Raw genomic sequence first — 72,089 nt, forward strand, 5'->3', positions numbered from 1 at the left:
CGGTATGGCTGTCTGCTATTACTGAAGCAACAAGATTTTTAAAACTGGGGAGGGGATATTTTTCTTTAGGTTACAGAGGATTTACTATTACTTTGAAGTCGCTACAACAAACATGCAACCAGGGCCAACACAATCATCCCAAATGTGTAAAGGGGACCCACTGTGGCCCCTTGTCTCCTACACCACCCCTGCTGCCACGCAGAGTCCTCCCCTCCCCTCCTCCAGTACTCCCTTCCTCTCTAGCATGCTGCAAAAATGGGTATTCATAATTAGTTTGGGGTTTTAATAAAATCCACTTATTCATTCTCTGGCATGGTTTGTTTGTAACTTTATTAAAACACACACACACAAACTTTATTTTAAACAGAAATAATTTTATGAGTGAAATGCAGAGTGCTGCCAGTTTTTTCCCCTGTGGCTCATCTACAAAAGGGTTTGGGTGGAGATAAGAGAGGGTAAATCAGAAAATTCTGCCTACTGTGCCAGAGAACATAAAACACGGAGGCAGCTGACAAAAGGTGGCAATGAGACAGTGAGAGAACCATTTTGTTGAAGAGATACAAAACCCTAATGCCATAAAAATAGCATTTCTGAAAAATAAATTAAAGTTACGAGCACATATTCAAAGAGAGCTTGAGGAAGGCAGAGAAAAGATATTTACGTAAACAGAGCAGTTCCTGGGGTTGCAGAGGTTTGAGAAGCTTCCAGATAACAGGACCATTTATTGACCTCAGCATGCGAGGCTGGGTTAGCACATCGCTTCTCGTAGCAGTCTCTTGGCTACCTCTCCTCTTGTCGTGTACGTCTAAGATTCAAGCTGCCCCTTAGTGTAATCTCTGAGAGGACTGATTGTACGTACCTCACTGATTGTTTGTAGGCTGAATATTAATATTATAGACTGCATGCTTTAAATTACCCCTTTTGATGATACCGTGTGGATATATTTGGATTACTTATGTCTCCTTATGTAAAAGAGATCTTCTTCTTTTAGTAACACATTGTCTGCTGCATTTGCCTAGCACCCCCTACCATATGCTCTTTAAAACAAGCTGTTGCATTTCAAGAACTGTCCCTAGTAATTAACAGGAAAAATATTGTGTGTGTGTTTTTTTTTCTTTCTTCTTCTTTTTTTTTTTTTCTTTTTCCTGAATAAACTAGAAGACCTTGCATCAATTATGACTTATTTTTTACCTCCAGCTAGTTGTTCCTGTGAGCCATAAAATCACTTCCTTCTGTTTGGTCCCTCAGCTCCTGCATGTCAGTTCAGCTTCTAGCACCAGTGCTCCCAGTAAATGCAAAGTAAGATTTTCCCAGCCATCTTTTCATCTCCCTTTTCTACTTCACCTCTAAGCTTCTTAAAATCATTAAAATTAATCTGCTCTGAGATCTCCTTTTCATTTCTGTTTTGCTCTCTTTATTTTTCTGTGTGGGTTTTTCCTTTCTTTATTCCAGAAACCTGCGTCTGAACCAGCCTCCGAGCTGCCATTTGCATCCCTTTGGACCTGTTTCTTCCTTTCCTTTCCTTTCCTTTCCTTTCCTTTCCTTTCCTTTCCTTTCCTTTCCTTTCCTTTCCTTTCCTTTCCTTTCCTTTCCTTTCCTTTCCTTTCCTTTCCTTTCCTTTCCTTTCCTTTCCTTTCCTTTCCTTTCCTTTCCTTTCCTTTCCTTTCCTTTCCTTTCCTTTCCTTTCCTTTCCTTTCCTTTCCTTTCCTTTCCTTTCCTTTCCTTTCCTTTCCTTTCCTTTCCCTTCCTTTCCTTTCCCTTCCTTTCCTTTCCTTTTTTCTTTTCTATTTTTTTTTTGACCAAGAAGTAGCTTTCTTCTTTAATTCAACAAAAAAATTTCCCTCTATGATTTTCTGTTCCTCCAACTCATCTCCCTAGTGCTCTAGCAATCAACACTTTGTGCTGTATGGGCTCCTCATTCCTTTCTTACCCTTCTTGTCTTTGAAAGACTCTAGGTCTTCAAATCCTTCCCCTTTCCATTCTGTACCTCAATTCTGGCCCATGTCATTTGCTTATCAATATCTGTAGACATACCTATAGATACATATATGTTTATACAACTGTCAGTCTCACAGTACCTTAATTCTTTCCTCCTTCCAGTTCCTTTCCTTTATGCTTTGTCCAATATACCCTAGACACTCAGAAGCTTTCTTAAATGCACAGTGGTGACAGTTGAGGGAATTGTCTATCCCTGGCTAGTTCTCTCTTCTTTTTGTGACAGCTGCAGGTTAGTTTGACATCCACCTATCCAAAACTAGAAAAGAAGATAACCATACTAAGAAAAAAAATGAATTGTCTTCATCTCTTGATGCTTAGACTCTGGTTTCTCAAAGCTCACTACTAACTTTCCATTCCTGTGTTTTAATTGGCTTTCTATCACCACCATAGAGGAACATTATTTTTGTATAAACCTATAGCAAAGTTCCCAGAACAGTTAGGAACCCCTTCAACCAGAATTCTATGTATGATTTGTTTAGTTTGTGGTGGGGTGTGTTTTTTTTTGGGGGAGTGTGGCTTGAAAATGAAAAGGCTGGTTGAACGGTAAGGTTCCTCTTTGGCAAAGGCTTTCTCTGGAACATTAGAGTCCACATCTCCAAAATGTTATCTTCTTGACTGAACATGTGAAAGCAATCTTGAATTTATCACTGTCTTAAGAAGTAAAACTGTTGTGATGTCTTATAAGATGATTTTTTTTGATATCAGAGTTTGAACCATAAAGTCTTTGAAAGCCATTTGAGAGCAGTAGGGATATGAACTTCAGCATTGTGACTTGGGCCAAAGGGAGATGTCCTCTTTATTTGGGTGTATGGAACTTCTTTATATGGTGACTGTATATCATCGTCATGTTCAGCTTTAGGTATTGTGATCACAAGGGATATAGGCCTGGCTGAGTTTCTTAAAAATTCTTTTGATAAGTACTGAAGTACTTGAAGTACTGAAAGGCCTCAATAAGGTCACCCTGGAGCCTTCTCTTCTTCAGGATGAACAGCCCCTGCTCTCTCAGCCTTTCTTCATAGGACAGGTGCTCCAGCCCTCTGATCATCTTTGTGGCCCTCCTCTGGACTTCCTCTAACAGCTCCACATTTTTCTTGTGCTGGGGACCCCAGAGCTGAATGCAGCACTCTAGGTGGGGCCTCAAAAGGGCAGAGTAGAGGGGGACAATCCCCTCCCTAGACCTGCTGGCCATGCCTCTTTTGATGAAGCCCAGGACACAGTTGGCCTTCTGGGCTGCAAGTACACACTGCTGGCTCATGTTGAGCTTTTCATCCACCAGAACCCCCAAGTCTCTCTCTGCAGGGCTGCTCTCAATGAGATCTTCTCCCAGTCTGTGCTCATGTCTGGGATTGCCCTGACCCAGATGCAGCACCTTGCACTTGGACTTGTTGAACCTTATTATCTTCACATGCGCCCACTTCTCAAACTTGTCCAAGTCCCTTTGGATGGCAACTCTTCCTTCTTTGGTATCAACTGCACCACTCAGTTTGATGTCATCTGCAAACTTGCTGAGGGTGCACTCAATCCCATCGTCTATGTCATTGATGAAGATATTGAAAAACACCAGTCCCAAGACAGACCCCTAATGTATGCCACTCATTATTGGCCTCACCTGCTCATAGAACTATTGACCACTACTCTCTGGGTGTGGCCATCAAGCCAATTCCTTATTCCTTAGGACGGTCTACCCTTCAAATTCCTCCCTTTCCTATTTAGAGATAAGAATGTTGTGTGGGACCATGTCAAAAACTTTACAGAAGTCCAAGTAGATGACATTGATCCATCTTCCCTTGTTGACTGATGAAGTCAATCCATCATTGAAGGCCACCAGATTGGTCAGGCATGATTTGCCCTTGATGAAGCCATGCTGGCTGTTCCGGATCACCTCTTAGTCCTGCATGTGCCTTAACATTGTTTCCAGGAGGATCTGTTCCACGGTCTTATGAGTCACAGAGGTGAGGCTCACTGTTCTGTAGTTCCCCGGGTCCTCTTTTCCACCCTGTTAAAAAATGGTAGTGATGTTTCCCTTTGTCCAGTTGCTTGGGGACTCCAATTGACTGCCAGGACTTTTTAAATACAATGGAGAGAGTCTTGGCAACTCTGTCAGCCAGTTCCCTCAGGACCCTAGGTTGCATGTCATCAGGCCCCATAGACCTGTACTTTTTAAGTCGCATCACAAGGTCCCAGACTTGCTTTTTACTTACAGTGGGAGGAACTTTGCTCCCCCAGCCCTTGCCTAGAGGTCTGGAGACTTGAGAGACATGGGAAGCCTGGCCACCATTGAAGAGGCAAAGAAGTTTTTAATTGCCTCAGCCTTCTCTACGTCTGTCATTACCAGTTTTCCATCTTCATTTGTCAGAGGTGGCACACTTTCCTTAGCATTTCTTTTGTGGTCAATGTACCTGTAGAATCCCTTTTATTGTTTGCATCTCTTGGCAGGTTTAGTTGTCGGTGCCTTGGCTCTCCTGATCTCATCCCTGCACATCTGGACGGTGTTTTTGTACTCTTCTCAGGGTGCATGGCCATGTTTCCACTGTCTGTGCATTTCCTTCTTTTGGCCAGTTTGGCCAGCAGGTCCTTGCTCAGCCATCCCAGTTTCCTACCTTCCCTTCTTGATTTATTCCATATGGGAATAGACATCTCTTGTGCTCTAAGAAAAATGTATTTAAAGAGTTGACAGCTCTAATCAGATCCTCCATCTATAAGGAGTCCCAGGAGATTTCATCCACTAACTCTTTGAACATCTGGAATTTGGTTCTTCTAAATTTCAGGGTCATGACTTTGTTCCTAGCCAGGCCCATATGCCTTGCCATCACAAACTCAACCAGGGCATGGTCACTGCAACTTCCTCAATGTCTTCTTCAACAAACTTGAAAAATGCCTATTTCCTTTAGACTGAATCACCACTTAATTTTGTCACACAGGTACTTTGTTCGATTTACATACTGCTGGATCAAATACAGCAGCAGTTATACCCCTGCCTCACAGGGAAAAGTTAACCCAACACTTTGACGCATCAAGTGATGATTTGACTCCTCTTGGGAGTCCTAAGTGATGGATTTGCTTCTCTAAAACAGCAGCTGTTTCAGATATGTGTTACCAATTAGGAAATCATTTTCCCATACATTGAGTCTGCAGAACATATGGTGTGCTGAGGTCCCCATAATCACATTCATGCACACCTTCCCCACTGATTAATCCCTAGAGAACCTAAAACTCTGGTAAATACAGTGCATGGTCCCTGAAATAGACCCATGCACAGTCCAGTCATCAGTACTGCAGGATTAAATACCCCACTAGTACTGCCTCCAGCTACCTTTCCAAAATTGCCCTTCTCTTGCAAGATGGCTATAAACACAAAAATTCAAAAAAATCAGTCATATTTAATTTTGTCATGAAGATTTATTTCACAATCTGTTCACAGCTTTTTGCTCCCCGTGTTTTCCAATTCTAAACTCCAAATAAGATTTTTCTTTGAACTTTGTTGCTAGGGAAAAACACTGCTGTATATTATATCCTGCATTAAGGAGCACGATAAAGGAGGCATTTTCAGCTTCAAGCCAGCCTGTGGGCCTGAAGCGGAAATATTTAATGGTTGCATTTACAATGGCATCTTGTGCATGTACTGTGTTGCATGGCTTAGAGGGCTTCCTAGGAAAAAGTGTCAGACCACAGTAACATTACACTGTGACATCGTAAAAACAGACTAAGGGGAAGACCTTAGCCACTCCTATTCTGTTCTGAGAAGCGGCAGTATTCTCATAAGACTGAAAGGCTGCTAGAAGCTGGTTGAAGAGGAGGAGCTGCTCTTCTCCACTGACTCGGAAGAGCCTCCAGACCAGCTGGTGGAGAATCTGCAACCTGCCACCACCTGAGCTGGTTCTGCCTACGGACTCGTCAAAAGCCTACCTTCTTAACAGACAGATATTTCACCACCTGACTCAAAACAAATCTCTGCTCTGAGCGTGCTTTTTAACAGCCAGCATTCATCACCACTTCCCAATACCATCTTCCTCCTTTGCAGCCTGGAGAAGGATGGTGATCTGGGTGATTTCCAGAGGAGTAAATGTTAGTGGTGCTGGGAGCAGCTTCCCTGCGTTTGGAAGCGATGATAATGAAACAAAACCAGGATTGCCAAGTATCATGCCTTTTTTTTTTTTTTTCCATGTATCCTGAAACCTATAGTGTTCTTAAAGCTTCAGTTCAGGATACCATCACAAGAAAAATATACATTGTCTTTCATTCTAATGCAAACTGTTGTTTAGAGATATTTGGAATAGGAAGTTGCAATCCAAAATTTAAAAAGTCTAAAAGTTTAATTTTATTTTTGTGTTCATTTTATTTGGGTACTTATTTAGGTACTTCTGTCTAGTAATGACATATATGACATTTAGCATAGCAACTATCAAGGGAGAGAAGGCTTTATGAAAGAGGTAAAGGTTAGTGATTTTTGAGTTTTTATGTTGCTAAGTCTAGCTTCTTTCCTGATATTTTAATCCCAGCTAAATTGATTTTTAAGTTATTAAGTTATATAAAACTTAAATTAAAGCTTAAATAAAAATTAATATAGTTTCATTCAATAAAATTAAAATAAGTTACCTTCTTTTAAGACATAGGCAAGCTGTACACTTTTTGAAAGGAACTGATACTTGGCGATACACTGCAAAACTTAGTCTTTAAAATAAATTGTAGTGGAATGGCAAAGAGGGCCAGTAATGATACCAAGGAACATCACACACTGTGAAGGGAACTGTACCAAAAAATAGGTATTGGCAGCCTCATGTACCATCAGCATGGAAGTGAGAACTTTCTTATCATTAACTCAGTTATGTACTGTTTGCAGTTATCTAGAAGTTACTTCTTGCAAGCTGAACTACAAAACATACAGTTCCAATTTTGTGATTCCAGTAAGTGTATTCTTGTAGCAATATATCAGTCATTCAAATCAGTAAAGACTCCCAAGAGAAATATTTTTAAAATAGCTTCTTACTGTGCAGTTACAATATAGGACTTTTACAGTTTCCGTGGTATGATAAACACTTTTTTTTTTTTTTTTTCCCATCCTTGGAGAGAGAGGTTCAAAAAGTGTGAACTATTCCCCAAAGGCAACCCTGCACCGTCAGTTCAGTGCAGTGAGCAGCACCAGGCCCTACCAAATACACAGGAAACTCTGTGTCCTGGGCTGCATGAAAAGAGGCATGGCCAGCAGTGTGAGGGAGGTGATTGTTCCCCTCACTCTGGGGCCACCAGCGCAAGAAATATGTGGACCTGTTAGAGAAAGTCCAGAGGAGGGCCACAAAAATGATCAGAGGGCTGGAGCTCCTCTCCTATGAAGTCAGGCTTAGAGAGCTGAGGCTGTTCAGCCTGAAGAAGAGAAGGTGCTGGGGAGACCTCATTGCAGCCTTTCAGTACTTCAAGAGGTCTTATCAAAAGGATGGAGAAGGACTCTTTATTTGGGTAGATAATGATAGGACAAAGGGGAATGGTTTTAAACTAAGAGGATGAATTTAGATTAGATATTAGGAATAAATTCTTCCCTGTAAGGGTGGTGAAGCACTGGAACAGGTTGCTCAGAGAAGTTGTAGATGCCCCATAACTGGAGGTGTTCAAGGCCAGGCTGGATGGGGCCTTGGACAACCTGATCAAGTGGGAGGTGTCCCTGCCCATGGCAGGGGTTTGGAGTTAGATGTTCTTTAAGGTCTCTTCTGACCCAAGCCATTCTATGAGTCTATGATATGGGTCTCGGAAACCTATTGAAGAAGTACTTGATGATCTTATTTTATTTATTTATGTATTCACTTTTCCTGTTCTAAGTTATCTAAATATTTAGAAATTACTTTTAAGCCCGGGATGAAATATAAACATCTGGGAGTTCCTGTCTTTGACAGAACTATGTTTAAAATACTGTTGGTATATTTTGGTGTATGGAGTATCACATACAAATTTTGATGCTGTTCCTCTCACAGAGCATTTGTTTCTTGAGCAGGCTTGACTTTAAAAGGTGCAAATAAAACTCTGTTTACAGTATCCTGGCTCTGCCTCCCACATCCCTTCCTTTTCATTAATCTTAGAAGAAAAGCTCTGAAATCCGGCAATATTCCTGGTATATGTGTAGTTCATTGGGGCACAAACCCAGATTGCTGCATTACAAGTTACTATTAATAAATCATTGCAAAAACTCAAAGAGTTTAATTGCATTGGAATAACTGATCCACTACAGAGAGAATGCACAAGGGGTGAAATTGCACTGCAAGATTGGCAACTGTTTGCCTTTAATATTAATAGATTAATTAGACAGTGCATTTGAGACATGATTGCCTGGAAATTTTTTCTTCCCAAACCAATGCAATGAACTCAACAGGATGAAAGTTTGGTTGTCAATGGTTACCCTGTAGATCTTTGAAGAAAATAGTTATAAAAGAATATTTTTATAATAACTTTTACAAAATATTGGCATCATCGTTACATGCGCAAATGTAATTAAGAGTCAGTTCAGTGAGTGTGATATTTTAAAATATGCTCAAGATGTATAATGTCAATGCTCTTGAAACAAATTTTCTAGCACGACTTCTTAATATAAAGATTTCTTTTGGCCTTTCAAGACCTATATTACCCCACTGGAGACATATTGACATATTAGCCCAAAGGAATATATGTAAGGTGCTTTTTTTTTTTTTTTTTTTTTTTTTTTTTTTTTTTGTAAATCCTTGGAAGTGCCGAAGCCTGAATGAAGGTGATGAAAGTGTCTGCAGCAGTTACTGATCTATGGAGAAATGCCTGGATGAAAATGAATGCAGAGCAAGGGAAACAGCAAAAAGTATGATTCTGAAACACATACAGTTGTACAGTACTGAGTCAGTGCAGCTAGGCCATTGAGCTGCCATTCAGAGAAATTGGTGATACAGTCTCAGTGTTGGGGTGATGTGTTTGAAAATAATGGCACGTGATTGCAGAACACACTCCAGCAATGTCTACCAAGTACTGATGGTGCATACAGGAGTTGTTGCATTTGGACTGTCAAGCCTAGCTCAAGCAGCATCCCTGGCTATCCTTTTTTTCTGTATTTTGCTTCATTTTTTTTACATACATCTTGTCTGTAAGCTTAGTTTAAGCCTAAGTGGTGTCCTGTGGGAATCCATGTAGTTATTCGGTCCAGTCAACTTGAACTGGATTATAGGACACGGAAGCAGGGTTTGATATTACAAAATGAAAGTACAAAAGCACAGCACTACACTTATGTGAATTTCTTTACAAAATGAAGCCCCTAACCTCTAGCAAACTTGCCCTCTTCCATTTCAGAAGCTGTCAGATCTATTGTATTTTATAGTTAATTTATAATACGCTGTTACATATAGTGAGAAAAACTGGCAGGAGTTGATTTAATCCACTATGATGCAAGCTTGTCTCAGAAATATTCCTAAAAGGCATAGTACTTGAGTAACAGAACAGTTAGAAATGCTCTATAGCAACAGGGCAGCTGATGATCTGCCTTCCCCAGCTGTTAAGCTGCTGTTTTGCTAATGAAGTGTCTGCTAGCCTCACTCTCCAGACAAGATTCTATTAAAATGAAACCGACTTAAGTGAAAATAGAAATGCCTATGCAGATGTTTCCAACAGCAATGAAAACATTGCTGGATTTTATTTCTGACTTTCATATCAATAGTTTTAATTAACTTAAGAGTAACAGAATTAAAAATAAGAGGGAATAATGTAACAAGACAACCAAAGCTACTGTGTTTTCAGAAATAACTATCAAATTGCCTTCATGATTTCAGGAACTACTTGTAGAAGTCTTGACATTTGAGACTAAGTGCGAGTTTCAATTTCAAATATATGCAAGCCATTCACAATCAACAATGGGAAGTTCAGTTCAGTTCAAGCACTTGGGCCGTGGCTACTGAAATATTTAGTTCATTAGAATTGCTATAATCTTTGCAAGTATTTACATAAGATAGGTGGGTTACATAGTTAGGAAGAAAAGGAAACTCTATTTTAGGTCCAGGTTCCTTCAGTGGCCTTGGGCGGATGCTGTTACATTGCTGCACTCCATCTCTACCTCAAATAAACAATATATTTTCCTAAGATCCACAGATGTTCTGTGAGGCTAACATCTGATGGTAGAGTTTGAAGAGTCTCAGTAAGTCTGGACAAATGATAGATGTTCTGGGTGGAAAAAAAAAAAAAAAAAAAAAAAAGGACATTCATGTTGCAGCAAGATGAAAAAAAAAAAAAAAAAGGAAAAAAAAAAAAAAGCCTTAAACAACCAATTGTTAGCACCTGCAAGGCAGAGGGAAACACAAGCTGAAATCCCCTGTGTGCCTCAGGTAGAGAAGGGAATGAAACTGTGGTTTCCAACCCTTGTGCAAATTTTGGGGTGAAAAGCTTCCCTTCCAGTTTATAAATTCTATCTAAAACCTGGAAGATCACCCTCAGTAAGACTGTACATGTTCCTTTTAAATGCAGGTTTTGACAGATGAGAGTTTTCAGACCAAACGTCATGGCTGAAAAGCTCCAGTCAGCTCTAGCACTCAGCTGGTGCACAACAGAGAGCCCTGGAGAGGAGCTCAGTGCATAACAGGGGAGTTCAACCACCGTCAGAGTTCATCAGTGTGATGGTGGAGTTTTGGACCCCCTTTGTTTTTTCATTTGCATTGTTTCATCAGAAGTAATGCCAAAAACAAGACACAAAGAACTAAAGCAGAAAAACAAGAGGAAACTCAGGATCTTCATGTTTGTATCTGATGCCTGCTTTGTCCTGATACAAAGAGAGAGATAGTTCTGCTGTCAAAGTCACCATGTAACCAGTTAATTTTATGTAAAGCTGTAAAGTTAACAAACTGCTAAGGTAAGATCATTCCTGAAGTCCCAACACTGTAGCCATGGCAATGGACAATTCAATTTCTAATATACACTGAAAGGAAAATTATATTTTTTCTTTATTTTTTCACCTACTGACTTTTGTCTTAGGCCAAGATCGTCACTTCTTTTTGCCATGGGCCCACCTTTTCCTTCTGTTTGTACATGCTTAGGACAGGGACATCTAAACTGTAGTGGGTTCTCTTAGCTATACAAGATTGCTATTGCAGGATTGATAACAATTATATAGTCAGTCTTTCCAAGAAGGGGAACTTTACTTTGTATCAGGGTGCATGGGGAGAATAATGAAATTATGCATGCTGCTCCTGTAGTGTGTAAAATGTCTAAAATAACCATTATTTTCTTATTTAAAAATTTATTGTACTTATAAAGTTACACATGTGATAATATCCCAAGTCATTCCAAAAGCCATGAGAACCCACATTAATTTCATTTGTGATGATAACACTAGCAACAGTGATTCTTAATCATTTGAATATGCAATTAAGAAAATGGCATGTAAATTTACACTGGCAATGCTAGGAAATAACACATTCACCATGGAAGGACTTCACCCTGGAGGGACTAAGTTAAGTTTTCCAAAAGAAACGGCTTCCAAGACTACCCAGGATTTTCTTTTTCCAGTTTTCTCATTCCTCTTGCTGCACACCTAACTGTGTGGATAATACAAACCTTTTCAAATGTCTGGTGTGTTCTTCCTGCACACCAGAGAAATAAAATTTGGGAAAAGCCAAACTATGGTGCTACCTTTTTCATGGAACCAAGCTCAGGCTTTGGTTCTGCAGTTGAAGCTCTTAGAAATGCAAGGGCAGAGTTCAGGTTCATGGTGGATGTTTAGATGTCTGTTTATACTCGTAACCCCACTAGTATGCTTTCATTTATAAGAAAAAAAATAATAATCCTGAAGTTTCTGCCAACCAATAATAAAGAATGTCAGTATTTTGATACATGAAGCAGCTGGTATCTCCTACTAATATTTCAATTAGCAATATGAATACTAGTTATAAATATTTCCCTGCACTTTGGAAATTTACAGTTGGAATGCTTGACTGCAGAAGAACTAGAAGGGCTAGCATTTCCTGACATAGCCTGAGTACCTCTTGGAACAGCAGGTAGACAGGATGACATATAGATACTGCTCGTGCATATGTTCATATTACAAGCATTGGCTATAACTGAGATTTGCTATTGCTTCCAATTTTTAGCCTCTCTTCCTGTTTGCTTATAACTTCACAAAGCTGTAAGTGTTCAGAAGTGCTCTGTCTATGACTTTCTATTTGGAGACTAGATTTGTTTTTTAAGAAATCAACCGAAAACTATTTGTGGAAAAGCTGGGTCTCTCACACAAGTAAATGCATTTGAGAGGCTGGAATCTTCCAATGACCCAATCACAAACACAGGGGAGACAGAACACTCCATTTGTATGTGTCAAACCTTTGCCCAAATTCTATTTTGAACATTCAGTTGGCATTGATTCAGTAGAGTTTTATTAAAATGTAGCTTCTAAATTTCCTGATAATTTCAATCATAATATGCATACTCTAACATATGTGAGGAAACTGGGAGCTTACAGAGAGGTGAAAACTGAGATGAAGAGAAGAGGTGCAAGAAGGAAAATGGGACTGAGTGGGAAAGAGTGCAATTTACTGATGGGGTATGAACTAGGCAGGGAAATGATTCAGAGTCAGCAAGTTGTAAAAGATTGGACTCCAGTGAGGAAACCAGCTGGGAGAGAGACCCTGAAATTGGAGACTGGGATTGTGCAGGGAATGATACTGAAGTGGTCGCACTTCCTGGGGAAGATTCACATTTAATTTTGCCATCCCTCATGGCATGAGCTAAATATACAATGGCACACAGATCGTTGGCCAAGCCAGCAAAGTAATGGCCTTATAGTACTTACATAGTTGTTTTCTTGTTTGGATTTTCTTTTTCCCTTTACTGAGACAGTTATGTAGCTATTTCACTGTATCTTCAAAATAGAACTGGAAGAAGAGATCACTCCTGCCGTTGCCTTGCACTATGCAGCTACGCCCATCCCTGGGGGGGGCTGCTGCTCCCTGTTCCCTGTTTCTGTGCACTCTTCCCCCTCCTCTAGATTTGTAGTCCAGCCATGTAAAGGAGCATGTGACTTCTAATATCTTGAAAACCAATGCAGAGGTGTTAGGAATACTGTCATAATTATTTGAAGAAAACAGCTAACCTCTCCAGAAGGAGAGGGGAACAGCAGGAGGTGTTTTTTTTTTAATGTAAGTTTAATTACAATAGCCAAGTATCTCAGCACCAGCAGAGCGTTAGTTGCAGCTCACTGTTTATGATACACCTGCCAGGAGGAATTTCAGAATCCTTAAGATATGTGTCTAATAACTGGTGTCACTCCCTAAAGGCACAAGCCTTCTGCTCCATATCCTTTTCCACTTCAACTTGTTCATTTTTTATCGGCCTATGAAAATACATAGCAACAAATCCTTTAAAATTAATAACTTATACAGTGAAGTAAGATTAATGAAATGCCTTATAAAACAGCTTAATCAGTGACAAGACTAAATGCTGCAGTTCACAAGTTCTGAACCTGGAAGTTCACAAAATAAATCATTTCTGTTTACTCATGCTGGGTTTATGCAACTCACCCAGTAACTGTAACCTTCAATGGACGTGCAGAGATTCAATGGAAGTAGAACAAAAGAGCCAACAGATGGCACTGCATGTAATTCTTTAACAGTGTTCACTTTTTTTATATATATTTATTTTTCTTTTGGTGTTAAATTATGTAATTTTTCAGGGCAGTTTGAGAATGCATCAACAATACTCGATTTAGCGTGTGACACTATGTGTTTTCATGCCCATGAGTAGCATGTCTAAAATTTTCAAGGCCAGTTTTAGCATAGCTATAATAGCTTGAATGGAGTCTCAAAATATTTTATATCTGGAAGCTGCTTTTTTTTTTTATCTCTGCTTTTTCACTGACTATCAAGACTATTCCAGGAACACCTCCCAGGCATGTTAGTGTAGAACGTCTGGTGGGTGCGCGATAGTCTTCAGCTGTGGCTGGTGTTATTGTAGGAGTGCTGGGCAGCAGTCTGGGGCTGTATTATTGACTGTGTGCCAGTCTCCAAAGCTGGTGTTAAACTTAGATGCCTGCTGTCAGCCATACTATTCCCTTTAGTATTGCTTGCAGGATGAGGTGTTACATGCACAATGTTACATGAACTACACAGTGGCTGCAAAGCTGAGTGAGTGCTCTGGAGCCATGCTCTGAGATCCCATGGATGGCTTTGCTTGGTTCTTACCCTACTGTACATCACAAGGACCTTCTTCTACCAAAGATACCAATGGCATAAGTCACAGTTTAAGAGATAACCAGAAACAGAATGTGAAAAAAATCTTCAAAACATATGGCAATTTTACAGTACTTTAACTATAAAGGGGTGATGGGGAGGCAGGAAAGGTTGGAGATGGACGATTCTTCCTAAAGACGTTTTCTGACAACCGTCTCTTGGACACCATAATACATGAAAAAAAGATGAGGAGGAGTTACAAGCTGGTTTTCCCTGTTATTCTTTTTATCAGTACTTGCCACGTTCTTCAGTTGCATTTCTTCCGGTTCTCACTCACTTCTGTTCAAAAATAAAATGTTCTCTTCAAATATAGAAAATATATTATTATTCCAGCTATGGACAAAAAAAAAAAAAAAAAAACAAAAAACTTTCTTCAGAGGTTATTGATGAAGCTGTGATGTTTCCTGAACACTGATAAAATATGTGCAAAACTTCAGGTCTGTTTTCTCTAGTATTTTTCTGTCAAACAGTTCAGTTGTCCACTGCACTATGTGCTCTCTTGAAATATGTTTTCTCTTCCAGATAGTGAGTCCTCATTGGTACCTCTCTGAATGCCATCTCTGCTTTGAAAAAAAATACTCTGGGTTTTAATTCTGCTACTATTAGTTAGATATTTCAATAGTATTAATACTATTATATGTGATATCTTAATGAGATATTGCTGAGATAATGTATTTTAACAAAAATGATTATTAAAGAACTAAATCCATTTTTAGACATCTAAATGAAACATCTAATTTCCTGAAGTACAGAGGTAAAATTAGGTGGTTTTCAGGTCAATACTTTTATTTAAGTGTCTAGAAATTTTGTAGAAGCCTAACTGCTGATGCGTCCAGTTGATAGTGCTGGCCCCTGAATATAGAGAAATGTAGAAGATGCAGTAGGGATACACAAAGTAGGATGGGAAAGAAAAGTATATATTTTTCTGACATTCTGATGATACTTCCGTTCCCATCTCCTGTCTGTTGACACAAATATACTTTGTTGTCTGTTCCTCAGGAAAAGAGATTTGTAACATCAACAGGGAGCCCTTGTGCCAAGGGACCACATAATTCAACTGCAAGTGGCCACGTGGGAGGGGAAGAAGAACCCCAGGAAAAAATACAATCATTATGTCACCAGACCTACATCTGCAAACCTAAGGAGCATTTCATTATTCTCCTAAATCAAATGTATTTATGAATGCTAAATCTGAACGTATTGATGCAAACAGCCATTTGGGAAAAGAAACATATGGTAAAATCACAGAACTATCTTCTACCAAGACACCAGTAGTGTAATATAACCAGAAGCAGAATCTGGAAAAACTCTCCAAAACAAAAAGCAATTTCATACTATTTTAACTTTAATTGTGGGAAAAGAAAAAAAAAAAAAAAGTTGGAAAAATACAAGTTAGAACTGGATGATTCCTCCCACAGACCCTTTCTGGCAACACTACATCTGTGTTTTGTAACATGGTAAATGTCACAAGAATCCCTGAGTTGTTCTCTGATTGAATTTAGTCACCAAAATCTGAACTTCTTCTGCTTAAATACAGACTGCCCTTTCACAGCACCAGTGCCAAGCCTTTGGAGCACACTATTGCAGCCTGCCTGTGCTGGTGGCAGCACCTAGCGGAGGGTTGGGGCCAGAGGTTGTGCAGTCAGTGCTGTCATGAGGGAGAAGGAAGGGGCTACCTACAGCCTCCCAGACATCCTCTGAAAGCCTCTCCCTCCCTCCGTTCCTTCCTTCCTTCCTTCCTTCCTTCCTTCCTTCCTTCCTTCCTTCCTTCCTTCCTTCCTTCCTTCCTTCCTTCCTTCCTTCCTTCCTTCCTTCCTTCCTTCCTTCCTTCCTTCCTTCCTTCCTTCCTTTTTTTTCAAGGTTTATGGTTTGGAGAAGTGAAAATCTGGGAGTGGTTGGAAGGAGAATGGGCAGAATTGAGAGGTGGAGAGAAAGCTATGATTACAGCTGGTGGGGAGCACTGCGCGGATTAGCAGGCTGAGTGCTGTGCCGATTATTCCGGCTCATGCCCCGAAGATAAGATATAAGGTACCGATGTCTTTGTGATTGGTAGAGAATAATCATCGATTGATGAAGGTCACGGGTAAGATGGCTGAGTGTTAAAGCGTTAGGCTGTAGTCCTTTTTACAGAGGTTCGATTCCTCTTCTTATCGGCCCCGTGGTGAAGTTCATGTTGAGTTGCAAGCTCATCGATGCACATGAGAGTGTGCCGGGGTCTTAGGCAGAAGCCAGTGGGCTAAGGCGTTTAGCTGTTAACTAAAACTTTACGGGATCGAAGCCCGTCTGTCTAGGGAAGGCTTTAGCTTAATTAAAGCAGAAATCAAAGCAAGGTCTGCATGCAGGAGGAGTTGGAGGGGGTGAAGCATCACTGTGGAGCATGGAGAGATGGAAAATCAAGCAGCAGCAACCTGAACGCCTGCTCATCTCTCGTGGTGAACAACAGCGAATCTTAACAAGGCATTTTAACTACTACAGGAGCACGAGCTGAAGGATCAACCGCGAAAATCTGCCATTTTGCACATTTAAAAAGTTAACCCCAACAGATGACATTGCTGCGCTGCGTTCAAAGATCGAGCAGTCAGGAAAATGTCAGAGGTGGGAAATGCTGGGGGCCGCAGGAAGCACTGCAAACCACTCGGATTTTGCCTGCACTCGTGGTACTTTACTCATTTGGAAAGTGGTAATGAGGAGACATTTACTTAAAGGCTGATATTTAAAATAACAGCCACCGGTTTTACAAGCATCTCCTTGTACCAGTTAATAACTGTGCCAGGAAAATGGAAGGTATTTTTAACAGCCAGCTCCTCAATCTGAAAGCCTTGACATGAGAACAAGCTACTCCTAGAATAACAAGTTTCCAGAAGGCGATGGCTAAATTCAAAATTCCACCAGTGTGGCTCCAGATCAGCTTAAAATATATTTAATTATATCAGGCAAAATCTCTATTTCTTCCAATTTATCCAAAGGTTATACAGACTTCATCTGAACTGACTCAAATCCATATGAACCTGCTTTAAATACAATTAAGATCTGCCAGTGCGTCAGCTGGGGCTTGCGTCTTGCCAGTGACAGGAGCACTCGGATGAACCTTCCTGATGCTCGTGACCAGAAGTCAGGCTGGGTAGCAGGGAACATTTCTCCTTATTAATCAGGTGGCCATCCATGTGCTTATTCGGCCTGGGAAGAAGGGCCTGAGGGCCCTTGAAATGCAGGGGTAGTGGCAGAGATTTGCACGTGCCTGATGCCTCCGTTCCTATGCTGACGGCTTTGAGCTGGTAGCCATATGCAAAACACACAGACTTTTTGCATAGTAAAAAAAAAAAAAAAAAAAGCAGGAACAGAGAGCTGCAGAAAATTGTCTGGCTTTTTTTTTTTTTCTTCTTTGTTGACTTTTTCACACATAACATTTAAGTCTGTGAGAGAAACCAAACTCTGCTTATTAAAAATATGTGTGTTTCTGAAGGGATACACATATCCAATATAACCTTCATTATGATGCTTCTAATTAACCAATCTGCTTCACAATAACACATCTAGCTGTCACCAAAATCAACACTTTTCAGTTATTAATAGATTAAGGAAGGAATGTTAATTCCTCCAGGCTCCACTCGGTTTGGTCTCGTTACTTCGCAAGCCAGATGGCGGCAGGGCCGGGCCTGCCAGCAGTCACCCGCAGGAAGACGGTGCTCGACAAGTGCCAAGACGCAGCATGCACCACATCCCCAGCCCCGCGCTCTGGGGCGGCTGCCTGCCATTCCCGTCGAGTTACTCCTCAGAGAGCACAAGGAACCATGAATCGGCCTGATTCGGGTTGATTTCTCCCACCTTTCCCCCTACTCCTCCCGACGTCGGCCCCAAAGTGACAGCGGTGTATGCCTCCAGCTGTGGAGAAGGCAGCTCTTCGTTCGTTTCAGGTGGCCAACTAATTGCGTTTTTCCTTATGCTGATGGATTTTACTGTCTCTTCTGAATTGGCTGAGGGGTTGCCAAGTTGGAAGAGATACTGCCATCTCCATCCAATTTGCTAGAGACTTTCTTCTTGCAGGATAAATCTAAGGAAAGAGAAAAGCACTTTGTCACTCCGATCAGCCGAAATGTGTGGCTCAGGCCCAGGATCACACGACAGCAAAACCCAGACGCAGAGGCTCACCTCCGCACGCTGCTTGGATTTCCAGCCCTGGATAAAATGGCTTTCATGCTGAAATTTTCAGAGGGTTTTATTTTTTCCTCCTCTTGGAAATAAATTCAAGAATTAGGGGGGTTGAAAAAGAATTCCATTTAAACTTCAGAAGAAATGAGACCATCTGGTTTCCGTAAACACTCTCCGAGATTTTTGCTTTTCATCAGAAAGAAAAGAAAAATTTCAATTTGACCTGAAACTAAGATTTTCTCATTTTCAGTTTTCTGTCCTTGAAACTGTGCGGGGAAGGTGGCTCATAGAGACACGGGGCTGAGCCAGGTTCTTCCTCCATAAGGAGGCAGAAGTGAACAGACCAAGGCCATGCTGTAAATCTGTTATTGGAATTTTCCATCATGGGCAATACTGCCATCTCTCCGAGTAGCCTGTAATGGTCATTTACTATCATAATTATCAAGGTTTTCCTAAAGTCAAACCTAAATCTCTGCTGCAAATTAACCCAATGCCATTTTATCCTTCTTCTATGCTGAACTACAGATAATTTATCCCCTCTAATATCTACTTTATATATTGTTTAAAATGTTGATATTTCCCTCCCCCTAAATGTTGTCTTATGTTCAACAAGCTCACCGTTTCTGATTTTCCTTTCAATTCTTGTTCTATTCTGGATTTTCCTCACTCATTTTTGGGTTCCTCTCAGCTTACCAGTGTATCAATAACAGATTTTTTTTTCTGCTTGTTTAGTTTCAAGACCAAAACAAAGCTAATTTAATGTAAACTTAAATGTTTATATTTTCCTCAAAAAAAAAAAAAAATGGTGAGATAAAATTGCAGACATTTTCTACAACAAACAAACATTTTCCATTCTTTTCTAGAAAATGCCGTTAGATTGAAACATTTTACAACCCAAAGACTACTATATCACTAAATCTTGAAACTTAAATGTAGAAACTGTAATATTTCTGTGATACATTACAGTAAAATGGCTCTGAATAGGAGCAGGGCACAGATATACCATAACGTGGGGAGACCTGTGAAGAAAAAGCCTCCATTCTGTTCCTTCTGTTTTTTGCCTATTCCTTCACTCTGGGGAGACCAAGTTTTGATTTCCTTTTCTATCTGAAGGCAAAGCTGAGCAGGGCAGAGGAGTGAGTAAGAGCAGGCAGGACCCCCAGCCCCATCCCATCGCTGTCGCCTGCAGCCACAGCAACTGCCCCATGGATAAGGGTAAAACTAATGGCAGACACTGATACAGAGCTGATAGCTCTAATTATAGACTCGGGTTATCGAGCTCAAATATAAAAGGCTTTGGCACAAACTTGTGTGTATGATAGCCTTATGTAATTAGATATTGTAGAAGACATAGATTAATAGTAATGAAGGCCATTTTAGAAAGGCCAGCTAAAATTATCCAGAAAATGAATTGAGAGAGGAAGCATGGAGGCACTGATGGGGGAATTTATCAGAAAAAAGTGTCCTGTCCTTCATCTGAATAATACAGAGGGAGGGGAGGAAAGTAGCATTAACAAAATGTTAATCAGTATAGATAAAAACAATAAACTCTACAGTTTTTAGGAAATAAATGAGTGTCAGATGGTACCACATGTTATGAAAAACATAACAAAACAAAGCAAAAAATATGCCACTATGAGGCATAAGGCTCCTGCAACTTTATTTTGTGTTTATAAGACCTTCATCAAACTATGATTTCTCATCAAAGCAGGAGGCTAAAAATTTAAAACCTAAACCTAAAATTCGTTAAGGCTGAACCTATTTAATTTACTCACATTCTTGGTGGAGACTTCATAGGCAGAAGAAGGATGGATGAGGAAATGCAAGAAATGCCAGGATTAGGCATCCTAGACCTCTCAGTTTTTGCTGTTGGACACAGGGCTCGAGGGTTCCCCAGGGTCATATAGTCTGTTCAACACCCTCAAGGCAAAATCAGCAACAACCATGGCATGCCTGAGAAAGGCTAATTTATCTGCTTAATCTGCTCCTAGAGACCTCCAATAGCAATGCTGGTGCAGGTTTCCTTGTCAATTTATTCCAATCCATTTTTATATACATATAACAGATACATATTTTAACATGTGATGAAACTTTCTTGCAGTAGCTTAAGTCCACTATTTCCTTTCCCATTCACTTCTGCTTAGATTTCTACCTCCCTTACTGCAGTTGTGGTGAGGACTGTTGTCATTTACTCTATTGCTGTCTGGGTTAGATAGTCCTTGTTCATTTATTCTTTCCAAATATATCACACTCTCTAGACCTTGATCATCCTTGACACTCAGCTTGTGATCCACCTCTAAATTGTTAGGGTGACTCTTTCTAGTTAGCTTGAACTTGTTCTTCTCAGGGAAGCGTTTATTCGAAGTGCAAGGCACGGTGGTGAGACAAGTGCCATCAGGGCTTTCACCTCAGGAGGACCTGGGTGTGCCTAATGGCAGGGCAGACTGAACTTCTTCCCTGAATCAAGTTGCTTGTCCTCTGAATGCCACGGTTCCTTACAAATTGTTATTGTGGTTTGCCTTTGTTTTGACAGGGTGAGCTAGGAAGAAAACCATTAACAAATGCAAAATGTCTACTACCAAAATGTCCCCCACTGCTTGACCAGTTAGCTGCCTTTTCTTGTGCGAGGGGGACAGGGCAATTCAGTGGTAGACAGTGACAGAGGGGGCTCAGGGTGCTGCCTTAACCTTACTTTTTCTCTCCTGTGGGGAATTTGCAGCCAATCAATATTACCCTCCAAACAAACAGCACTTAGTAGGATATCTCATGGCCAACAACCCAGGTTAATGGTATCAATAGTGAAAAAGGTCTGTATTTAAGATTCTCTATTTCAAAATGAATTATTTTAACTAAGGGAACTAGCTAAGGAAGCCAACATAGCTGAAAGGCATCAGGATAGACATTTAAGGGAGGGTTCAGATTTCTCTACGTCTCAGAGACAAAAATGTCTGAACCTAGTACACCAGCCTAGAAGAAAAAAGCTTGGAAAGAAGAGCTGCAGACCCAACTGCAAAGCTGAAAGGAAACACTATGCCTAAACAATAAGACTACAATCAAAGGAGGAAACAAGTGATCAATAAAGAAAAGTAAGGTGTTAAAAAGTATTAAAATAGAATGAGAATCTGCAAAACTGAGTTACACCTGCCAAAGAAAATGGGAAAAAATAGCAAGGAATTCATATAATTAAAAAAGAAAAGGAGTTGGCCGCAATGCATTGAGAGTAGGAGAGAATGATTAAAGATAGATAGGGTACAGCCTAAAGATAGATTAATACAGGTCCTCAATTTTCAATAAAGATATACTAAAAACCTTTCCAACATTTTGAAAATATAAATTGTAGAAAAAGACTTCTGACAAGCTCATAAAATCAGAGATTATACCAGAGGACTGGAGAACATCAAATTCAACGTCTATTTTTAGGAAAGGGAGGGCAGAAGAAAAGTGATTCCAACAGCTACACTCTGGTTCATAATCATCTTGGAAAGCTGTAAATCTGAATGTCTGGAGAACTAAATGTGAGAACTGTTTCCAAAGACACCGAGATAAGCAAATGAAGATTTGCAGGCCAGGGTAAAGAAATTAAGGATCTCTCCTTCCTCCCAGCAGCAGTGGCTGGTGTTACCTAGGTGGTGCAGTTGCACAGTAGAAGGGCTCCCACTTTGCTGTATAAATGTAAAAAAACAAAAACAAACAAACAAACAAACAAAAAACAGAGCTCAGCTGTTTCCAGTACTGTAGATGGGAAGACAGGACAAAATTTACCAAGATATTCCCATTTTTTTTTTTTTTATGATATCCTGAAAATAGATACCATCAGAATAACACACTATCTTCCCTCAATAATTTAGTTTTCCAGGCAATGACATTCCTGCATTTTTCCAGGCAATATTATTTCCTGCATATTTCCAGGCAGTATTATTTATTTGGTCTTCATTAAAGTACTTCTTATGGGGCCATGGAAGCAATTATTGTCTAGGGCTGTGCTGATTACAACAGGACTTTAAGGAATGCAGGAAGGTAACCAAATAGGAGATGACAAAAGTTAATTTTGAAGGAAAAAGTATAATAGTGGAGGGATCCTTGCGATCCTCTGCAGCAGAGATCTTGCTGATGACATTTTCTGATGACACAAAATTAAAAAGAATGGTCAGGGCAGGGAGAGTCACGATGACCTTTAAGACTGGAGTTTAAGAACTGCTATGAAACTAATCATATAAATGGTAAAACCCACACACCTACAAGCAAAACTTTTTTTTTTTCTTTTTCCTTTTCCTAGAAGTTGAAAACGTTGAAAGTGTAGTGGCTTTGGAAATCACTGAGGAAGAGAATGGTGTGGGTATTGAAGATGACCACAGTTTCCATATGATTGTCTACTGCAAGGAAAATGTGGGGGAAATAAGAGAATGAATGGCTTAACATGTATTCAGGGGAATGAGGGAGTCACCACCTGGCAATATGGCCAAAAAAGGAGCAGGGCTCAGTGACATTTGTGCAGGAGCAATGACTGAACACACAGCAGATATGGTCAAAGAGACAGCTAGGGTGTAAAATCCCGACACGTGGAGCATCTGACTTACATAGCCTTGCAACAAACAGACTAAGAAGGAGCATGGTTGTTGTCTGTGAGTGCAACAGGGAAAGAAGAAATCATGAAAAACAAACAAAAAAAACAAACAAAAAAACCACTATTTAAGGTAACAGACAGTCTACGAGCAATATAGAGCTGAGAATAAACTTAGGCTAGAAACTAGTGATGTCTCCAACTATCAGAAAAAAAAAAAAAAAAAAAAAAAAGTTCTTGCATTGTTTTCCTACAGACAGACATTCTGCAATGGAATCAGATAATTTTACAAAAGTGATTACATGGTGTGACTGCCTGAGACAGCAGCAAGCAGGTCATTATAATTAAGGAGGACACTTCCAATTCTTCTCTCATATTTCTGTGTGGATCAAGATCCACTTTGTGGATTAATCAAACCTTTTCATTTCCAATGACAAACAAGAGGAGAACATAATGCATATATATCTGTGAAAGCTCTCATAAACAGCACAAGGCCTTTCCACATAACTCTGTTAAGAAAAATTCATCTAGCCACTATCACTCTTCTTTAGGCTACTGGCTAGCTTCACAGTTTGCACCTTTAATATTTAATGTACTTACTTCAAATGCAGCCCATCTGTGACTTGCAAATTACCAATTAACTGTAACAGCCTGACATCTCTTAGACACAGTGCTAATTCTCCACAGTTGTGCAAGCGCACTCCAAATTGTGGCCTGCAGACATGATCCTCTGGCATCCAGACCTGAAAGCCAACTGGAGCTCAGTGTGACTCTCTGCTTTCCTTCTTGTATGACTTTCCTGCTAAACTTTCTGCCTGGGTGTGCATAGAGTGTGCCCACAGATACACAGGCTGGGTAGCACCTCTGTCTCCTGGATGAGAATGAGGTGCAGATGGAAGAACCACCTGAGCAGTAACCTGGCTCTGGAGAGATTTCATGCAATTCCTCCGTCACACACCTTCTCTGTGACCTTGGTTAAGTTTCCTCAGTAGACCATCTGCAAAATGACTGAGGAAATTGTTCCAGTTTATAGGCTAAAGGCAGAAGAAATAGCACATCAATGATCACGGGAAGGGGGGTATTTTTCAGTACAAGAGGGCAAGAACATGTTACTTACCCTCTTACCAGGTTTCATGTACACAAATGCAACAGCAGGCAGATATTATTTGTCAATAATTGTCCATTAATTTAATTATCTAACGAAGATGAAAGATAAAATATTAGCTTTAGAAAAAGTAGCAGGACTTTGGCTATTCACAGTAATAAGCTAGAAGATTTAACTTTAAATTTCCAGAAGAGAAAGTTGCAAGGGACGTTAGCCTAAAATGTTCTCAGAAAAGGGGTTTCCCTCGAACTTTTCATTGGGAAGGTCAAAGCTGGGTGCAGTTTAGAAACTCAGTGTTAAGTCCTTGGAAGTTGTTTGTCCTTTCCTGTTGGTTTCACACGTTTGAGAGCAGCTGCTGCAGTCTGAGCCCTGGTGGACTGGGAGCATTGGAAAGCTGCGGGGCATCACAGAAAATAGGTTTAGGCAGCTCTATAGAGAACTCTGGAGTTGGAGAGTGAGAGCTGATTGCTTTATTCTGGTGTGGCCTCCCTAAATAAACAGCTTTTTTTCCTTCCATCTCCCGGTCCTAAATTTGCTCCCCAGGAGTCCCTCAGGATGCCAACTGGTGACGGACAAGCATGCTTGCCCCAAACGTGCTGCCCCAGGCCACCGCCACAGCCCAGAGTCCTTCAGCAGATTCAGTTCTGCTGCTCGCTGTTGTTTTCCTTGCCTGCACCGACTGACTGTGAATCTTAATAGCTTGACTGAGATAGAGGAGGATTCTCAGCCTCTCTTCCCCAAATTAAAGACAGTATGCCTGTTAATATGGGATGAGCTCAGTACAAAATAGTTCTTTTTCCAAGCTAAAGCAAACCAAAAGATTTCAAGGACATTTCATGAAGATTCCTAGGAGAAAATCATGCCTGTACTTACCTCTCAACATTTAAACCTTCATCCAGGCCCTATCTCTCATTTTGTGACCTGAGAGAAATGAAAGGCACAGGAGAAGTGGTTTCCTTATTTCTCATCTCACTTGCCTTTTCTTCAACCCACAACAAAACAGCAAGAAACACAGTATAAACAGTATTTTTCATTTGTTTTGTGGTTTTCCTTCAAAGATACTATGCAGAATGCAACTGAAAGGAAGTAGCTGACACAGGTGTATTTTAATAACTAAAAAGTTTGGTAACGGTTTATCTTTATATCAGTTGTAAAAATCAGGTCAGTTCCGTGTCCTTTAATGTGCCTCAACAATGTAGTTACCAGCAGCTCTGCATGATACTGGTGGGATCCCCATCAAGCTCTACAGATATTTCCAAGATTTTAAGTTTGCTTGTGCTGTTCTAGCAGGCAGGTATTTCATATGGGTCTACAGAGCCAAAAATGCAGAAAAAAAAAAAATCATATATGAAAGCTTTATATAGCATTCCAGAAGTAGAGCACCTATTAAATACTTTCAAGGATGGATCACTTAAAATGGTCATATATAGGTTACTTACAGTGCTGGCTGCATTGTGCTTCTAAAAGAACTCCCTCACAGATTATTGTTTGCTTGATACTCAATGGTTATTTGTAATTATGCATAAAGTCATTGCTAAAACACTATTGTGACACAAATACCAGTGGAACAGAAAGTAGAAGTGAGACATGACAGCCAAATATTTTAAATAGTGAAAGAATACATGTGGATGTGTGTGTGTATGTATAAAATAAAGGAGAGATGTCTTCCATAAGTCTTCCTGGTAAGGCCATAACTTGCCGTGCTGAGACAGGCTCTGTTGCCCAAGCAATCTTGTGCACTGCTCAGCCTTGTCTTTGCAGTGCAATGGCACAGCTTCGACAAAGCACATTGTGTATTAGCCTGTGGTCAGAGGAACCGTATCTCAAAAATTGAAAAACTGGATTTGAACCATTGATCAGAAGTTAATCTTTTGCTTCCAGTGGCCATCTCTGAGCACCAGGCTGCTGTGGTACCTCCACCTCCTCTTTTTGGTCCTGAGTCAGAAAAACGCTGAGTCAGAAAGGGCAAATATCTCCTCTTACAGAGGTGACACACTGAGAGGAGAGTGTTGATTTTGGTTTTGAACACAGTATCCGTAAGGATAATCACAACAGCCTGTATTCAGTTCTGACATCCAAATATTTGTAAGTTGGTTTGAAAGAAAACACTGAGGGGAACCATGTAGAAGTTTCAAAGCTGGAGAAAACACTTGCAAAATCTCTTTGCATCCTGTTACCAGCAAGGAAACTAAGGTACCTTGACTCTAGTGTGTAAATGTATCTGTACAAACACAGGGTGCTCTATATTATAAGGTTGGTTAAGAGCTAGTAGTTCCTTTTAGCTATATTCTCTCTCAGTTTATGGAAGTAGGTACAATGTCCTAAACTATAAGATGCAATATAATTTATCTGGGACACCAGCACTAGTATTTCTACAGAGTTACCATGCCTATTCTGGCTCTACAATGCTTTTCTGGCCAACACTATTCATTTCTTGGCCTGTTGGCTACCTGGGCAGGTTTCTGTTTCTGTGGTTGCAAGTTTTTCCATCTATGTATTGTCCGGAAGGGCCTTTACTTGCTTGGAGTGGCTGATGGCACCCCTTACCCATTCCCTTACTCTGACAGCTGACTGATGGTAGGATAAGCTGATGTATATAAAGCATTTTAAGAATTTTGCCTGATATGTGCCACAGAAGCACAAAGGACTTTTTTTTAGAAAGCAAAGTATGGCCACTTGGCTTAGACCAGCGCTCTCCTAGCTCTAAATAAGTCTCATGAAGCCTTTTGTCTTTTCTCTTGACACCGGCATGCTCTTGTTCTTATCCACTTTTTCTGCCAAAATGCTTTCAGGAAATATGAGTGTTTGTATCTTGTGACCCCCTTCAGTTTAGCACAAACTGAATCATGCTGTACAGTTCAGCTGAGTAATAAAACATAATCTGATTGGCAGGGGGTATTAGAGTGGGCCACATCATTACAGATCCTCTTTTAACCCAGTTTAACAAGTTGCTCCTGAGAAGTTATTTATTCTAGCTGTCAACATCTTGTTGCTGAGATGACAGCGATCAAATCTCTGTTAGATCCTAATCTTATTCTTTTTACTCCACCTTCAAGAATCTGAGAGCCTCATATAAGCAATATCACTTTTTGTCAGCAAAATGATTTGTTTCACATTGATCATTCACCGAAAGACACAACAATGTATTTTTTAATACCTACAACAATTATAGCGTGAGATAAGGATGGAATAAATAGCAGGCAATAGTGAATCATGGGACATTCAAAGTCTGAATTGTTGCTGTACTGTGCATGCTGCTTTGTGTTCAAAACAAGGGTGTATTTCACAATTATGAACACTCAGCAACGTGTTCCCAGGTGCATAGATGTCACAATAGCAAATTATTAGTCAGAGACTGATGCTCTTGTAGTGTCCTGGGGAGACCTCACTAGCTAGCAGAACCCAGACTCATCTCTGTTATGAAGTTATGAGTTCTTTTATTATGCCTCTTGATGCTGGGAATCAGAGAGGGAAAAGCTATATATTATCTGTCAGGCAGACTCCACCTTAGCTTTAATAGTCCTTTGACTTAAGAAACTCTCTTCCCTGAGGAATGCATTCATTTTATTTTCTCCAACACCCCCACCACTCCGTCCTAGACACTCTTTAACCTCTAGCATGCCATGTCATTTGCACTACACTGGACAGAGAGATTATTCCTATGCATTTGCAGGTTGTTTTATAAGGCCACTATAAACCATAATGAAAGTGTGAAGAAAGTCTGGAGTTTACTTGAAAATAAAGTTTAGAGTGTTATTTGCAACATGAATCTTTTTTTTTTTTTTTTTAGTTGTAGCTTGTAATTGTAATTGAAGCTTAATATTTTAGGCTTAAGACACATTTGAATTAAAATCTACCACCCACCGGGTTCAAAATTATTCATTTAGTATGTATCTGCCTCTTGGGCCATTTGTGAATGCTAGTGCTTCTCATTCCAGCAAGGTAGTCTAAATGCACGTTCAATTTTAAATGTTGGTACTTAAAAGTAATAGTCCTGATTCTCATCTCAGATCACTGAGGCATGTTCTTCCAGTGACAATAGTGTTAGGCTCAATAAGCAGTATATTCATGTCAGAATGGAGGCAGCTGGTGTACCTGAAGGTATACACAAGGGTGTGAAGATATTGCCTCTGGTGGGGAGAGAGCTGACCAAAACAGCTCTGCATCTAATTGATTGCTTCAAACATCAGCAAATAGATGCTGCCTAAACTGGCCACCCTTAGCCTGAGTCCTGATCCTGTCAAGCCTTGTGACTGGAACCAGAACCAGTGTAGAAAATGTCTTCCTTGCTAATAGAAGGTAAAATCCTTCTCCACTGACTGATGCTCTTCCTGCAGGGCTGTACCTCTAGGACAACATACAACACACTCCTCATTGTGCCACCTCAACATATGCACCCCAGTATAGGAAGGGGACAAATTCATGCTTTACTTTTCATGCAGCTTCCTCGCTAGTTATGAGAAGTCTGGATCCACCACAGCTGTACAGAGTGATTTTTGCTTTAATGAAAGAAGATATTGTAAATAAAAGAGAAAAAAAGAAATTATGTATTCCCTCTTCACACAGACAGCTGACAACTTACACAAATGAGTGTCATTTTTTAGATTTTCTCTACCAAAAATGAGTGTGGTAGACAGCTCTTCTGGAAATCTTAATTTGTCAGGGCATCTCTTCAGCAGAATGGTACTTCTTATATGTTGAGTGCATTTTGACACTTATTTCTTCATTTACTTTTATGCTGACTCATTGCTTTTATTTTGGGATCTCATATTTTAGATACTGGCATTTTTGTGCACAAAAGGAAAATGCATTACCTTCTGATTACCTACACATGGGTTGGCTTTCTGCAGTGGTATTAATAAAGTCTGTTTCACACACACAAACAAACAAACGCACGCATATAGATATAAACAGATCTATATTTCCTCTCCTATCTCCTCATTACAGCAGAGAATCTTGTACTTTTGCATTATTTTTCCCTCTCCCAAGAAACAATTCGGCTTCATATTTCGATATAGTTTTTTTTAATGAAAGTGAACAGCCTTGGAATTCTTACTAAGACACTGATTACATTTCTTTTGCTGGGTTCCTTTGTAATATCATTGCAACTTCTATGTAATTAAAATAATAATACTACTACATTGATTTGTTTGTGTATAGAATAAGAAGTAAGTCAGACTTTTTTTTTTTTTGTCATGGAAACATTTTTTGAGAAATACTTTGATTTCTCTCATTGTTGTAACTATAGGTGTAAGCTCTGTTGAGCTTTTCATGGTGCATAGCCAGCATTTCTGCAGATATTTCTGCATTTCAGAGCATCCAATTCAGAGCATGTATTTCTGCAGAAATGGGTGTCTTTAAGTGTCTTTAAGATGGAAAGCTGGTTGTGAAATTAAAGAAAAATTTTCTCTTAAAGTAATTGGAATAATAAATGTTATTTCCTATGTATTTGTGCCTTACATTTGGATTATTTGGTAATCCTCAACTCTAGATATACTGCCTTGCATAAGGCTGTTTTAAAAGCAAGCTGTGAAACAATCATAATGGGAACTCCCTTATTGCTCCTACTGGAGTGAGCCACTGTGCTCCAGAAAATGCATGCCAGAGGAGGAGACTGGAACAACATGCTCTTGGAAAAATAAATTCTGGGTCATGGCCCTTGCTCCATGAATGGTTAGTGCATTTAGGATGGACAAGTCATGGGGCAGTCCTTTTATTGGTGCACAATATGGTGAGAGCTGTGGAAATTAAATTGTGAGTGAGTATGAAAAAGTAGCTTTTTCTGTAGTTATAATGGTGGTGTAGCTGGGTGTCACGGTTGTGCCTGTGTGCACACTTCAGACATTAATTCCTCAGGTAGTCAAGTCATTTGCATATGTGAAATAAAGGACTGGCCTGGGACAGTGGACTGTCTTGAAATGGGTGCTTGACATACCTCCTTTGCAGCAAAGCATTCGACTGACTATGCCAGGAACTCTCCAGATGGAAATTTTAGGCAGTTGTGGAGATTCCCCCAGACAACAATTCGTATGCTTCATATGTTGATAACCATCCTGGATGGAACAGGGAGAAGGTTCTTCCATAGAAGATGGGGGGGTTCTTTTTTGATCATGTTTCCAAACAGAAGTAATCCTCAGTACGTAGTGACCTCAGGAAATGTATTTTAAATCCCACATACAACTAGATAGAAATAGGTGCCGAGTGTTCAGGCAGAGCACACACCCTTCTGGATTTGGGTTCATTACTTCTAAGTTGTGCCTTAAGGACGAGGTGTCTCATTTAATGCTAGACTTCTAAGCTGAGTTAGTCATTTAGACTCCTTCCATCAATGAAAAGAAACAAACATTTCTAGGATGCTATTCATCCTGCTTCTAATAGATGTGCCCATTTCTTTCTATCAAGCACGGAGACATCTTTGGGTAACTAGGCTGGATGCTAACATTCACTTTGCAGCTGTCAGAAGTTAGGCAAAATTTGCCAACAGGCTCCTAGGCTGTATTAGGAAGAGCTTTGCAAGCAGGTTGAGGAAGGTGATCCTTCCTCAGTGATTCTGAGGGACGGTCACTTGGGATCACTCATCCCTTCATCCATCTGAAGTGCTGTGCTCAGTCCTGGGCTCCCGTGTACAAAAGAGATGTGGACATACTGCAGAGAGTCCTGAGAAGGGAAACAATAGTGGTGAAGAGCTTGCAACATCTGAGAAACAAGGAGAGGATGGAAGAGCTGGGACTGTTCAGCCTGGAGAAGGGAAGAGTCGTGGGGATCTTATCAAACTGCATAAATATCTGAATAAACAAGTACAAAGACCAAGACAGAATCCTCTTAGTAGTGCTCAAAAGGGGCACAAAGTGAAATACAATAAATTCTGCTACAATAAAAGAAAAAAATCTTTTGAATAACAAATGAATGGTCAGACACTGGCACAGGCTACCTGGAGAAGTTGTGGATAATCCAACCGGACATGACCTTGAGCAACAAGATGTACCTGACCGTGCTTTAAGCAAGAGGTTGGATTAAAATCTCAAGAGATGCCTTCAAACCATTCTGTGATTTGGTGAAAATGAATCTAGTACATGCCATCTACATTTAGTCTAGTAGAAATTCTTACACACTTTTTTTTAAATACATTTTCCTTAATCTTGAGAAGCATGCCATGTGTCTAGTAGACCATTTCAATAAACTGCTCTCATTTTAAATATTTTTATAAGTATCTTAAACTGATCTTCCCATACAAATTCTCATAAATAACATACTTGATTTTTTGTCTAGTATTTAAGCAAATTTTACTTTCATCAGAAAATATGTGTACAGGGATCTTGGACTTTTGTTTACAAATCTGAATACATCTAAATATTGGAGTCTTCTATCTGAATAATCACACTATACCAGTTAATCTTATAAAATCTTCGTACAGGGCTTTATGTTGAAGCCTTTCCTCGGGTGATTGAAATTTTCTCTAAATAAAGATTGACAAAGAACTTTGAAGATATATTGTTATATTGTGTAAATGTGAGATATTTACAATGGATTTGGAGCATGGATTTCATACTCTGACCTGATTCTTACCTACAAGTACACTATGAACCTACTGAAAAATGGGAGGTTTATCTTTTGATCTCCAACTGTGTCTAATTGGGACATAAGGCTTGCTTTCAGTAACAAAAAGAAAAGTTCCCTTGGAGATTTTTTTTAATTTTCTTTTTTATGTGTGAAGTTAAGCCTGTAGAACAGATTGAAAACTAAATTACAATTATATTTGCCATGTCAAGAATCTCTCAATATGACATCTTTGTAATATTGCAGTAAATTGAATATGAATGAGCAATATTCCTAGTAGTGGAAAAGTATGGCTTAGAGTTCCTGACTTTGAATCTGAAGTGTTTGAATAAAATGCCAATGAAGTAAATAGTGCATCAATAATGTTAGTGATGCTTTCTTAAGTTCCTTATGCAAAACAAACAAGAAGTTTACTTAACGTAGGCATAACTATTCCCCCTATTAGTTTTGATCAATTGCTTTGTGGTCATGTTCATTAGACAGCCTAATCTGAACCACAATTAGATTTTATCCTTTTAAAAGACAAAGCAGAATCCCAAGGCATTAATTAAAGAGTCTGACTACAGTTGGTTACAAGATGGATGTTGCATCCCCTTTACTGATGACTCAACTCAGCAAAACAGAGTACTTTAGTTTTAAGCAGCAAATACTCGAGCAGTAATTGAATGCAAACTTTTGTTCTGGTGCAGCTGGAAGAAAGGAAATCATTTCATTTGTGGTTTCTTGAAGACATGAAATCCTCATGAGAACCATGTGAGTAAGCTAGATTTACACAGGGAAAACTGCAAGTATGGTCAAAATGTTTGAGATAGGGGTATGTAGCCAACTAATACACCTTCCAACACTACATATTTACCATATTACTTCTCTCAGACTGAAGGAAAAAAAAAAAAACTCTTTGTTTTCTGAACCACTGTTTCTAATCTTCAGTACCCAAATGGCCAAAAACAGTTTAAGGTACCTAACAAATCCAAAAGCTCATTTCTTTCTTACTATACCTGAAAACAAAAGGTCAGCTAGAACATTAATGCATGTTTCCACACAGAAGATCTACCTCTGCAAATGTAAGAAAACTGTCTCCAGGTAAATAAATCCAGTCTATTACTTACTGCGTGATTCATTACCTCTGCAAATGCTCTCTCATTGCACTCCATGGATGCTCCCCAGCCCTTGCTTTGTGGTAGGCTTCTCCCTCATGCTGTCTAAAATGTATGATGCACTTTCTCCTTCCACATAGGGGTAAGTCTGTGTTCTCTATCCCCCTCCTCCCAAAACAAAAGTTTCTCCAAAAGCTTCTCCAAAAGTTGCCACTATGACCATTGAAAGATATCAAAGGGAGCTTAAGTAGATGTCTTTAAACGCAGTCAACACATTTTTCCTTTATATATGGGACTTTGTGGGAAAAAAAATTACAATATTAATCAAAGTCTCAGGGGTCCTGTGAGGTTCTTAGCTCTTGTGGTAACATGCATGAGGCTCCAAACATGGGCTGGAAGGTAAAGGTGAAATATGGGAGTAATAACTGAAGTTTTGAAACGAATAACCATAGTGGGTAATGGTAATTTTTAAATTTATATGTATATATATTCAGCTCTTTTTAAATGCAGGACTTGCTTTCATCTGTTCTCTATTTGGGCCTCTTTACCTCTCCATGAGTTTGAAATAATAAAAATATTACTTAGAAGCCTTAAAAGAAGAAAAGGCTTCTTATTGCATTGGGGGAAAAATACATTGCAGACCTTGGCAATAAAGGCCTGCGGCTCTACCAGTCTTCTCAGCATGTAGCCAGACTTGCTAACTCAGCTCTAAGAAAGCCAAAGCACACACAGAGACTTTTTTTTTTTTTTTTAATTAGCTTATTGTCCATTATTAATAGGAAACCCACAGAAAGTAAAAAATACAAATGTTAGATAAACATGAAAGCCTATTTTTGGTCTGTTAGATATAGAGGAATAAGGTACATCACAGCCACGGGAGGTTATCTCACACTTCTCTGAAGTTTTCCTCATCAGTTTACCTACAGAGCTGTCTGCCAGGGTTTTGTCTGCCAGGAGTGCTCTGGCACTACTGCATCACGCCCTTGTACTAGGCAAAGGGGATGGCAAAGAAAAGCCTTGCAGTTAACTTGAGAAAGATTTGTCCTGTTGGATGATAATAAAAAAAATAAAAATAACTGGGTATTTTTAAATGACTTGGTTATCACGAGAAATTATGATAACCAAACGGAGCAAAAAAGTCAGAGGAGAATATGGGGCCACCACAAAACTAAATACAAACCTGAAATACCATAGCAAGGACAGGCTTTGCATCAAAGCAAGCAAAGCACAGGGAGTTGCAGTTTAATAATATTAATAATATAATAATACATGTATTTTCTTCCTGTAATGATTTTCATACAGATGCTTATAGCAATTCCAGATATCACCCATCAAAAACACCTTTGATGGGTGCTTGAAAAGTCACTTAATTTCAATCAGCACTTTTCCATTAAATTTAGTGGGTTAAATATCATGCACACCATGAAGGGCTTCACTTTTCAGAAATGTAGATGTTGCATGTCTAAACACACATAGGTGAGTAACTGAAATCTGTTCTACTGATTAAGTGTACAGATTTTCCAACCAGTCTTGAAGACATTTATACATATTTGAAGATATTATACATATATGCATGCCTCTCATGCAAGTATATGGAAAGAATCAAAAAATATGTATACACTTTAGCCTACGTATTCAGACCAAGTACACTTTTTTACCCTTAAAAGGAACACACACACAAAGGAAAAAAAAAAATCCACAGATAGGTAGCAGCCTACATTTGGGGTTTTTTGGTTGGTTGTTGTGTGGGGGGAGTGTTGTTTGTTTTTGATATATTGCTGCATACCTGCTCATTAGACAACCTTCCTCTTCCTAATTTATCACTTTAACACTAGATTTAGCACAAAGAACCTGCCTGCAAAAGGTAAGCATATATACATATATATAATTATACTGACCAGTTCACATTAGGGGGGGTGTTAGAGGCACCAAGGTCTATTTATCACCATTTGCTTTGATGGGGCTCCATTAATTTCATTTATCGTTTGATTCCTTTCAATTATTTCTTCTTGGGAAGAAGTACAATCAGCATTATTTAGTTAGGATTGTGTTTGCCCAGGTTTTTTACAGGTTTTGTAAAGTCCTTCAGAGGAAACAGTTGCTAGATACTTTTGCACCAGCTCTGGAGTTTTCTTCCAATATCTGCCTACCTTGTGAATTAATTTCATTTTTTTTATTTTTTTTTTTTTTAATTGTTACAGGAAGCTAACACAGTTTTAAGCATTTAAGCTCAAAAGGAGTACAGCAAAATCACATGAACATTTTCTTTCCAGTTTCAGAGTAATATATGGAATAACTGCCAATATGAATTTTTTCTACCAAGGTGCATTGCCGTTTACCTTACTTTGAGGGTGGGGGAGAGCCATTTGGTTGTTTGGTGGTTGTTTTTTTGTGTTTGTTTTTTTCTTTTAATTTTTTAAACATTTGGGATCTTAAGGAAAGATGTGGGACACTTGAATCTAAACATAAAATAAAAATGACAAAATTAGTTATGGTGTCGCACAACCTGCTTAAATGTTCTGAGTCTTTAAAGGCAATGAGCCTGCCAACTGCTTCCACTTCTTGTTCCCCTGCTGACACCTTTCCAAAGAAAAGGCTGAGCTATATGCTTATATTGAAAGGAAAACTTAGCTGTATGGCCCTAAATTCAGGAGGCTCCTGGGCTGCAGAGCCTAAAGCAATTCCCTCAGGGTTTCTGCATCACCCCCTGCTGACCAGCTGGACACGTTGGGTCCACAGCTCTTAGCCTTCAGTTTGCTCTGGCTTTTTGGACATAGCAATAGTCTGTTGAACCAGCACCCATACCTCAACCCCTTTTCAAATTTGAGCCTTAATCTTTAAGTAACAGAAGACGAAGTGAATAAATACAGAAGCAGTGCCCAGGAGCATGAGGTAGCAGTCAAATGTCAGATGTAAATTTACAAGTGTGAATTGATACATTGGTAATGAGCTGTTCTTACTTCCAGTGACGAATTCTTCTATTCCTGGCTTCTCATGTGACTTGTTTAGTCCTGAGCACCTGGACATTTAAGAACATCAAAAAAGAGAAGATCTGACCCTGAGAGTTGGTGTTGACACGAAGGAAAGAATAACTTTGAGGGTCTAGAACAATTGCCAGTGAAACAACAGGCAGATATTACTCATCACGCAGTATATGAGTCATTACACTTGGACGAAGAGGGCTATGACTTCCAAGAGACTTTTAGCAGTTCTCCAATTTTTTTCATTTGAGCCTCCTCTGCAGGAGATGGGCAGGGTCTTTCAGGGTGACATTTTCAGATTTCCAGCTGATCACTTGGTAACCCCTGCAATTAAAGACATCTCTGTGCTTCACTTAGCCTCTGCTGCAAATGCAGTGACAGGCTTAGTAGGGAGTTTTGAACATACCATTTAACACTACTTTGTGAGACACATGCCACCCCTTTAACTTCACAAACCTCTGACTTCCTTTAAGTAGAAGAGAGAGAGGGTAAAAAAAAAAATAAATTGTATTCAATGGTAAGAAGTTGTCCTGGTTTCAGTTAGCACAGAATTAATTTTCTTCCTAGTAGCTGGTGGAATGCTGTGTTTTGGCTTAGAATGAGAAGAGTGCTGATAACACCCCGATGCTTTAATTGTTGCAGAGCAGTGCTTATACTAAGCCAAGGACATCTCAGCCTTTGCTCTGTCCTGCCAACGGGCAGGCTGGGGGGTGCAGTAAGAGCTGGGAGGGGACAGACCCAGGACAGGTGACCCAAACTAGCCAAAGGGGTATTCCATACCATCTGACGTCATGCTAAACAATATATAGGGGTGGCTAGCCGGGGGGAGGGGGCCGGACTGCTCGGGGTTAGGCTGGGCATCGGTCAGCGGGTGGTGAGCAATTGCATTGTGCATCACTTGTTTGTACATACTATTATTACTTTCGTATTATCACCATTGTATCATCATTATTATTATTGTTATTATTATTTTTGTTATTTTTTTTTCCTGTCTTATTAAACTGTCTTTATCTCAACTCACGGGCTTCACTTTCCATTTCTCTCCCCCGTCCCAGAGAGGGAGGGGGGAGGGTGAGCGAACGGCTGCGTGGTGTTTAGCTGCCGGTCGGGTTAAACCACGACAGTCTTTTTGGCGCCCAACGTGGGGCCCGAAAGGTTGAGATAACGGCAGATCTGATCAGAGTGTGTTAAACTAAAATTGGTGGAAGGATTAGACCTGCTTAATAGTCACTTGTCATGATGCTGATTGCTTTAATCACAACTCTGCTGCGCCTGTTTTCCAAATTGAGTATTATAGTACATTATTTTCCGTATTTGCTCTCTGTAGTGTTGTTTCTCCTCTCCGGGCCCTGGTTTCAGACCATTATGGTACTAAGTGTTATAGCAATGGCTTATGAGACGATAAGATATCTGGTCATGACTCTAACTTGGTATTTATACTCAGTAACATCGTGGACTCTGTACTTTGGAAACAGCATCTTGGGAACTATTAGCAATTATACCTATTGTTTTTCTCCATTAGAGAGTCAATCTGTGGAGGGGAAAGGAGAGGATATTTTTCCTTACTTGCTTACTCTCCCTTTCTCCTTCACCACCCCTGTATCCTCCTGGGTCACTCTGCCTTCCTCCTTCACCACCCTCTTATCCCCTGAGCTTGTCACAATAGCTCTCCAAGATATTGAATATTTCTGGAATACTCAGAATACCATAGTCTTGTTGTTCTGCCTCATGAATGCACTTCAGATTCTGCTTAAAGTTAAACAACTACTTATGAAGCTCATCCGGAGATCTGCCCGGAGGCAGTATAGTTGTGGGTGGCAGGGAGTATGGGTGGATATGGGCAGGCATCTAGAGCAGTTGGCACCCCCAGTGTGTTGGAAATTCACCCCTGAACAATGGCAAAATCCTCAAAAACTGGCAGAATGCTTGAAAAAAAGGTGTAATGATTCTGGCAGTTCCAAAGTAACACAAATCATTGTAACGTGCTGGGGCCTGGCTCATGCCTATCGAGCTGCCATTGATACTGCTGTCAACTTAGTGACAGACCCTGCGGCCACTCCAAACCCTGTGACAGATCCAACGGCCACTGTGACCCCTACGGTGGATTCTGCAGCCGCTCCAGTCCCAGCTCCTGCAGCCGCTCCAGTCCCAGCTCCTGCAGCCGCTCCAGTCCCAGCTCCTGCAGCCGCTCCAGCTCCAGCTCCTGCAGCCGCTCCAGTCCCAGCTCCTGCAGCCGCTCCAGTCCCAGCTCCTGCAGCTGCTCCAGTCCCAGTTCCTGCAGTCGCTCCAGTTCCAGCTCCGGCCGCTACTCCAGTCCCAGTTCCTGCAACTGCTCCAGTCCCAGCTCCTGAAGCTGCTCCAGCTCCAGCTCCTGAAGCCGCTCCAGCTCCAGCTCCTGCAGCTGCTCCAGTCCCAGTTCCTGCAGTCGCTCCAGTTCCAGCTCCGGCCGCTACTCCAGTCCCAGTTCCTGCAACTGCTCCAGTCCCAGCTCCTGAAGCCGCTCCAGCTCCAGCTCCTGAAGCCGCTCCAGCTCCAGCTCCTACTGCTGCTCCAGTCCCAGCTCCTGCAACTGCTCCAGCTCCAGCTCCAGCTCCTGTAGCCGCTACAGCTCCGGTTCCTGCAACTGCTCCAGCTCCTGTAGCCGCTCCAGCTCCTGTGGCCGTGTCAGAGAAACGAGCTGTAGCAGTGCAAGTTGACCCTACAGAAAGCATTCCAACCCCTGTGGCAGACCCTGTAACAAAGTCAGAGAAACGAGCAGTAGCAGTGCAAGCTGCCCCTGTAGAGAAGGTGAAAATATGGTATAGAAATTCAAGTCGTTTAGAACGCAGAGAGTCTTCTGCCAATCCAGGTAAGGCTTCTGCCAAAACTAAGTATAGAGATGACGAAGATGATGACGACGCTGGGCCGTCAAGGATTCAGGAGGAGGAAGATGAGGATGCCGAAAGAGCAACAGTAACTACCCGAAGCCTAAACGAGCGCGAGCTACGAGATGTGCGAAAAGATTTTGGTCGCTGTATAGGTGAGCAGCTTGTCACCTGGCTGCTCCGGTGCTGGGACTCTGGAGCCAATTGTGTGGAATTAGACGGCAGGGAAGCCAAGCGGCTGGGATCCCTTGCTCGAGACGCCGGCATTGACAAAGCAATTGCAGATGGAGCACGACCCACCAGCCTCTGGAGGCGTCTCCTCTCAGCTGTGAGGGAAAGGTATCCCTTCAAGGAAGATATTTTATGTCTACCAGGCAAGTGGACCACTATGGAGAAGGGAATCCAGTACCTGAGGGAATTAGCCGTACGGGAAGTGATTTATGAGGATCCAGACCTCAAACAAACATCCACAGATCCAGATGAAGTCAAGTGTACACGACCCATGTGGCGGAAGTTTGTACGGAGTGCACCATCATCATATGCCAGCTCATTGGCAATAATGGCCTGGAAAGAGGATGAGGAACCCACAGTGGGTGAAGCGGCTAAACAACTCCGGCAGTACGAAGAAAGTCTCTCCTCTTCCTTACAGGCCTGCGTCTCAGCTGTGGAGAAACTTTCTGAAAAGGTTCACCAACTTGAAGAGAATCTATTGTCCTCCCCACCTGAACCAACCAGTGCCCACCGACCAAAGGAGAACACTTGGGAGAAACTTTCTGAAAAGGTTCACCAACTTGAAGAGAGATTATTCTCCTTCGCACCTGTACAAAGCAGTGTCTCAGCTGTCAGGGGTAGGCGTTCACCCACACAAGGAAGACGATATGGTGGGTACTCACCCCGTGCCACCCTGTGGTTTTACTTACGAGACCATGGAGAGGACATGAGAAAGTGGGATGGAAAATCTACCGCGACCCTAGAGGCACGGGTACGTGAGTTGCAAAAGAAAACAATCAGGAAAAAGGGATTCTCCGAAAAGTTTGCTGCTCCAACTTCCAGCAGACAGTCCTTCAAACACAGAAACGAGGAAGATTCTGACCAGGATTAGGGGGGCCCTGCCTCCAGCCAGGGGGAGGAAAGGGACAATCGAGTTTATTGGACTGTGTGGATTCGATGGCCTGGCACATCACGCGCACAGAAGTATAAGGCTTTAGTAGACACCGGTGCACAATGTACTATAATGCCATCGAGCTATAAAGGACCAGAGCCCATCTATATTTGTGGAGTGACAGGGGGATCTCAGCAGTTGACTGTATTGGAGGCTGAAGTGAGTCTGACTGGGAATGAGTGGGAAAAGCACCGCATTGTGACTGGTCCGGATGCTCCATGTATCCTTGGCATAGACTATCTCAGAAGAGGATACTGCAAGGACCCAAAAGGGTTCCGGTGGGCTTTTGGTATTGCTGCCTTAGAGACAGAGGGCATTAAACAATTATCTACCTTGCCTGGTCTCTCAGAGGACCCCTCTGTTGTGGGGTTGCTGAGGGTCGAAGAACAGCAAGTGCCAATTGCTACCACAACTGTGCACCGGCGGCAATATCGCACCAACCGAGACTCCCTGATTCCCATCCATAAGCTAATTCGTCAATTGGAGAGCCAAGGAGTGATCAGCAAGACTCATTCACCTTTCAATAGTCCCATATGGCCAGTGCGAAAGTCTAATGGCGAGTGGAGACTAACAGTGGACTATCGCGGCCTGAACGAAGTCACGCCACCACTGAGTGCTGCAGTGCCGGACATGCTGGAACTTCAGTATGAACTTGAATCGAAGGCAGCCAAGTGGTACGCCACAATTGATATCGCTAATGCATTTTTCTCCATCCCTCTAGCAGCAGAGTGCAGGCCACAATTTGCCTTCACTTGGAGGGGAGTCCAATATACTTGGAATAGGCTGCCCCAGGGGTGGAAACACAGCCCTACCATTTGCCATGGGCTGATCCAGTCTGCACTAGAGCAGGGGGAAGCTCCTGAACACCTGCAGTACATCGATGACATTATTGTGTGGGGTGACACAGCAGAGGAAGTTTTCGAGAAAGGGAAGAAAATAGTCCAAATCCTTCTGAAAGCCGGTTTTGCCATAAAACAAAATAAAGTCAAAGGACCTGCACGGGAGATCCAGTTTTTAGGAATAAAATGGCAAGATGGACGTCGTCAAATCCCAATGGATGTGATCAACAAAATAACAGCTATGTCTCCACCAACTAACAAAAAAGAAACACAGACTTTCCTAGGTGTTGTGGGGTTTTGGAGAATGCACATCCCAAATTACAGTCTGATTGTAAACCCACTCTACCAAGTAACTCGTAAGAAGAATGAGTTTGAATGGGGCCCTGAACAACGACAAGCCTTTGAACAAATCAAGCAGGAAATAGTCCATGCAGTAGCCCTTGGGCCAGTTCGAACAGGACCAGATGTAAAGAATGTGCTCTACACTGCAGCTGGGGAGAACGGCCCCACCTGGAGCCTCTGGCAGAAAGAACCTGGGGAAACTCGAGGTCGGCCTCTGGGGTTTTGGAGTCGGGGATACAGAGGATCTGAGGCCCGCTATACTCCAACTGAAAAGGAGATATTGGCAGCATATGAAGGAGTTCGATCTGCTTCGGAGGTGGTCGGTACTGAAGCGCAGCTCCTCCTAGCACCCCGATTACCGGTACTAGGCTGGATGTTCAAGGGAAGGGTCCCCTCTACGCATCATGCAACTGATGCTACATGGAGCAAGTGGGTTGCACTGATTACTCAGCGGGCTCGAATAGGAAACCCCAGTCGCCCAGGAATATTGGAAGTGATCATGGACTGGCCAGAAGGCAAATACTTTGGGATATCATCAGAGGAGGAGGTGGGTCATGCTGAAGAAGCCCCACTGTACAACCAGTTGCCAGAGAATGAAAAGAAATATGCCCTGTTCACTGATGGGTCCTGTCGTATTGTGGGGAAGCATCGGAGATGGAAGGCTGCTGTATGGAGTCCTACGCGACGAGTTGCAGAAGCTGCTGAGGGAGAAGGTGAATCGAGTCAGTTTGCAGAAGTGAAAGCCATTCAGCTGGCTTTAGACATTGCTGAACGAGAAAAATGGCCAGTTCTCTATCTCTACACCGATTCATGGATGGTAGCAAATGCCCTGTGGGGATGGTTACAGCAATGGAAGCAAAACAACTGGCAGCGTAGGGGCAAACCTATCTGGGCTGCTGCATTGTGGCAAGATATTGCTGCTCGGGTAGAGAACCTGGCTGTGAAAGTACGCCACGTAGATGCTCATGTGCCCAAGAATCGGGCTACTGAAGAACATCAAAACAACCAGCAGGTGGATCAGGCTGCTAAGATTGAAGTAGCTCAGGTGGACCTGGATTGGCAGCATAAAGGTGAATTATTTATAGCCCGATGGGCCCATGACACCTCAGGCCATCAAGGTAGAGATGCAACATACAGATGGGCTCGTGATCGAGGGGTGGACTTGACCATGGACGCTATAGCACAGGTTATTCATGACTGTGAAACATGTGCTGCAATCAAGCAAGCCAAACGGTCAAAGCCTCTTTGGTATGGAGGACGATGGCTGAAATATAAATATGGAGAGGCCTGGCAGATTGATTACATCACACTCCCTCAAACTCGCAATGGCAAGCGCCACGTACTTACAATGGTGGAAGCAACCACCGGATGGCTGGAAACATATCCTGTGCCTCATGCTACCGCCCGGAACACCATCCTGGGCCTTGAAAAGCAAGTCCTATGGCGACATGGCACCCCAGAAAGAATAGAATCAGACAATGGGACTCACTTCCGAAACAACCTTATAGACACTTGGGCCAAAGAACATGGTATTGAATGGGTGTATCACATCCCCTATCATGCACCAGCCTCCGGGAAAGTTGAACGATACAATGGCCTGTTAAAGACTACCTTGAAAGCAATGGGCGCTGGGACGTTCAAAAACTGGGATACGCATTTGGCAAAGGCCACCTGGTTAGTCAATACTAGGGGATCTACCAACCGAGCTGGACCTGCCCAATCAAACCTGTTACGTACTGTAGATGGGGATAAAGTTCCTGTAGTGCATGTAAAAAATATGCTGGGTAAAACAGTCTGGGCTACTCCTGCCTCAGGAAAAGGCAAACCTATTCGTGGAATTGTTTTCGCTCAGGGACCTGGATATACTTGGTGGGTGATGCAAAAGAACGGAGAGGTCCGGTGTGTACCTCAAGGAGATTTAATACTGGGTGAGAATAGCCCATGAACTGAATTGCACCATGTTAAATAGTATATTATACTGTATGTTATCACTACCATGATTACTATAGGTGACTAATTAGAATGTATGGAAAAGAGTGTAACCTGAGCATGACATAAATGGTATGGAATAAGGGGTGGATAGATGTCCTGGTTTCAGTTAGCACAGAATTAATTTTCTTCCTAGTAGCTGGTGGAATGCTGTGTTTTGGCTTAGAATGAGAAGAGTGCTGATAACACCCCGATGCTTTAATTGTTGCAGAGCAGTGCTTATACTAAGCCAAGGACATCTCAGCCTTTGCTCTGTCCTGCCAACGGGCAGGCTGGGGGGTGCAGTAAGAGCTGGGAGGGGACAGACCCAGGACAGGTGACCCAAACTAGCCAAAGGGGTATTCCATACCATCTGACGTCATGCTAAACAATATATAGGGGTGGCTAGCCGGGGGGAGGGGGCCGGACTGCTCGGGGTTAGGCTGGGCATCGGTCAGCGGGTGGTGAGCAATTGCATTGTGCATCACTTGTTTGTACATACTATTATTACTTTCGTATTATCACCATTGTATCATCATTATTATTATTGTTATTATTATTTTTGTTATTTTTTTTTCCTGTCTTATTAAACTGTCTTTATCTCAACTCACGGGCTTCACTTTCCATTTCTCTCCCCCGTCCCAGAGAGGGAGGGGGGAGGGTGAGCGAACGGCTGCGTGGTGTTTAGCTGCCGGTCGGGTTAAACCACGACAGAAGTAAAAGCAATTGCTGATATCTATGTAAAGATTTAATTGCACAAATGTGCCCCTAAAGTAAGAGGTTTGTAACACTTTCTGTCAGGCAGCCCACTGACCATTTCTGTGCTGCAAAACCTTCTGGCAGCTAAGACTTGGCTCCAGGACCGTGAACCTCTCTGTGACAAAGCACAAACCTAACTCATAAAAAACAGTAGAACCTGCATCCTCTTTGCCTCTCTAAATATGTGAAAAAGTGTCCTGAAGAGAGGTCAGGAACATATCTGCCTCTATGTTTCATTCATTTGCGAAACAGGGCCTCACAGAGGCACAGCAGGAGAGCTAGGCCTCCATCTGTTGTGCAGGGCTATGTTTTTTTTTCTGCAAGGTACACAAGAAATAACCAACACTTGATTTGGAAAGAGTAATTTGACCTTCACTTTAAAGTATGCCTTAGTCTGGCTACTGTCTAAGCCATTGCCTGAAGTCCTCTGCCTCACCAGCCAGTAGTATCGAGGAAGGAAAATTGTCAAAGGAGTAAGCAGAGGCTGAGATCAGGTCCCTGCTCCACCACAGCCACCCTGAAGGATCACGTGAAAGCCATACACTCTGTGTTTCATTCTCAGCTCTTAAACAATGCTTCCCTAGATTATGGGAGCAATGAAACAACAAAGGCCACTACAATATTCTGTGCCTTGCAACGCATGCAGAAAGGGGACAATTTGTACAAAAAAAAAAACACGTATAGAGAGAACAGCAACAAGTTCCTCTTTGAATAACAGTTTGAAGGTTTGCCAAAGGCAGATTCAGGAGCCGAAAGTAATACATAGATATTCAATGCCAAAACATTTTGTAGTCCAACTTAGGTGACCCTGTAAAGATATGGTCCCCAGTTCTTATCTCCAAAATCCTGTTAGGATAAGGAGAGGGAAAAGTAAGAGGGTGATGGTTATAGAATTAAGGTATGGATGCATTGTATTGATTATATCTGTTAGGCTCTCTGAGGAACCTGGCCAGGATGGTGGTACAAGACCTGACTGTGTCAGACGAACAGAATCCATACATTAAGGCCGGGTTTGTGAAAGGGCACAATCTGCCAGGAATGCTTCACCACAAGTAGTGCACAAGCTTTTGACTAAAGTTTTCTTCATAAATACTTCCCTTCTCCAAAGGGCAGCATCTGGGCTTTAGAGTACTGTCATAAAGGCTTTCTTTTGGGGTGCAAGATGTGCAGCATAGGAGTAGTTTAGACAGTAAACCTGGAAAGCTATTAGACATCAGGAAAAATACCAAAGGAAAGAACAAGTGCAATTAATAAAACATAAAGCACTAGCTCCATAAAAATCTAGAATATCATCATTACTGCTTCAAATTAGTTGAAGAGTAATTATCCCCAAGATGTTCTGGCACCTTCTACATCTTGCTCACAAAAGTTTGACAGAACAGAAAAGACCTGGTAAAGATAAAGATATCAGAACTGTGTTGGATTAATAGAGGGAAGAGAATTAGAATAAACTTTTTAAAGTGAAAAAGCAATACAATAAAAATTGGACAGCACCAGCTCTCTGTGTATGGAGTGTGCACACGTGAGCATCTGAACTGCAGTGAAGGTGACTTTGCTAGTCTCGTCTGATGGAAAAGCAGATTAAAATTCCAATCTCGACTATTGTCATTACTTACTTTTAATAAACAATACAATCCTAGTGAAGAGCCCAGGTGATTGTTTATGTAAGTGCTTGATTTGCTGAAATTGTGCTGCCTTTTGCACTGAGGTGATTTAGACAGAGATTTTACTAAGCAGTTTTAGGGGTATAGGAAAGGTTTGTGGAACAGCGTGGAAAAAGTCCTTAGGAAGCTTTACTTCAAAAGTCTCTTTATGAGATTTGTAGCATGGGATTCGATATCATAATTATTTCCACACTTTATCCGTGATAAGGAAAGAAGAACACCTCTATATCCCAGTGGTGTAAAGACAGCAGAAAAGTCAAGGTTAGGGTTGTCCTTGAGGCATATTCACACTTCCTCACCTGGCCCGGCTGACTGAGACTTAGAGGAGGCAGCGAGTGCTCTACCTGGGGAGGGGCGAGGGCGGTGATCTCTGCTATGCCCTGCTTTGCTGAGTGTCAGGTACAGCAGGGAAACTGATATCTTCTCCTTGTCCAGGAAGAACAGGAGCAGGGGAGGAGGAGATGCTGAGAGTATGCTGAGAGAGTGAAAGCAAAGGAAGACGGGCTGCTGGATGCCCTTCCCTCCCACCAGATCCAGGGGAGAAGAATGCTGTGCTAAAACATGACATTTAGACTTAAGCAGTTTAAATACTCCCCTGAGCTATGTTGAGGGTACAGAACAGCTGTATGTGTAATTAAGTAAAGCTAATTACAATAAATTAAGTTAACTAGAAAAGTAGTCAGAGTTTTTATTCCTAAAAGTTCTGTTGTTGTTGCCAGAGTTGAAACTGCTGCAGGGCAAGACACTGGCCCGCTGCAGATTGCCAGAGACCTAGTCACTAAGTCTTGTTTTTCAAATCAAAAGTGATAACTGGAAAATGTTGAAGTAATGAGGAGAGTGTTCATATGCCTGAATTTTAGAACCTATTACGGAAACGATATGAGGAGACTAATCTATCTGTGATAATTCTAGAAATTCTAGAGCCAATGTACTTGTCTTCTCTCTCTCTCCCTTTTTTTTTTTTTTTTTTTTTTTTTTTTTTGGCTGAAGAGACTTCTTGAGTGCTCAGAATGGCTTCAGAAGATGGTGTAAATGTTTCCTTTGCCCATCTACCTGGTCATGTAGACAGATCTAGGTAGGAACAAAACTGGTACAAAAGCTATTACTTTAGCTCAGCTTTTAAACATGATGCATGGTCCAGTGAAAATCTAGCCCAGCTCCATGAAAAGTCAACAATGAGAATACTATCGGTGAGTCTTGTCAGAGAGGAGGATTTGTGTAGTCATTTAGATTCCTGTTTTATGCTATGCCAGTGAAAGAGGGGCAACATGCCAGGAGAAAGCCTGGTTCTGTTGTAACTAATGGAGAACACAAACTCAAGGAATGCAGTGGGGTGAACTGTAGCTACTCTGGATTTAAGGAAGTATTGCTACCTTGAGATCAACTCCAGGAAGAACAGTCTACAGTCCTGTTTTCAAACATTTTGAGGAGAAAAGTGTTGAGCAGATTTTGGCTCTAGCTTAGGAAGTGCATGAGGCACAAATCTCCAGAGTCAGAGAGAACACGCTGGGAAAGTGTCACTGCAGTTTGCCTTTTTCTTACACTTTTCCCAGAACATCTGCTACTGTCCACTGCAGAAATGGGACAGTGGGATGGAAGGTTCTTTGATCTCGCCTTATTCAAATACTGTGATTATACAGTATGCTCCTTCAATTGCATGATGTATGCAGGAAGGAGAAAATTGTGGTTCAGCTAGCACACAGCAAAGAGATTCCTCCTGTATCTTACTGCTGGATGCCTGAGTTAAAAGACCAGATTGTGAGAGAGAGAATGATCTTTCTTTGCAGAGTAATGACTTTTCTTTGTGCAAGGAGAAAGAAATCAGGTTGGCAGGAGCTTTGATTTTGCTTTCCCCCCACAACAAGGCAGATTCCTCTGCTGCAGAATATAGGCTGCATCACCACCACAAGGAGCTTGCTCTTCTCCAAGCCTCTTCTGGAGCAGTGTGAAAATATGCCCTTCCATTGCTCCATGCTGGGGCAAAATCTGGAGTAAGCCTTCTAGCAGTCAAAATACCACTGAAAACTGCATTTAATTCATCTGCATTTGCCTCGTTTGATAAGAAGGGATGTCACCACAGCAAAAAAAAAAAAAAAAAGAATAAAAATGAGTCAGTAACTATCTTTAAATGACTTAGTTTAAAGGTAGGCGTAATGCAATCCACATAGGCTGTGAAATTATTCTCATCAGGAGGCTTTAAGAAAGGTTTCTGGGAACCAAGGTGAATTAAGGTTTGACCTTCTTTTTAATATTGTCTTTCTTGACACTTTCTCTTATATATACACTTGTTTTCAGGTTTCAGGAATGAGCTGCATTGATCCTGTTTTTAGAGATCAGTCATAGTGGTAAACAGCAAGTCTCTGTGATTTATGACTGGGCTTGCTGATAGTACCTTGGAGATGTCTGAGCACCTGCAGCTGGAGACCTGGCTTTAGGAACCAGCCATTTAAACATTTCAGGTATAGCTTTCTCAGTCATGTTCATTTGTGAGATGAAAACAAATGGGATGAGATGCTGATTATTGCCAGTGATACTGATCACTGCCCAGCCCATGAGAAACAGATGTTCCTGGTCTCAGAATGTTTAATGCACTCTTCCCCCACGCCATTCTTAATCAACCCTCTAACAAAAGCTAAATATGCAGGATTGCTGATAACACCAATGCTTACAAAGGGAAAGTGTTGAGAACCACTGTGCGTGTCATATATTTGACAACATTCATAGAAAGTTTCCTAGTTGGTGATATTGTTGTATTATTAACTCACAATGTGATTTCACACCAGCTACTCAAAGAGCACAGCTACTAAATGCAAGTCTTATTCATCCAAAATGGCAGGATCCAAAATAAACTAAAATTGTGAGCTCTAAGCTTAATTGATTTCTTTGCTTACCGTTATTCTTAAAGAAAACACAGGCTCCATACAATACATTCATTGCACACACCATAGTCTTTTCTTCATGCATGACAATAATGGATATAAAGTCATCCTATACTACAGATAAACCTGTCAGTGAGCAAAGACTTTTCTTAAACTCTAAGCTTTAAATTCAGCCATTTTCACAGCAGCCTAAGTGACGCAGAGATAAATTTGGCTACACAGGACTGGATGTTGCCATCATATTGATAGAAAGGGCTGTGCTGCAGTGCAGCTTCACTTCTGGCTGCACAGCAGGGAGCAGATTGCTAAGGGAGAAGGCTACCACCTTCTGAGGCACTGCTAAATCTGCCCTTTGGTACTGATGGGAAACCTCAGCATGTCTGAGATTCATAAGGTGATTTGTAACATTACATCCTTTGAAACGAACACAGCAGCAGCAGCTAAAAATTGTGGGAAAAGCCCTGCAGGTAAATGGCACATCTGTATTGATCAAGAGCCACTTAACAAGGCATAGAAAACATGCCACTATTCATTAGCAGTGATTGAAAACACAGATTTTTAAGGCCAGGAGGAATCATTATGATTCGATAGTCTGACCTCCTGTGCAACATGGGCCAGAGGAGTCCTCTGGTGCAAGGCCAACAGCTGTGTTTCAGCTAGGGCATATTTTCTAGGAAATTATGTGCAACCCTACTTTTTAACATCTGTTGAAAGAAAAGTCTTTTCAGTCCTTCATCATGTGTTCCAATCACTAATAGCACTGAGTAGTATTCTGTACTCTACCACTCTGCTGTTCTCTACTAATCGGATCATAGATGTAAGGAGCAAGAGTCATCCAACTTCAGGCAGCTCCAAGAAAAGTCTACAGCTGTCCTAGTCACACTAGGTGCCTTTTACAGGCAGTGGAGCAAATAGGAACTTTAAGGGAGTGATTCATCTAACCTGTTTTAGACATCTACTTTAGACTGAGATGAATTGTGTTTTACCATCCACTGAGAATATTGCTTAGGTCTGTATTGACACGCAGAGCTTCTAGATGGAGCAGCTCTGATACAGCCATCTATATTTTGCCAGAATAATCCTACCATCATGCAGGCCTCTGTCCTGCTGAAGAGTTTGGTCTTTCCAGTTAGATACTTTTGGACTATGAGAAAACTATCCTTTAGTCTTCCCTGCTCTTTTTAAGGGAGACAGGGCAGGATCCCTTAGTATTTGACCTGTTTGCTAGTGCTTTAAACCATTCCAACAGTCTTAAGTTTTTCAGTTTCCTTCTAGGACTTGATTATATATCAGGATGGTAAATAGCAGTTGTAAGAATAACAACATGACTAGATGCAGTATGTCAGACCCAAGGTCTATCTACATTAATGTATTGTCTTTGACAGTGATGTGTAGTAGGATGCTTTGGGAAAAGTATAAAAAATGGGAAGAAGCAAGTGGTACTTCCTGGACTCCTCCAGAAGCCTCCAGCTTTACAACAAATACAGACACTTCTGTGCTCAAGGGTGCTGCATGGAAGGTGCTTACAAGTATTTGTCTCATTAGCATAAGCTTTTGGTATTCATAATACTGTGTGCCAATGAGTTTAGCAGGTTAAACAGGTTAAAATAAAACAAAACACTGTTGTTTGTTTTGAATCTGCCACACTCCGTTTTCCTATCACATCTTCTAGGTCTCATATTATGAAACACACTGAAAAAATATTCCCCAGTATAGCCTCCTTATTTAAGATCATCCTATTTATCCACATTAGGTCTTCTTGCCACAGCTCCTAGCAGCAAATCATCTGCTCCAAAATCCAACGCTTTTCTAGATATATATTTTTTTTTAATGTAGCAGTCTTTGGCCCTGTCATTTGGATCTGAATTAAATATATCTGTGTGTATGTCAGCAAATTTCTTGTTGCTTTCTGTCATGATTTTGGGGATATTTACAAACTTTATTAGGATCTGGTTTTTGTTTGTTTGTTTGTTTCCAGATGATTGTTAAAAATGAAAATGTTAGACAGGCAGGGTCAAGAATCATATTTTGTAGAAGCACTGCTAGAAACATGATAGTTTTACAATTATTTTTTATTTTTAATTACACATCATGAAACTCAAATATTTAACTGATACTAAATACATTTCAAATGGACTGTATTCGTATGTGTGTAAACTGTTGCACTGGTATATTTTACTGATCAAAACCTTGTGCTGTATCAGGTAAGACAGTTAAATCATTTAGCATTATCTACCACACCCACAGCCTCAACAGGAAGTACTGAGATAGCTTGGCAAAACCTGTTCTCTTCACATCCCTGTTGTTGGAGGACCATAAACAGCCATGTACCAAACTGTTTTGGCTGAGGACCTGAAAAGAAAAGTAGAGCCCATCCACACCCTGCTAGTGCCTTTTCAGGGAGATAACAGGTTTCAAGATGCTATAGATAACCAGATAGCTGTCTTTCCTCAGAACATTGTCCACGAAGCACAATGCAAAGGTCTTCCTTCAGGGTAAGGCAGCACTGGTGCTGCCTTGCTCAGAGGATGTTGTCACAGCTTGGTTTGCTGTGCTGACAGCCCGGTGATGGCATTCATGCCATGGGAAATGTCGAATTGCAGCACAGGTTTGCTTGATGTTCCAGAAGCTGCATCACACGTGGGAGTCCTGCCATTGCAAATGTGGCAATAACTGATTTCCCATTTTTCATCGTGTTTGAATTGCACGTGTGCTGCTCATCTCTGGTCTGTGGCACTTGTTACTGTAGATGTATCTTCTGTATTCCTCCCCTGACTTGCCTCAGTCAGATCATACAAATTTCTGAAGGAGAAAACAGGACTTTTAGCCGATGCAATATAGCCAAAAATAGTTAACTCTTAAATGTTATTTACAATTTTATCTCCTTCCTCCTGGAAGTAGAAATGCTTCTGGCATCCTCCATGGGTAAGATGCTTGCCAGAGGGTGGAATTATTCAGGATAATTTCCTGAATCATCCCATGAAGGCAGCCCTGCTATGGAGGAGGAATGGAGTGACCTCTCTGCCTCTTCCCTACTGCGCTCCATCTGGAGATGGATGTTGCATGCAGGGGGTGGGAGGCAGAGGGCAGGCACATGGGGAGCCTTGTCCCTGCCACTTGCTACATTTGAAAGCTCCAGCCCACTTGCACAAGCTTGCCCTCTCTGTTTCAGGCTGTTCTTTCATACAGTACCAAAGACCAGGGAGCTGTACCAAAGCAGACCTTCTACATTCAGCTCCAAACAGTTGGTTTTTAGTTTTATAATTTCATACAGACTGTGGCTCGCCTTGTGTGCCAACATAGGCACAAACCCTGCAACCTCCTCAAGGTCTCAGAAGGAAGAAGGGTCATAATTACACAGATCCCCTATAAAAGATTGTTTTCACTGAATAGGAAGATGAAAATAAGAAAAATCAAAAGTTTCAAGATGCAGAGAGAGGACATCCAGGGCTCTGTAGAAGCAGACCCAATGGGAGACATTGGTCTTGTTACATCCAGCTATTACACACAAAGAATAATTTGGTTCACCTATGCTCAAGCAGTAACCAGTACCAGAGGTAAGAAGGGCTTGCAGTGATGGAGAAGTCATCATACACTTAAAGAGCAGAACCTGTCATACCATCTGGTTTTCATTTCTTGACTATGAATAACAGGGCTTTCTCAGGGTAATCAGACAGTCATAAATTCTTACTGTAATATGACCTTTTTGTGCACTAAAAGATGACATTAAAGTGCCCTGTTATTATATAATCTTAATATTTCAACTGAAAAAGGCTACCTGTGGTTGTATACAAGGATAGGAATAAAAAGAAGTAAAGGCTAGCATTAATAAGGTTTACCATTCAAAAATAAAATAGGCATTCACCAAAACAGCTAAATAAAATTACATATGAGCCATGTCATTTAAGGCTTAGTAAGGATTTTGCAATCTAATTGTGTCAGTGATCTGAGAGATCAGTTTCTATTGACACCACTGTCTGCCAAAGATACGATGCAGTGTGGTCCGTGGTGACTTTTTCACTGGCTTTAGCAGCTAACCAGCACAAATACAACTTAATCTACTGCCTTCAACTTGCCACAGATATATATGGATGGGATGTATATTTTTGTTAAACTTAGTGTCTCTTTGTCTGAGGAAAACTTTGCATCAGAACTCTTGCAGTAAAAAACAAGAAGAAAACAACTGTGGAGGCATGGGTTCATGATGTGATTTCTGCCCCCAAATCAGCTGGTTCCAGAGCAGCATGGGGTGAAATGCATAGTGGCTAAGAGCAATTGTGCTCACCTGATAACACTATATGCAGTTTGTTTGGTCTTTGTATCACCATTGGGAAAGAGTAAAGCTTAGTGTCTCTCTATGCAGGGTGAATATAAATTATCCTAGCACTTACTATTGACACAGTAGCACTAGATACACACCTCAAGACAAAGCTGAATAGAGCTGTACCTCTCCCGAATATGAGGATATACAGATGGCTGACACAACTGCTTTTGCTGGGTTTGCAATATTATAAATATAAAAACTGACTTTGAATCAAAACAATCTTATTAAACAAGCATTCATGTCAATGGCATGGACAACAGATTGTTTATTTTATCAGACATATCCACTTACTCCACTAGTTCAACAAAGCATTGTATATCGATTTGACAAAGATACTGTCAAATCATGCTGAGTGACTGCTGGATGTACGAATACAACCCTTAATTTATATTCTGGAACTGTGCCCTTTCTGCCATCTTGGATCTTCCTTTAAAATCTTATAAGATGCAAGAAAAAAATCTATTCCGCATTTTTCAGATTTATGACTCTCAAATGAAAGAAGGAACAGAAATAATCTTTCCATTTGTCAGCCTGTCATCTACATGAAACAGGCACAGCTGCTACTGCTGCTGCAAGGAAGTTCTATTACAGGTGCGAAATGGACATTTCCTTCTCAAATATTTTTATCATTAATTTAGCATAAAAACCCATGAAATCTTAGGGCAGTAGAATTCTAATTTCATCTTATGAACCAAGAGACATCATAATTCACTTCAGGTTTAGTCTATGTTATTTTGTGCAATTGAAAAGCCAGCAAATTCTGGGTAGGCCTGCTCAGAAGTGCATGTACCTGTTTTTGAGAAAGGTAATATGTGAAGTTGCTCACTCACTTCAGTTTTACACCAAAGAGATAATGATTGGAGTCCTTTCATGGCCACTGAAAGTATCAAGTAGTGAAGGCCACCTGGTCTAACAACCTTATTCACTTGCCTCCTTACCCAGTGATGGCCAAGCACTGTCTCTACACTAAAGATAGCTAATACATCAAGATTTTATTATAGAAGAACACCTGTGCTTAGGAAATATGTGCAACTGTGAAATTTCATCAGTAAGCATTAGTGTGTTAGTAATAAGAAAATAATATCAGAAATATGAATTACGAAACATAATTTAAACAAGAATAAAATTAATATTCAATATTGAACATTCAATATTCATTATATTTCAACTGTGCCATGCCTAGGTGGATAAACTAGTTAGTGGGTAGACATCTCATCCTTATAGAGTGGGTCATCTTGAGTCATTTGACAAAGGACTTTACCATTGGTCCCTGTCCAGCCAGGCCCTCCCTAGTTTCTCTTGTTTCTCCTGAAACTATTTCTCTTCCTCACATTTGCATAGGTTCCTCCCTCTCTGTCCTTTTGCTCTTCCCCTCATGTCCCATCTGAGACCTGAAGGCTCCTGAGAGAGGAGGTTTGCTGGCAACCTTGCCAAGTAATGCCTTGCTGTCTCCTACATTTCTGCTTTCTCTCTCTTCTCCCTCTTCAAAAGAACCCAATTGGTGTGGGCAGTAGAGAAATGGAAACTACTAAATATAGGTTGGAAAAAGAAACAAAGTGCTAAATGTAACTGAGCTGGGAAAACATGCTCGCTCCTATCACAGGAATCATGAAGAATATATACATAGAATAAATGTCAAGCTTTTGTACCAGTCTGTTAATACAGGGGCACCATCATAAAACTGAAAAAAATAGTAAAACTAATATTTACTAGTTTCTTACATTAAAAAAAAAAAAAAAGACAGAAGGATTGAAATCACAAAATCAGCTATATACCCTTGAGTATGATCTGCCCACATTCATGACTTCAGTGAGAATTTCAAATGAACGAAAAACCAGACATAACTATAAATGGGAAATGGGTTAAAATCTAAAGTGAGTTTGTTGAACTAGACTATGCACGTGTTTTGAGAAGATAACTTCATGTAGGAGAACTGAAGGAAGTGTAGAAGAACTAGTCTCTCAAGATTTCAGTAAAAATTTTAATGTGAAACCATCTAAACAATATTTCTGTGTAGTGTTAAACAAAATTGTCAGAGTTGATCTCGGGAAAACTAGAGTTTCTATTTTACATTTTTACTTCTCAAAGCAGACTACATTTGAAAATTAGAGATCCTTTAAAGAAAACAGATTCCAGCATGGAAACTTGGTTTACTTTATTTTGACAAGTTGTAGACTTCACGCAATTATTTGAAAAAAAAATAAAATAAAATAATAGTAATAATAATAATAATCACTGCTATGATAGCACAAAAATTTCCTGTATTCAGAATTTAGAGATATTTGATGTATTTAACGTTATTTTATAGTCCAGATGGACATTGCTTTCTGGTTCTGCTTTCTTATAAATAGAATATATCTAAGTATTTCTTAGGTACATCAAGAAACAAGGAACTGAAAAGGGGAAGAAACAGGATCTGTATTCTTTTACTTCTGAGATGATGACACAAGTGAAGCTCTAATTTTGTGAGAAAAGTTATTGTAAAGTTTTGAGAATAGATAATTCACTAGTTTTATTCTGAGACTATTATGTTTATCTTTTGGTTTTAGTGGAGTTGGCATGCTCATAAATCCCACCTTCCTCTGGCTGTTATTTCTGTCTGGAAAATTATTTTTTTATTCACCAGGCAATAAAAGGTCACTGGAAAGAGGAATATAATATTCACTCTCATAAAATAAAGTTAAAGAGTATTTAGCATTTATATCTTTCCAGGGCAGTAAACAAAATATGGTTTATTTGACTCAATGAAGACCTATGATACTGAAAGAGATAAATCTAATGACTTGTTTTAACAGAGTAAGATAAATCTTTCAAGACAAATCTTCGATAATGCCATGTTGTTCCTGGGGAACTCCACTATACAATTATACATAGGTGTCCATAGAAAGAGCAGCACTTTGGCTCTTACCTGACAGAATTATTTATGAGATGCACAAGTGGATTTCTTAACCACTTCTGGAAGTGCAGCACACTTCTAAATTGCTAGTCTATTAAGTTATAAAAGCAAAACATTGCTTAATAAAGTTTAGTACTAAATTTGATCATAAAATTGCAGGACTAACAGAGACTTTCCATTTTTCATCAAACCCTATTTTGAATGAGGGCAGGTTCCTGGGGTGTATTTTTGAATGGTTAGAGCTGAACCCAATGAATTCCTTTTGAAAACAAAACTTAATTCTGCTTCATTGGAAAATTTAAATCTGCTTGAGAGACTTGTTTAAAAAAAAAAAAAAAAAAAAAGATATATCAGCTAACCAACTAAATGTACTAAAGAGCATAGCACTGACAGAATAAGCCAGAATATTTTAGAACAAAATTGTATGTGATAATACAGTGAAAGAATACATAATAGCCTCTGTATTGTATTTTGCAGCTACAATTTAAACTTATATATATATATATTTCAATGTAACTTCTTCCTTATTCACCATCTTTTGATATAACTTGGAAGAATGGGTGCTCTGCCAAAGAATCCTATTGCCCCATAATGTTTTTTATCAAGGAGGAGAATTTTATATCTATAGTCTAGATTTTTACTGATTGAGCTCATCTATTAATTGTGATCCCTTATGCAAACATCTAACAGGAAAAAAAAAAAAAAAAAGAACAAGTTATTTTTTGAACAGTTTGCTCCTGAAGTGGATTCTGCTTCAGATTTTAGAAAGGAGAGCGGGGTTAAACACACTTCTGAATCTACCTTATGGCTTCTAACAATTTTATCTGCGTTGTAACTCTCATCAGTCTCAGACTATTCAGAGGGGGAGAAAGAGAGAGAGAGAGAAAGAGAGAGAGAGAGAAGAGAAAGGGTACAAAGACACACAGGTGACATCTGCAATTTATGTCCAACAAAGAACTGGAGTTTCACAATTGGAAACAAAAGTTCTTATTGATGAGAAAGAGCATGAAAATCATATATTATCATTAGCTTTGTCTAAATGCTCCACATTTTTAATCAAAGTCTCTACAACAATTTCAGTTCTGGGAGGTGGAAAATGGAAAAAGGAAAAGAACAAAGGTACCTTAAGCTAGGCATCTAAACAAAACTAGCTGGGTTTTCCTTTTGCTTTTAGTTTCCAACAGTTCCCACTGTAGTTCAGGAAAGCTTCAAGCAATCAGCATCTCAGTGATTGTTTAGGTGCCCAAGTTCAAGCAGAGGACTATGCCCGTGTTGGTTTTGTTTGTTTGTTTGTTTGTTTTAATTGTTGTTTGTTTGTCATTTTTTGTTTGTTTGTTTTTTCTTAGCTTTGTTTTTCAAGCCAATAATCCTTATCTTTATTTTTCTCTCCATTACTGTGATTCACCGGACATACCTGCTTTGTAAAGAGTTATAGATTCAAAAAAACAAGTTGTACATCCCTTATAACCACAGAAAACAAGACAAGGCTGCAGCACCTACACCGAGACCACCTATGATAAATAAACATACTGCTTTATGTTAATAGCATGTTAAAGACAGTAGGGAAATGGTCCCTATAAACAAACAGGAATTAAGAAAAGTTCTTAGCACAGAAGTTTTGATAATCAAGCTACTTGTATTGACTGCCATTTCTCTATGAATCCACTAACTAGATACTAGAACTATTTTCAAGAGTTAGGTTTCAAGCAAGCTTTGACTCACTATTAGGCCAAATCTAAGAGTCCTTTGCTGATCACAGTTACACACATTTGAAATCTAGGAACAAATCTTTGTTTTTCTGATTGTGGTTTTCTCCCATACATTGTGGCAGGATTATGGCAACTCTCCTGCATTTACATCAGGATCTAAACATGGCAGTCTTGCAGAAGAAAAATTTAATTTGCGTGTATGGAAATCCACATTTCCATTAAGCACGTAATTTTTGTCTATTACTCTTTTTCAGTAAACGACCATCCTGAAGTGATACTGGAAACTGCCCAGATGCCATTGCATCTGCTAGAGAGAGATTTTCAGCACAGGGTCTCAAAAAGTGATGGAAGCTTGGTGGAACTTTTTCTTCCTTCCTGTCTCAGCATTGAAAATCAAATATAATCACTATTTATCCTTCCACCTGCTGAGCTCCCTGCCTTGGGCTTCTCAAGTGGCACCCTGTAACTTCATAACTCCCATAAATCAGGTAATCCTGTGTATTCAGTCCTAGAAGTGCCATGAACTCATTTTTTAACCCAACAAGATTTATTGGGTGGCGATTTTTCATGCCTTCTGGCACCCCAAGACAGTGGATATTTATATTTTTTTCTCCCAACTTATTCTCTAACATTTCAAAGCAATGACTGTATATCACAGTTTGTGTTCCAGAAGTATCACCTCGTGACGAGCTCCCTACGCATTTATACGCACATGAGCTAAGAGTGCCTCCATTTTTTTCTATGGCTTACTATACTGCAGGTTTTTTCAGTGAGAGAATGGATGTCTGTGAAACTGTGTGTTTCACACTGTTATTCTGAAAGACCTTGTGATGTATTGGTATAATAGATCTCTCTTCTTCTGTGCTTCTAGAAACTAGCAAGCTACAGGTGCTATATTATACCCTGACTGATAATCTGTTACCAAATCTTGCCACCAAGTTTTCAAGAGGCCAATAATAAATAAATAAATAAATACTTTAAAATCTCTTTAATAGGGTACAATAGGAGCTGGACTCGATGATCCTTGTGGGTCCCTTCCAGCTCAGGATCTTCTCTGATTCTGTGTCTTCACACTTGAGCCAGGCTTAAGCTAGTTATCCTGGAATGAAGCCTCTGCTGCAAAGCCTGGGAAAACAAAAACACTGACAAGGTGAAATGCAAAATAGTCTAGTCCAAAGTTTCCTATATTACCGTGCAGTGAAGATACGTGATTGCTGTATTGACCTAATATATCTAATAAGTGATTTTCTGTTCTGGCTTCTGGTGTGTTTGGTTTTCTGATCCCTGTGCTGTTTTGATCAGACCACTAATGTGCTGGCAAGGATAGAGCTAACTCCAGGCACGCACATCCCTTTGCAGCTGTACATTCCCTCATTGTCACCTCAATGGTCTGCAAAGTTGGTCTCCTCATTACAAGTGTTAGACTGCAATACTAATGCTATTAAGTGTCATCACAATGAAATTAACAACACTAGATATTAAATTATCAATATTTTGATTGCATTACTTTATGCTTTACCACATCAGTGTTCTGTTTCCAGAAGTTTCTAATTCTGAGGCATTTTATACTTTAAGCATTACCTGATTATAATTATCTGTAATTCTACATCCGTCTTTGGAAATACTCTCGTACCATGATGTGTAACCTGAAATCTCTCAAGTGTGTCTTGGTTATGAGCACTTGTATTCAGAGCTCTGGAATAATGTGAAACAAACCCCTGTCTGAGGAGAGCACTTCAGGACTGCTGACTCCCTTTTTGAGCAACAAAATCTTCCCAGAACCTTAAAAAAATCCTGAGCTCAGAGTAGTAGGACTGTTTTAAATTCAGGTTAAAGGACTATTTCCTTATCTAACACTTCTCATAACCTGAAGTACTCTTCCACATAAAACTTAGCTCAAACCATCTCAATCAACTTTAGCCTACCTGTGACCCAACACTGCCATGAACCACCCACCGACTTTTTAACTTGTGCTTAATAACAAGGAAGGAACCAAAGCAGAGGCTTCCTGGTAGGTCCTCCTGGAAGGACACCTTCAAGACGACCAGAAGCACATTGTCCAAGTTGGCCTGGAGCATAGGCAAACTAAACTGCAGCCTGCAGCCTGCGGACCGTTGGTGCAGCATGAATTAGCAATAAATTGTAAAAAATCTACAAGAACCAGGAAGCAGAAGACCCTGTGAGTCACAGCCCTCATCCTGACTCTGGGAGATTTTCTAGCAGAATCCAAGCATTAAGAAAAGGTAACAAACCTCAACGCTACCCAAAACCCTACATACACTGCTATACCAGCAGTGCTTATCTAGCTCATAAACCACCACAGACAGGATCTAAGAGGATCAAGGTGTAAGACTGCCAACTCAAACCTCAGTCCTAATCCTAATCTCGACCCTAATTCAAATTACAATCTTAAATTTAATCCTTCTTTTCCCTTTCTCATTCTTGTTTTGTTCCAGGCTTCTATGACATACAAATTTCAACAGTAAATCTATTACTTCAGCCTTTCCCATCTCCAAAAAAATATATAAAATAATAATAATAATTAAAAAAAAAAGTCCCAATACTTGAGTAAATTCTTCACTTGGTTACACTAATACTAATAAATTTTGAAGAGTAAAGACAAAAGCAAACTTTTGTCCCCTGGGATTATAGTGAAGGGTAAATTCTCTAACATAAGTAAAAACAAGGTGGCCTTTTTTCAAAAGTTTAACACTTTCTCCAAGTAACAATTATTCTTCTGAATGCACAGTTGGTTATTGAACTTTCTAGGAGGAATTCTCTTGAGAAATACTACATCTAGAAAAAAGAGTAACTATGATGGCTCTCAGAAATGTGAATGCACTAAAGTTAGCACTCTGGAAAGCAGCAAAACTGAAGCAACCTATAAACTGGAAAGATATTGGAAACAAGAAGTGGAACACTTTGCAAGATTGCCTGAGCCAGAGGACTGCAGTGAACATCGATGATTGAAAAATTTACAGTAGTTCAGTCTGACAGATTTTTAACCATGTACAGTGCTCCCTCCTGAAGCCACAGCAGCTGGCAATATCTCTCAAGACAGTCCCAGCCTACATTTTGTGGCTGTTACAATCCAAAATTTCATTCATCGTAACATACATACATACTTGAAATGTGAAGAATGAGTCTTGGGTTATACGTGTAAAATAAAATCAGGCAAGATTTATATGGTGCATACTGATTTCACATGTCCTTATGGGTGTATAATTTAATAGATGATACTGGTGAATGTAATATAGATTATGTTAATAGGTTATGGATTATGCTAACAGAATGTCTGAGAACACTATAGAATATGATAGAAAATACTGTATATTTTTTATAACCTTTGTGTCTGTAGCACAGACAGAATTCTTTACTCAACAAATGGATTCAAAGACAATTTAAAAGATTTTTGCTTTATACTTTCTAGAGTAAGTAAAAATGACAAAATCTCAAAAGCCAGCAAAGCATGTTTTGGCTTTTCCCTGCCACTCAAGGAAGAACCTTAATGCCCTCTAAGAAATGACACTACAGGCTTAATCTAACTGGTAAAAACAAAGAAATAAATAGAAAGGGACTGCATATTCATGCAAAACTGAATGCATAGCTGCATTCAGACATCAGCCTTACAGCGTCGACACTACAAGCCCTGGTGACATTTAAGCAGCTGTGAGGCACCCCAGCTCAGCTTGCTGCTGTTTCAGTGCAGGACTGGATGAATCGACTCTGCTCCATTCAGTGAGAGGTGCTGAAGCTGAAGCCCACCATGCTAAAGAGGTTGCCAGGGTTACCACAGGGATCCTGAGTGCTCCGTGTTGAGATTCAGGGCTATAACAGTGAAGCTTTGCTTCACTAAACAAACAAATAGCAAAATTTAGAAAGATGATTAAATAACTGAGAATAACTGCAGAAATAAATAAAACTAAATAAAACCATTAATAATTGCATGCAGACAAAATGCCAGAGCTGCAAAACTATTGCTAAGTCCTTAATTACCTACAGATATATTTCTTTTAAATAATGTTTTATAAACCCAGAGGGAATTTGTAGCACAACACAATTACATTAACAAACACTCCCATCTCTATTATACCCTCTGACACTCTCTTGGTATCCTCCCCTTTACTCCAGCTACACTGCCTGGAGCCAGCTGTGTCTTGTTCCTAGCACAGGACAAGGTGAAGCCCCAGCTTCAGCCACTGATAATGCTTCAGCACAGCTCCTGCAGCATTTGGTCCTAATGAGTCTCATCCTAGAGGTAACAAACTGGGCAACTCAGTGTCTGAGTGCAAGATGCAGTTTGGATTCAGAGAGCTGCTGTGAGTTGTTTCTTTCTGGCATACCTGGTCTGTGTGAGATGGGACAACCAGAGCCGCACATCAGAGCATGGACATGAAGCTGTGCTGCTGAGCTTGCCACAGGCACGTGAACTGTCCCATATAAGCACAGTGAGTGTGCAACTAATTTTATTACATACAAAAGGGTAAAATATCTTGTATCAGAGTTGAGAATTGAGCCCCTGGTATAAATACAGGCTTAAATTATGAGTTCAGAAACTACTGATGGTTGCTGTGGAATGCACTTAAATTTCAAAAGCCTTCTAAAATGTTGAGAAAATGCCATCAATCACAGTCTTAAAACTGTTCGTGCTCTTCATCATTTTGGATTTTTTATCCGTAATTTCCTGCTTCTTTTTTATAGTCTGTAGTTGAAGAAGTCCTCTTGCTCTTTCCTTTTTTTATTTATTTTTGACATGGAAGGAGATACATTTTTATGCTTCCCTGGCAAAAACTTATGTGATCAGCATACGGTCAGGAAGAGGTGGCCTGTGCAATAAAGAAGTTTGAGAGAAAACTTACCTTAACAGTAATGTGCCATCGCTTCTATAAGTATTTGTGATTCTATGTTATACTGAGATATTACTTTGAGCAACGATATTTACATTTTTTTCTGAAAAATTGTTTAAATTCAAATCTCTCAGATTTAATAATTGCTACAAAATATTGCTCTCCACCATAAGTTGTTTTTAAGAGGCTGTCAAACTTAGAATTGACACTTCTGCATTATTATTCTTCATTTTAATGAATTATTATTCATTTCAGTTATTAAGGATATCGCAGAAATTTGTTTATTTCTAAATCATTTATTTCTGAAGCTACTAGATTTGAAGATTACTACAGTGTAAATCCTGAACAAAGAAAGCATGTATGGATTTATTGGTTCTATGAACCCCTAACAGAAAATTAAAATGAGTAAGGCAAATATACGAATGAAAAAGAACAATTAGTAACTTTAAAAGAGCAGTTTAGCTAGTAGAAAAATAATGTTCTAAAGTTAGCTATTTAGCATGTATCTTTATTTATCATGAAGGTTTTCAAGCAGTAAAATTGAACTACACAATTTTGGTTCATTATCTCTGAGTTCAGCCAACATTGTAAAAGGCCCCATGAAGAAGCAAGAACACTCATTCTGGCTTATTCTGCTTTTGCCAGTTCATAATACTCTGCAGTGGTTTTAGGAGATTAGAGAAGGTGACACTGTTTTACAGTAGTGTGACTGCCAGGAGGCCCGGGACATTTCTATTCATAGGAGCCAAATCCAGGTAAATGAGTAATCTGTCTGTTATCTTCAATAGTTATTGATTTGAATACAAAGAGCCCTTCATGTGGAGTGATAAGGCATGTTTCCCTTGGGTACTTACAGAAGGTTTGGCCTTTAATGGTTATTTAGGCACCTAAGAGTCCATTTCTGTATTTCTTAATGTTTGGCTTTCTTGTAGGAGGAACCATGAATGGCCTCAGCTTCTTGAGGTTTGCACTCGCATCAGCAAGCTTTGACTTTCTGAGTAGGCCCACACAGAGCCACATAGCAGCAGCTCTGTGAACGTGAGATTTTCATGAGGTTACTGCTTTTTTATGTCACCTGGCAGCAGCTTAACCATGGAGACAAGAAAACGTGGATGGTTGCTCATCAGGAATCTCTCTCTTCATTTGAACGTGCTCTTCACAGCCCTTGTGTGAATGGGTGGTGCCTCCAAGGCCTCTGCTTGATATAGTCAAGGGGACAAAACAGTGAGAAAAGGTGGAAAATCTATTGTAAATATTGATACCACCCCTTAACTTTCTGTAGCAGAATGTTCAACCCCTACATGGAGAGCAGGACACTGGTTTTGGTTCCACCTCACTCCTACCCTCTCTTGTTCCTGGACACTCGCTGTCAGATGTGCAAGACAGGAGCAGGCAAGTTGGTGCACAACCTAAACAGAGGAAAACAACCTACAAGAGTACCGTCTGTTGCTGCTGCCTTTTTTAATGAGATTTTAAGCCTCTTTTTCTTCTTTGTTCCTTCCATCCCTCCAACTTGCAAGAGACTCAAGCTGGAAGACAGTGCAGCCAGGAGACAAAATATTGCATTTGCTGCATCAAAATTCCAGGGGAGCAGACTTTTTTTGTCACAGTTTTGTGATTTCATTGAGATATAAAGGGGAGGAAGAAGCCGACAAGGATGAGAAAAATCTCTCAGCAAGTACAGAAAAACACCAAAGAGTAGACAGATAAATTGCTATTTGTACAAATGATGTGAAAGTCTATCCTCAAAATATTCAACAAAAAAGTGGATTTATTCACAATTTCTCTGTCTTTCTATCTGCTGCAAGTTTTCTGCAATTCTGAATTGTTGGCCTGGTTAACTGAATTCGGAGACATGTGAATGTTTAGCCATAGCAAAAGGATAACATAATGGACGGAATTTCAGTAATGCAATTATCACATGATTCTGGGGTTTGCACAAAATTAAAAGGATTAAAGGTTTGCAGTAAGATCTGAGTCTATAAAGACTGCCTATAATTCAGCTGCTTCAAAATACATATTTAAAATGCATACAGAGCTTTCAATCTAAGTGAAAAACATGAAGAAAAATGAGAAGATAAAAATTTAAGTGTACATTGAGACTGACTTTTTGTATTTTGTATTGTTAAGAGAAGTTTAGAGGCAACTAAAAGGATTTTTCCACCTTATCTAAACTAAATGAGAGGACAAAGGGAGGACTGTCCAGAGTACAAACGATGACCTATGAGATTAAAAAGAAGTCTCTTTGTTGCAATTTTATCATCACTTGTAAGTGACAAAGTGCCAAAAGACAGGTTTGTGGCAGCAGCAATATATTTTCTTCGGGGCAGGAAAATCATCAACAAGGTGTCTGTATATGTGTAGCACTGCTTGAATATGAAAGCAATTTTCTGAAGCCCTGTGGCTTAATTCTATTGTTTTCGTCAAGAACGAATATTCTGGATCACAATCTTCAGTAACTGATAGTAATGGACACTGTGAAAAATGGATGAGCGAGTTCCTCAAATGACTGCTGGACAAGGCTCTGATACCATCGACAGCAATATTTGCATTTATCTAAAAAGAGATTAAATGCTAACAGGGTTTCAGTACATTTGTCTCCCTGGCTTCTGTGTATGGCTCCCATTAAATTAAAGAGGGAAGGGAAATATGTAAAGGGAATAAAATGGAGAAAAAGAAAAAAAAAAGGCATGCTGCATTTGGAGAGTAACTATAATCTTCCATTTCCTAAATGCTTTTATTCTAAAAAATATATCACCTACAAATACAGAAATACAAGCAGTGGTAGAACACCTCAAAGGATGTGGGATAACAGAAATTATTGCATGATCTGCCACTTAACACGTCTTCAATTATTCTTAATTATTCTTCCAATATTCATTCTTAATAACACCACAGATACGTGAGAGTCAGTTCCTTTTCCTGCAGCAGGACCATATCCTCCAGCATTTTATGGCAATATAAATTACAAACTTTAATTATTCAGTTCCATGAAGCCTGGCCAGCACCTTCATTATCTTCCCATGCAGAGCACCCTCTGATTTGGAGCAAAGCCTGCCTGTATGGGTACAGCTCATACAAGCTCAGAGGATTCTGTTTCCATGGGCAAGTTGAGATAGCTGTTGACTTCTCCATCCACTCAAAATCCCCCTCCCAAAATCACTAATTTTATCCTATTTATGGACTTCTATTAACATTTTATATAGATTTTTCTTTTTTTTTTTTTTTTCCTTTTCTTTTTTTTCTAGGAAGTGAGGAATATTTGCATTCGATTCCATAGATACTAGCTAAGTCTCACAACTGGTAATTTTACCATATTATTAACCAGTGTTACACAGTACAGCAAAATGATAACCTAAAACCAGCCCCCAGAGATGAGCAACAGCACAACAGGGAGTGCAGACAGCAAGTAAGGTGCTACATAACACAACTCTAAGAACAAGCACAACAGCCCCGAGAACAAATAAATCAACCTTGTGACAAGCAACTGTTAAATTAATGACATCCTTTTAGCAAGTTGTTGTAACATGCTCTGGCCGGATCTGTCATTATCTCAACCCTTTCACCCCCTGTTGGTGCCAGAAGGGTTCTTGTGGTTTAATCCAGCAGGCAGCTAAGCACTGTGCTCGCTCCCCCTGCAGTGGGTTGTGGGAAAGAATCAGGAAAAAAAAAATATATAAAAAATAAAAAGGTAAAATAATAATAATAATAAAAAAGGTAAAACTCGTGGTTTTAACTCATGGTTAAAAGGTAAAACTTGTGGGTTCAGGTAAAGACAGTTTAATGGGACAGAAAGGAAGGGAAAGTAGTCATAATAACATTGATAAAAGAGTGTACAAAGAAAGTGATACACAATGCAATGCTGGCTGATTCCCAGCTGCTCCCTGAGCAGTGGCACGCTCCACTGCAGCCAAATCCCCCTGGTTCTGTCACTGACCATGATTCCACGTGGTGTGGGACATCCCTTTGGCCAGCCTGTGGCAGCTATCCTCGTTCTGTCCCCTCCCAGCATTTTGTGCACCCCCAGCCTCCCCCTTGCTGGCAGGGCAGTGTGAGAGGCTGCAACAACTAAACATCAAAGTGTCAGCACCACTATTCTCATCCTAAATCTAAAACACAGCACTATACCAGCTACCAGGAAGAAAATTAACTCTATCCCAGCTGAAACCAGGATAATTTTAAACTACATTTTCTAGTTAAAGCAAAAATTAAGCCATTAAAATAACACAGGGAGATTAGTTATTGGAAGTGATAACTATTTGTTTATACACAAACTGCAACTTCCCAAGTCTAATCATACATGAACATTCATTAGCTCTCTGCTGCAGGAATAGCACAGTTCTGCTAAAGACACACATTATCAATTTATTCATAAGGATGCTGCCTTGGGGCCAAAGTATGACCTTGAGTATGGATGCACTACCCATATACGAGGTTCAGTGGAAAATAGCAGTGCTCATTGAAGGATAGGCCCTGCCCATAATTTCACCTATTTTTGCTTTTCTTGGCTAACAAACCTTTATAGTCATCACTGGAGATGATATCCAAGATGATAAACAGCCTATGGGTATGCATATGCTGTTATCTCTTCAGCTGAATTTCCCAAGCTGTGACAAAGTGGAAGGGCTGTCTGGTTACAGGACCTGCAGTTTGCAAGGTGATGGCATCTCCCATAGTGGGACTCTCAGCTGGTTAGATTACAAAATAGTTTTGTCTAACCTCCACAAAAAATTGAAAACTACAGCAATCTGTCTTTAACTCCCACTCTAATAAGCTGTGAATAATAAATGGCTAAACACAACCATCACAAGTAAGCCCGCTATTGAGGTTAACAGCGATACTAGACACTGACTACACCAAAGGCCAAAAGGAAAAAGGGAGCTGTTGGTGTAGTTAAACATTGGGTAAGAGCCTAACTAGGGAAAAGAACATTCATTTTTTTTTGTTTTTTTTTTTGTTTGTTTGTTTTTTCAGTTATAAGAAGGGATTTGTGGATACCTTTCTGTCTAATTCCTCTCAATAATAGTGATTTCTGTTGGTGTTTTCTCTGACAATAAATATTATGTTTACATTCCTGTAAATGCAAAAATGATTTAAAACAGTATTATAAATGTCTTTAGCAAATGCTAACCTCTATTTGAAAACTCTGAATGTTTCTTGAAGTGGATTCACTATTGAATAAGTATACCTCACAGTGTAAAGATAACTACTGTTTTTTAAAGCAAAATTGTAAAAGTATAGAGTATTACAGTATAAAATAAAGTAAAAGATGTTTTGCAGTGCAATATGACTAGCCTCAGATCCTCTGCACAGATTTTTTAAATTTTCTCAAAACCAACTCCCTCCATGAAAAAAATATATCTAGTCACAACACCAGCCCATTACTGAATCGTCAAAGCCAGTCTCATTAGGGCCTGAGATTCTGGGATGGAGTTCCAGAAAGATCAGACTATAAGCAAGAAAAATAAGTCCATTATTTACCAAGATATTGGCGTTCTGTCTCTTCGTTCAACTACTAACACTGCACATGAGAACTACAGTACTGAAAATATACTGTATCAGGAATGGCACACAAGATCTATGAACAATTTGTCCCTCCTGTCATTGCGAGAACAAGCCTCACTGAAGATCAAAAATGAAGCAAAACAAAAGCAAAACCTTAAAAAAACTAACAGGTAAACTTTGGAAAAAAAAAAAAAAAAAAAAAAAAAAAAAAAAAAAAAGCCAGGCACCAGGTGCTCCATTCAAACAACTGATAAATCTAGGGTTGAATTTTCAAAAATTTTGCAGTTCAAATTGCATGACAATTGTGAAAACATGCAGGTATCTGTATTTTACCCTGTACTTGACACAGCTAGACTTTGAAAGCACTTTTTTTTTTTTTTTTTTTTTTGATGTAAAAATGATAAATCTTTCCAAGAATGAAAATTATTTACATTCTTATACCTTTACAGGGCAGCTAACAAACTACAATGCAAGAATACTTTATATAAGCAAGATTTCTACAATATTTGAAACAGCTGAATTAGTCATGAAAAGATCTCTGGACCATCAGCCCTGTGGTATCTTAAACAGTCAAGTCATGTAATTCCTTTCGCACATTCATCAATATCTCAACATTGAGCCTCAACAGCTCCCACACGAGATTTCCACAGTCACTTTCTAAAGGCTTTAATTTTTATTTAGAATTTAAGCTAAATTTATTTATTTGTATGTTTACCCATCTATACTAATTTGTTTTGCGTCAAGTATGCCCTTGAGTGTAGACAATTCTCAATCCATCTTGTCCATCTTCCTGACATATTCAGAGACAGAAACCATATCCTCTTCCAGCCTACTTCTGGCAAGGCCAAAAAAAAACTTGTGATCTCCGGTTCCTTGGTCATCTAGGGAACATTTCTTTGTACCTGTTGCTACCTTATTTCAACTTTATTGTATCTAAGTGAGCAGAATTGTATAAGTGCTCCAGATGAGATCTCACTAGGGCCCTATGAAATGGCATTCACATTTCTTGCTTTCTCTTGGAAATGTTTCTCCTGGTGTATCCCAAAACTGCTTACTTTTCACAGTCCTGTATCCAACTGATTTCAGAGCTATCCTTCAAATGTCTAAGGCTGTCCACACTGCTTGAAGTATCTACTACAGGTAACAATGCCAGACATGATGACAAATGGTGCAGAGTTACTCATGCCCATGTTGGTTGGGACATGTAGTCCTTATTCTAGCAAGCACCAACCACATCCAAACTGCATAGTACTTGCTCTCCTGAGGCCCTAGGAAGTAAAGCTGATTCTCTAGCAACTTTCCAATTAAGGTGCCCAAAATAAAAGGGAAATTAAGTTGCAGGATACCCAAGTAATGTCAGAGATTTCATAGCAAAACTTGTTATTTTAGTGGCTATATACTACCAGACCAAGGACCAAGTAGGAATGTGTGTGATATCTGAGATACTAGGTTTGCTGAAACAGGGCTGGATGGCTATATAGGGCAAAGGGAATTACATATGCTTAAACGTTCTTTATCCATTTAAGAGGTAGTCCCTGGAGTGAGTTACACCTAGCGTGGATTTCCTCTGGGAAGGTACTAATGATGAGGTCCAAGAGAAATGCTCTTGGATTATTTTCTGTGGCCATTTCTTCCTTGACAATATCCACTATTTCCTTACATTGAATAAAAAATGGCATCAACTTGTGTTGATTCAATGACTGTTTACTGAAGAAGTCAGTCTGTTACCAGTCTGTAATCTACAGATACACAGTTAAACTAAAGTGAAAAATGGAGCATTAAAGTCATACCATTAATAGAAAAGTCTGTGATAAAATTTTGCTGTGTTTAAACTAGCTCTCTCAAACAACTCCTAAGCACTGTTTAGAAGATACCACAAGCTGGCAAATATTCCTAATAGGCAGCATACATAGAGGCAACCTGTTTGAAAACTAAAGGTATTTAATAATATGGCCATCAGCTATACCATGCTATTAGCTTCTGCATCAGAGAATAATCCCAGGCTCTCCAAATTTGCTGATGAAGACTTGGACAACACCATTATTACGCTTTTTCTAAAGATAAAGCCAATATTTCAAACTCATTTGGAATTATTAAAACCTTGTAAATACATAACATTTTTGTTTTATTTAAATAGTTTTTTTTCAGTACGTGCAATATTTGATATTTTGTCAGATCTTTAGGAGGGGAGTTGCTGAGTACTGGGGAGTACTCAGTTGTCTTCCAAACTTGGCTGAATATAATGCACTGTAATTGTGAACACTGCAGCTCACTTTATCTCTGTGAGGAAGAGAACCAGTCTCTCTGCATTCAGAAACCTATAAACTTCATGTGTTTTGCCCAACATTGCTACTGGCATGGGGAAAATGATATTTTAGTATTACAGACATTTTTTCTATAACACTGAAACCTCTGAATTCCTGAACGATATTTTCTGTGCATAGCAAAGTAGGACAATAAAAAGAACATAAATCTGCAAAGGTGGTTAGAGACTGTGATCATACAGAGTTTGTGCATTTCCAGAGAGGCAAAACCTTACAACAGAGGCATGGTAGCTTCAGCCACTGTCCTGCAGAGACACATTTGCATCGTCTCCTTATGTGCACCACTGACTCCAGTGGGACCACACATATGTATAAACCTCAGCAGGATCAGGGACTGCTTGTTTCAAACTCTTCTGAGATCCTGACTGGCTCTTCTAGGTTCTCAGTAATTAAAAAGTGATCACTGTAATGTATTATGCATTAAAAATCTTTTTCCTATACTAAGATATTTATTTGTTCTCCCAAGTAACATAAGTTTTGAATTCTTACTAAATGTATTGCACCAGGCTATTATTTACACTTTGGCTGCATCTTTGTGCACTTGCTTTCCTGGCTGCTCTCACTAATGCTCAGGAAATGCCCAAGCTGATATTGTTGGCATTTTTAGAGTACTGGGAGCTAAGAGGGAAGGGATAATGAGAAGGAAAGGGATCATTTATCAAGACAGAGAATTAAAAGCAAGACTTTAACAAAAATATATTTGGGTTAAGATTTTAAATGGCATTTGCCTGAATTGTCTGGGAACCAATTTCCACCCTCTCTATCCTCCTGTGGCCAGAAGGCTTATACAATGCATTTTACACTGTGATTTTCCCCGTATTATGAGGGGGCAGTTATTTCAGATTCTACTGGGCTTCCAGAGTTTCAAAGCTCAGTCTTAACCTTTCAATCTGCTTATTAATACTCATGTCATGGCTCCCGTTGAGAAAGAGGTTTAGTGTCACTGTCCTCAATCAGTGTCCTTTCATTCACTTTCATTAAGAACCATGTTTTCCTGACAAAGGATAACAAATGGACACTGTGGGTCCCTAATGTGCTTTTTGACTACAGAGCCTGTACCATTTCTCTGAAGCAACGGCAATTATTTGTCATTTTAATATGACTTGGCAAGGAGATCCAAAAACATATGACCATTATTTATCAATATGTATATCTTTTGCTTGCATTAATATTAGAATATCATTATTATTACCCTGACATTGTATGAGCTAGATAAAATTACATCATGTAAAAAATGTATTAAGCTATATTCAGCTATATCTGTACAGCAAGGCAAAAGCAATTTAGAGGCCTGTAGCAGCTCTGTGTTGAATGCTGCAGTTTATTCTGATTAGTAGTGAAGCCCCTTTACCTGTATATTAATGACACATATTTCAGTATTGCTCCACTGTTCTATGTAGGGAAACAGCATAGCTCTCTGTTACCATTGTTACCAAACATATATGATGATCTCATCCATTTTCTTTGTTTATAAAATCTCATGATATTTAATATTCCTGGCATTCCTGGCACATGATTAAAAAGTCAGTTTCTGTTAATTTTGGAGAATGTCATAGCCATGTTTTTCCCATTTCTTCTAGGTCTTTTTGGTGCTACTGTTTTTGTTCCAGCTGTTGCATGTATATCCATAAACTGAACTTGTATAAAATAATTGAGTCCAGTGCTAAGCTCACTATTTTTCCTAGAGGAATAAAAGAGTTGTGCTTAATGTCAATGACAGTTGGATTTAGATCAAAAATTATTGGTAAAATCCAGAGATATACTACTATTGTTTGCTGGTATTGTTGACAATGATATTGAAAGTAGATGAAGAATACATCCTAATAATACTTAGTATTTTTCTTCCTTTTTTTTTTTTTCCATCCACCTGAAAAGCAACATTTCTGTATGAAAAAAAAAAAAAATAAAAAAAATAGAAAAAGCTTTGTAATAAAATTCAATGGCAAAAGGTTTTAATCAAATAAGCTATTAGCCTTCAGTGTGGTGTTAATTCAGGTTATTTCTTTCAAGAGAGTCTAACCTGAGGGGAAAAGACCTCACCATGAAATAATATTTCAGTAGTTACATTTTCCCAGGTGACATTTTTGCATGGCATTAAAAAAGCTTCAAAGTGTATGTTCCCTTGCACTTAGCAGTACAGAAAGTTCAGACATTTAAAAACACTTTGCTGGTGAATTGTTGGAGAACATAATTAGTAACTGAACAGCAACAGCATAAATGATCAGATGTGATGGCTAAGGCACATGGCTTTGAAATGCTGAAAATGAGCAAAAAATAAATTTGTATTACAAAGCCTGAAATCCCCAAAATGCAGTGATTTGTTTAGTAGCTGACAAATTGTGTGAAC

This window comes from Aythya marila, assembly GCF_965140915.1.
Source record: "Aythya marila genome assembly, chromosome: 2".
Lineage (NCBI taxonomy): Eukaryota > Metazoa > Chordata > Aves > Anseriformes > Anatidae > Aythya > Aythya marila.